The sequence below is a fragment of the Orcinus orca genome, chromosome 3 (assembly GCF_937001465.1).
Source record: "Orcinus orca chromosome 3, mOrcOrc1.1, whole genome shotgun sequence".
Taxonomy (NCBI): domain Eukaryota; kingdom Metazoa; phylum Chordata; class Mammalia; order Artiodactyla; family Delphinidae; genus Orcinus; species Orcinus orca.
The window spans coordinates 663,199-727,127 of NC_064561.1; the positions used below are offsets into that span (position 1 = coordinate 663,199).

Below are 63,929 nucleotides of genomic sequence, written 5' to 3' on the forward strand. Positions count from 1 at the left end.
GGGGGCTACTCTTCCTTGCGGTGCGCAGACTTCTCATTGAGGTGGCTTCTCGTGTTGGCAACACACACACACACACTCACGCACACATGCACATGCTCACGCCCGTACCCGGCTAACCTCGGCCACGATCCCCACTCGCCCCCTGGCGGCCACGCTGGCCCACACAGACGCAGCCCCTAACCTAACCATGGCTGGCTTCCTGGCAGAGGCTGACCCCGTTTTTGAAACGACACCTCCGGCTCCTGGGAGCCCCACTCCGCAGGTGGGGGGCTTAGCTGGGCCTCTGGAGAGGGGTGGTCCTGGGGCCCAGAGCCCAACATTTAAGAGACCCGCCAAGTGGGAGGAGACCCAGGGTGGGGCAGCTGGCCAGGAGAGGGTCCAGGAGGACCTTTGCCTCCTCGGTCCTCACGGAATGGGTGAAGGGGTCTTGCTATCAGAGCTGAGGGAAGCAAGGGGGTCACGAGGGGGCTGCGAGGGAGCGAGCAAGTCTGGGGCCCTGCTGAGTATGCGTGTCTGTGTGTGACAGTTGTGCGGGATTGGGAGAAGTGAGAGGTTAGAGGGATGGGGTACACAGGAGGAGACAGGGGCAGAGGAAAGTCCTGAGTCCTAGAGGGCTCCATGTATAACCTGGGGCCCCCTGCTATGACCTGGGGCCCCAACATATAACCAGGAGTCCCCTAGCTGTAATTTGGGGCTCCCACCTGTAACCTGGAGACTTCTATTTATAAGCTGAGGCCACCCACCTATAACCTGGGGCCCCCTGCTATTACCTGGTGCTCCTACTTATAACCTGGGGTCCCCACCTCAAACCTGGGGCCCCTCACTTGTAACATGAGCCCCCCTACCTATAACCTTGGGTCCCCCACTACAACCTGCGGCCCCCGTCTATAACCTGAGGCCTCCCATTGTAACCTGGGGCCCCTTACCTGTAATCTGGGGCTCCCATCTGTAACCTGGGCCCCACACCTAAACCTAGAGCCTCCACGCATAACCTGGGGACCCCACCTAGAAACTGGAGCCCCTCAATGGTAACCTGAGACCCCATCCTGGGGCCCCCCACCTCTATAACCTGGGCCCCACCTGTAACCCAGGGTCCTTAACAGAACCCGAAGCATGGTGAGGGTGAGAGCGTGCTGGCAAAGCATTTTCCCCAGGGCTCCCGTAGATATTTGTAACTACGGCTTAGGCCTATTATTAATCCCATGTGTCACAGTTTACTGTCCCAGAGGTCATGCTGCCTCTCTAGGTCCAAAGTGTCATCCCTGGCTGCTAAGTCTTTTCTTTTTGTGGTAATTCATAAAGTAAAAGTATATCTCACTTCCCATGGCTCTTATATTTGATGACACGGTATTGTTACTCCCCCACTCAGAGAAATGGTATAGGAGAAGCCAGGAACCCCCCCAGCACTCCACCCCCCCCCACCCCCCCGCCTCCCCCCCACCAGCTCCGCAGCTGAGGCTTAGAGCAGCCCTCACAGGGGTCTCAACCTCATCGTGCTTGGGAAGGTCCCCCAAAACTGGCTCTGTGCTAGCCTGGCTTGGGTTTGAACCTTACATAAGCACGACAGCTGGGCAGCTCCAAGGCCTGCATCACGCGGAGAGGATGATGCTAGAATTCTTACTGGGCTCCTGGGGGCTCCCAGGCTGGGCACTGAGATGTGAGTGCCCGCTCCACCAGGCACCTGGTCGGGGGCTTCGCCTCTGCAAACCTCAGTCACCTGTAAGGAGGGTGGAAGGAGGATTCTAGAACATTCTATCACCTGGAAAGGAAACCCCGTCCTCATCAGCAGTCAAACACCCCCAGCCCCTCCCCCAGCCCTTGACAACCATGAATCCACTCTCTGTCTCTGCAGATTTGCCTGTTTTGGACGTTTCCCATCAATAGAATCACACTGGGTGGCCTTCTGTGTCTGGCTTCTCTCACTGAGCACCGTGTTTTCAAGTTCATCCATGTGTGTCAATGACTCATTCCTTTTCATGGCTGAATATTATTCCAGTGTGTGGATATGTCATATTCTGTCTATCCGTCATCTGTTGATGGACATTTGAGTTGTTTCCACTTTTGGACTACTGTGAATCATGCTCCTGCAAGTATCTGTGTACAAGTTTTTGTGTGGACGTATGCTTCCATTTCTCTTGGGCAGACACCTAGGAGTGGAATTACTGGGCCACGTGGTCACTCAATGTCAAACTTTCAACTTTTTTTCCAAAGCGGCTGCACCAACTATATGAAAGTTCCAGTTTGTCCACATCCTTGCCAATACTTGTTATCATCCTTTCTTTTTTTTTTTTTTTTTGACCATAGTCATCCTAGTGGGTATGAAGTGGTTAACCTAATTGAATTTAATTAATTAATTTTTTTGCTGTGCCGCACAGCTTGTGGGATCCCTGACCAGGGATCGAACCTGGGCTCCCAGCAGTGGAAGTGTGGAGTCCTAATCACTGTACTGCCAGGGAATTCCCTGAAGTGGCTAATTTTAATAACATCTATTTTAACTTAACATATCCAAAATTTATCATTTCAACATGTAATCAATGTAAGTTATTGGGTGTTTTCACATTGCAATTATTAAGATATACATATATACGCATATATATATATATATACACATATATTATGTTAACATGTTTTCACGTTAAGGCTTCAAATTCCAGTGTGCGGTTACACCCACAGCACATCTCAATTCCAGCAGCCACATTACAGGAGCTTAACAGACACATGTGGCCAGTGGCTGCCGTACTGGACAGCACAGCTCAAACTGCAGAGGATGCAGCAGTGGCCAAGACATACCCAGGCTCTGCCTCAGAGAGTTCCCAGCGTAGTTCCAGACACCGAAGAAAAACGGGTAACGGAATGTATAAATGAGAGTTTCTGCTGGTGACAAGTGTTAAGAAGAAAATCAAACTGGAAAGGGGTTACATTCAAGGGAATGATCAGGAGGACTTCTCAGAAAAGGTGGCGTCTGAACTGAGATTCACCTTCATGGACTCTTTCTGCAATGGTCACCAAACATTTCCCAAGTCCCTTCCATGTGTCCTGAACATCAGGAGAGGGGTGGAGTGAAGGAGAGTGAGGCCTACAGATGCCAAAATTATCAAATACCCCAGATTCCAAGAAATTTGGGCGTAAGCCAGCAGTCAAAAACATAGAAAATACTAAAAGGAATTGGAGTTGGGCAGTGTTCCTTCTTCAGTTTTCTGGAAGAGATTGTTTGAAACCAATGTTATTTCTTCCCAAAATGTTTGATGGACATTCACGAATGAAACCATCTGGACCTTAATTGTCTTTGTTGAAAGGTTTTTCCCAGGAATTCTCTGGCAGTCCAGTGGTTAGGACTCTGTGCTTTCACTGCTATGGGCCTGGGTTCAATCCCTGATGGGGGAACTAAGATCCTACAAGCTGTGCAGCCAAAATAAAAAAGGTTTTTCTCTACAGATTTAATTTCTCTAATAGATATAAAATGATGTAAATTATCTATTTCTTCTTGAGTAAGCTTTCATTTTAGTGCCTTTTCAGGTGTCGGTCCATTTCATGTTGACTTTATGGGCATAGAGTTGTTCCTATATCTAATCCTTGTAATATCTGCAGGGTCTGTAGTGATATCCCCCCTTTAATTCCTGATACTGGTCATCCTTTTTTCTTGGTCAGTCTGGCTAGAGTTTTATCAATTGTTTTTATCTTTTCAAAGACCGATCTTTTGGCTTCATCAATTTTCGCTATTTTTTAATTTAATTTTATTTTATTTTTTTAATTTTTCCGAACGCGCAGGCTCAGCGGCCATGGCTCACGGGCCCAGCCGCTCCGCGGCACGTGGGATCCTCCCGGACCGGGGCACGAACCCGCGTCCCCTGCATCGGCAGGCGGACTCTCAACCACTGCGCCACCAGGGAAGCCCTTCGCTATTCTTTTTCTATTCTGTTTCAGTGGTTTCTGCTCTGATCTTTATGATTTAGAAATCTCAGGCTAATCCACATGGTCTGATTAGGACTTGTTGGTATGTTGGTGTGACTTGTGGCCCCCCACCCCCAAAGCCACAGCAATCCCTCTTCTGTGGGTCATTTGAGAATCTGATGAAACTCACGGATGTCCCCAAGAACAAGCACATGCGCACACTCAATTTTGCACATAGGTTTAGGTAGTTCACAGGTGTCAGGCTCAGAACCACCAACCTGGAGCTCAAATCCGATGGTGTCAGCTCCCAACGTTTCCACTCAAGCAGTTTGTTCCGGCAAAGTAAGAATCTAATGATAAAAAACAGAAAGGTAAAAAAAAAAAAACAGCACAGGCCTAGAAGTATTTTCAGTTTCATTAAGACGTAGTATTTTGCCAACTGTTTGTTTTTCATCCAAAGCACTTTGCTGGCACCATCCCAGCTGGGTTCTGAATTTTAGCCCGTGAGTTTCTCTGGTCAGACTCCGCCCAGCGCACTTCTCTCACGATCTAGGCCGAGAGATTCTTAAAGGCTTTTTGCCTCGAATTGGCCACTTTCGGCTACTTTTTGACCCTTGACCTAGCCTCAAACGGGGTTTCGGGGGAGAGGCCCTGGTAGGCACCCACCAGGGTCCCCGAGCCGCGTCCCGGCCGCAAGAGCTGCGCCCCGACCCCGCCGGTTCCGAGGACGCTGTTGGCACTAGCGACCTCCGCCCCCAGCCCCCAACCCCTCCCAGGTCAGCGTCGTGGCCTCGCCTCCGCACGCCTGTTTCCCGCCCCCTCCCATTGACGGTCGCCCCCGCGGACCAATCATCAAGGAGTATCCACCCCTGGGGCGGGGCCGGGCGCGAGCCAATCCCCGCTCGGGCGCCCGCCTGGGTCCAAACGGCCCAATGGGGGGCGGCGGCGGGGCTCGCTTAGGGGGCGGGGCAGGACGGCTCGGCCAACGGGCGTGCACGTCGGTGCCGCGAGGGGCGGGCCCGCGGCGGGCGTGCGGCGGCGCGGCGGCCCAGGGCGGGGGAGGAGGTAAACAAGATGGCGGCGGCGTGTCGGGCGCGGAAGGGGGAGGCGGCCCGGGGCCCCCGCGAGTGAGGCGGGGCGCGGCGGCAGCGGCGGCGGGCGCCGGCCGGCAGTGCGGCCGCCTTGCATGGGCTGGGTCCCCGCGCCGCCCCGCCTGCTCCACGCGCGCGGCGGCCGCGGCGGGGAACGCGCCGCCCGGGCTCCGGCGGCCTCCGGAACCCCGGCCCGGGGCCTGCGGCCTGCGCCGCCTCGGCCGCCCGGAGCCCCGCGCGGCCCGCGGCCCGCGGCCGACGGCGTTCGGGCGGAGAGCGAGCGCGGGCTGCCGTTTGGGGAGGGGCGCCCGCCGGGCCCGCGCGGCCGCTCGGGGTCCCGGGCCGGTGTGCGGGCGCCCGGGCAGTGGGCGGCTCGGACGGGGCTTGTTCCTTGCGGCCGGCGGGCCCCGGGCTGCCCCGGCGCTGGCGGGAGCCGGCTGGGCCGGACGGAGGTGCCCCGCGCGCTCAGGACACGCACCTGCCGGCGTTTCGGGCTCCCCGGACGGCGAGGTCGGCGGGAGACGCCCCCGAGAGGCGCGCCCGGCCCCCGGCTAAGCTCGCCTGCCCAGCTCTGGGGGCCCCGGGGCCGGCCTGTGTGGGGCCCCCGGCGCGCGCCATGGGCCGCTGGTAATGGACGGCGCGGAGAAGACTCGACTCTGCCGCGGCCGTGTTCGTTCGAGGGTCTAAAGTCCCTGGAGAATGACCTAGCACTTCCCGGCCCCACCGGCCTCTCGAGGGCCCCCGTGGACGCGCCGGCCCGCCTCGAAGCTGCGAGGCCGGGCGGCCCACAAACTTGGGACGCTGCGCACGCCCGGTTGCCCGGGCTCTGGACCAGGCGCGCCTCTTGAACTCACGTTCAGTACAATCGTTTCTTTTCCAAGAAGGATTTTCCTTTTTTTTTTTTTTTCTTTTTTTGAGATTTTGTTGACTTTTATTTTTGAAGAAGGGAATTTGGGGGGGGGGTGACAAACGGAAGAACCGTCCACCGCGAAGCTCAGAAAGGGGATAAGGGACCGCCGGCGGGAGTCGGAGGCCTGGGGTCTAGGATGGAGGTGGCGGACCCGCAGCAGCTGGGCATGTTTACAGAGGGCGAGCTGATGTCGGTGGGGATGGACACGTTCATCCACCGCATCGACTCCACCGAGGTCATCTACCAGCCCCGCCGCAAGCGGGCCAAGCTCATCGGCAAGTACCTGATGGGGGACCTGCTGGGGGAGGGGTCGTACGGCAAGGTGAAGGAGGTGCTGGACTCGGAGACGCTGTGCCGGAGAGCCGTCAAAATTCTCAAGAAGAAGAAGTTGCGGAGGATCCCCAACGGGGAGGCCAACGTAAAGAAGTAAGTGCGGGCTTCCTGGGTGGGGGCGCGGCCCGCTGGGCGGCCCCCTCCTTCCTCCTTTCCTCCCTTTCTTCTCCCTCCATTTCTCGCTTTCTTCCTTTCGTCCTCTCTTTCCTTAAGCACCCGAGCCGACCAGCCGGGGAAGGTCGTGGGCAACTCGCTAGGGTACTTTGGTGAAGTCAGACTAGCTTGTTGCGGTTGGGCGTCCTGTGCTCTCGGCCGATGCGGAACCCTCCTCGGAAGGAGGCGCCCCTCACCCCCTCTGCCCTCCCGGCTGTCCGGAGGGCTGAGATGCCCGGCGGAAGCGGCCGGCGTTGGTTTGGCTGAGAGCAGTTGGGCTCGGAAAGGGGCCTGCCCGCCGCCGGCAGGTTTCCGCGCAGCGCGCGGCTCTTAGTAGGGCTGGGGACACGCGGTTTGTTTATCCTGTTGGAGGGGGACCGTGCGGTTGCCAAAAATAATTGTTTGCACCGGCTTATCAGTCAGCAGGGGGGAACTTCGCCCTTTCTCACTTTCCTGGGATGTGACACAGGACACTTTGGCGAGTCACAGGCCCGGTGACTCCTGAGAAGGGGGTCAACTTGTGACCCCGCAAACTTTTTACACGTATTTTTTCAGGCACCCGTCTGCCCCTTGACATCCCAGAGATGGTGGGGTCTGTGTGCAGACCCCACCGCCGCCAGGACAGTGGGAGCCCTGCCTCCATCCCTCTTGCTGGTTTCAGGAGGGGCCACCCATCCTTATCGCTGCTGCCCTGCCCGAGCCGAGGGGTTTATCTCACGGGCCAGGCGGCAGCGGGACTGGCTGGTGACCTTGGCCGGTACTGGGAGTGCTGCTCCCAGATCCACTTTCATTCCCTCCTCCTGGCCCCCCTGCTCTCATGCAGTGTGACAGCGCGCTGCCCAGCTGTTTTTGCCTGCTCTGGGCTGCCTAGGGTGGTCAAGTCGGGGAGCAGGGTGCTGAGACCTGATTGGCTGTGGTCAGTGCCCCAGCTGTGGACCCCCGGCGAAGGTGGGGCCAGGCGCCCCAGGGCCAGTTGTTCAGTTCTCTGTGCCCGTCTCTTACCTGCAGGGTGGGGGTGGGGCAGGGGCCACCGGTGTCCTGGGGAGACAGGCCAGGGGACAGCGGGTGCCCTCCTGTGGGCCAAGCGAGGCCATGCCTCTCATCAGATCCCCACTCCCTGCTTCTAAGTCACATTTTCTCATTAAGGCAGAAGCGTGTGGGGGAGACGTGGCCCTCGGGATGCCAGTTGGACGTTGCTCCGGGTTGGGCCCCCCCACTCTCCAGGGCTGGTCCTCGTCCTCCTGGCTCCTCTTAGGCCTCATCCCTGGATCTGTCCAGGGAACGCGGTGCTGTGCTCTTGCAGAATGGATGCACCCTCCCTCCGCCTGAGGTCAGCCTGGGTCCGTGGAGGTGTTCTGGTGCCGGTGCTTTACGCTGGGCTGCTTTGGCACCCCAGGCCCCAGCCTCTTGGGAGTAGCACCCCGAGGTAGGAGGGGTTCCCAGAGTCCGTCCCCAAGGGGCCAGGCTGCTTTCCAGCCCCAACTGATCTGTCTGGCTAGAGTCGCCCAAGCCCACCCTGCTGGCCATCCCTGGGGTTTCAGGGAGTGCACGCGTCCAGGGGCGTGGACTGGGGGCAGCAGAGCTGAGTGGGTCCCAGCACATCCGCAGACGCGATGGAGGTGTCGAGCGCCCACTTCTGCCAAAGCATGATGTACACGTGATAAAGGCCCTCCCCACATGCAAATGCACATGCTCAAGGTCAAGTTAGGGGACGTTCGTTCACCACCCAAAGCGTACCCTCGCGCTCTGCTGCCCCACTGGAGGGTCGCAGCCTGCTGGCTCCCAGTCCTCGTTTCCTGAGCGGTCAGCCACGGTCCCAGGAGCTGTGGAGACACAGTGTCCATCCGAAGAACCGGAGGGGAAACTGAGGCCCAGGGGGCAGAGTGGTTGGCGGTCCACAGCCGGCCTGGCAGTCAACACGAGGTGTCACAGCTGCAGGGCCTGGGCCGGTTCCTCCAGCTTAGCCCTAGAAGCGCAGGTCTTCACCTCTCTGAGGCCCCTTGGAGCGCAGCGCTGGCCCCGTGCGTTCACCTGCCGTCTGCAGCGTGTGGCGTGAGGACCTGCTGGGTATGCGGCTGCAGGTTAAAACCCACCGCGCCTCCTTCCTTGGGCGCTGTGAGGGGGCGCGCCCTGCTCGGAGGCACCCTGTCCCCTTGTTCTGAGTCCTGACAGAGTGCCCCAGGTTGGAGGCCGGAGGAGGTGAGGCCCTGGGCTCAAGCAAGGGCTGGGTGTCCACTCCCCGGCCCAGAGATCCAGGCTTCTGGGTCAGCCTTGCCGCCAGGCGGCTGCAGGGAAAAAAGGCTCCTTTGTCTTGGAGAGACTTAATGAACTCAACTCCAGACTCTTCTCTTGGAGTGAAGCATCCAGAATTTTCCAGAGAAGCCTCAGGAGTCCTCCAGCTCCAGTTGGGATGGGAAGCTTTTCCTTAAAGAATGCACTTTGTGTTAAAGGAGGTCCTCCCCCCTTGTGGCTCTTCCCAGGAGGGCTGCTGTGGGTCTGTGCTTGTCCCCCTCTTGCTCACAAAGACTAATTTGCTCTTACTGTAAAACACGAAAGTTCTGAAAACCACCGAGAAGTAAGACAGAAATTACTCATCGTTTTAATACTAATGCCTTTGCCATGCTCCCTTCGAGCCTTTGTTTAGCATGTTTTCGTCACCTATCCAAGCACTTTTTAATGAAAAATTAAACTCCCCTAAAGATCATTTTCAACAGTAAGTTGTACCTGCTTGCTTTCCCGGTTGGCAGCAGAAGCCGCGCTGGCGCCTCCCTGGCTGGGGGCAGCCGTGGGGTTTCGCACCCATACAGACGGTGGGCACACGCCCCTCTGACGCAACCCCCCGGGGAAGTTGGGTGGCAGATGGGCCCCGCTCACGGGATTCTCACCTGTCCCAAGATACTGTTCTTTGTGGGCTTTCATCAGCTGTTTAGAAGCGTACAGCGGCCAGGGCAGTCTGCGTGCCCCACGGCCCGTCTGTGTGAGGCAGGTCAGGGTCTGTACCCAGTGTGTGCGGGGTGCGGGCACTTAGCCGTGCGGGGCCGGCGCTGGGCGGCTCGCGGCCCTGCCAGCCTCCTTCATCGGCGTCCCTGCCCGTGTGGCTGGGTCCCAGCAGGCCGACGCCAGTCTCTAGGCTGGGCCTCCCTTGGCCAGGCCAGTAGCGACTGGCAGGTACTTAAACCTGGGGGGTGAGTGGTTGGGATTTTAGCACGTACAGCAGAGCCTGGACTTTGCTGGCCTTTGTTCCCGTCCTGAGTGGCCTCTGCCAGGTCCTGGCATCTGCTGGGCACCTGCCCCCCACCCCCCATTGGGAAGGATTCTGCCGTGAGGCCAGGCTGGCAGCGATAGGGCACGGCTGGTCCACTGAGGCGCCCCGCACTGAACGTCCTCGCGGCCTCCCTGTCTGGTCCTTCCCTGGCCAAGGGGTGTGACTGTGAGGTGCAGTGGGAGCTCAGGGGCCATTGGGATACACCCCAGGCTGTGGCGCAGGGGGTGGGGGGGGACACTGGCTCCTCACTCAGGAGTGTGTTGGGAATCACATCAAAGCTGCCCTTTATCCCATGTTGACCTCATGCTGCACGGCGATTCGTTCTTTTACACGGCGATTCGTTCTTTTAACGGCTTTAATGAGACATAATTTACGTGACGTAAAATTCAACTATTAGCAGGTAACTCAGTGTCGTTTAGTATTTTCAGAGAGTGTAACCATAACCTCTAATTCCAGGACATCCCTCCCATCCCCTCAACAGGAACCCCGCCCCCATCAGCATTCACTCCCCCAGCCCCTGACAGCCAGGAACCCACTCCCTGTCTCTATGGATCTGCCTGTTCTGGACGTTTCCCACCAGTGGAATCACACACCGTGGGTCCTTCTGTGTCTGGCTTCTCTCACTGAGCATCGTGTTCTCAGGGTCCATCCACGTGGTAGTGAGTGTCAGTGCTTCACCCCTTTTCAGGTGATGTTCCCGGGTGTGGAGGGACGTGGTGTATCCACTCAACCGTCAGTGGACATTCGGGTTGTCCCCACTTGGTGCCCGTTAGGAATTGTGCTTCTGGGAAGCTGCGTGAGCGAGTGTTTGTGTTGAACTTCACTTTTAGTGAATTCCTCCTCATTTTAGTCTCTCTCCCGGATCCCCGATGGCCTCTTGCCATATGATTAGAAGCATCAGCAGAGAGGCCAAGGGGTGAGGGGGGTCTTGCTCAGTGTCCCTCGTCCAGAGCTGCCATCGTCCCCTCCCCTGCTCTCTGTGGACCCATGCCTGTCACCATCCCCGTCTGGAGGGAAAGAGGTGGGTGCATCCCCGGCGGCTGTGGGATGGGCGACCGTGGTGGCAGCTCCTTTCCATTCCTCTGTGAGCTCCAGGGGCTCTTCCGTTTCCCTCCTGGGTAGTCAGCGAGTCCATCCCCAGCAGTCCGCTCTGCTCAGGCGGCACTGCAGGCAGGTCCCTGTGACACCCGCCCTAAGCAGCTGCGGCCGGGCCGGAAGGCTCAGCTTCCTGTCACTTTACTTCCTGCATCCTGGCTGAGCGCCTGGCTTTTCCTCTTTCTTTAAATACTGTTTTTCTATTTTTCCTGTCAGTGGTGTGCTTTGTAGGAGACGGAGAACTCAGAGAAGGTGTAGCAGCTCCTCCCTGGCCGGGTCTCTGCAGTGAATGTCTCGGGGGTCCTCCACACCCATTTTACCCACTCGGAGCGCACATCTCCATGCCGCCTGTGGGTGTGGTTCTCCTCTTTCGGAGGAGCTGGACACTGTAGCCACTTCTCTGGTATCCATACTGGAACTTACACATTTTTCTCCAGGAGGTTTCCATCACGGTTAACTGACCACATGAGCGCTTGACGCACCCACAGCGCGGGGACCTCCCTTCAGGGCTGGCTTTGTCGGCATCGGAGTAGGGGGTGAGCTGTTTAATTGTGGAGGGAGGGGTGCTGCCGTCCGCCTCCTCCCGCACAGAAGTTTGCCCCAAAGGCAGTGGGCGGATGGGGAGGTGCGGCCCGGAAGATGGTTCCAGGCCCAGGTATCTCACGGCACAGAAGGCAGAGCCATGGGGCTTGTCCTCGCTTTGGAAGGCCTGGGGTGAGCTCCCCGGGGCCCCTGGACTAGCCGCGGGCCCCCCTCCCGGAGCTGCCACGCGTGTTATTGGCAGCCTGTGTCTGAGTTCAGGCGGGTTCCCACACTTGGGTCGGCAGACGCTGCTTGAAGCCTGGCTGTAAGCGCTCCAGGTGGTGGCCACGTGTTGGCTCCAGGTACGAAGGGCCTTCTGGTGTCCACACGTGTGGTTTAGTTAGCCGCTGCAGCGCCTCTGGATGGAGACGAGAGGGAGAGTGCCCGGAGCCAGCTTCCCGGGGAGGCTGGCACAGGATCAGAGTCTGCGCTGGGCCCTCCCTCAGCCCCCCCGGAGCCAGCTTCCCAGGGAGGCTGGCACAGGGTCAGAGTCTGCGCTGGGCACCCCCCTCAGCCCCCCCCAGCTTGTAGCTCGCGACAGCTTGCTCCCCACGTGACACCCTTCCCTTCTGGGCCGCAGACCCCATGGCGGCTCTGGCCAGGTAGCTCAGCGGGTACTTGGCTGGCTGGGTGGACGGCAGGTGCCAAACACTGGTCTCTGAGGGGAGCCGGCTCTGCACCTGCCCCTGGAACCCCTGCCCCTGGGACCCCTGCGAGGAGGAGTTCTATACTCAGTCCTGGCAGGGACCCCAAAGGCCTGGTCACCACTGTCATGACAAAGGCTGCTGTGCCGTGTGGCCTGGGGCGGCCACCAGCCCTCGACTGTCAGAAAGGGAGGGGACTTGCCCGCGGGGGAGGGTCCTTGAGTCAGCAGAGCTGAGCTCTGGCCCCGGAGAGCTGGCAGCAAGCAAGGCTGGGAGCCAGAGCTGTGGGGTGGTCTGGGCGAGAGCGGGAAGGACGCCTGGGGGCACAGCGCCGCTCCCTGACAAGTGGTGGTGGACCCGGAGCGTCAGAGGTGCACCCAAGCCCCCACGGACAGGGCACCCACCTGACCGGGGCCTGACCCACAGGGGCCTGGTAAGGTCCGTCCGTTGCAAGACTGAGTGAGTGAGTGAGATCTGGGGGACCAGCACTGGGGCCCGAGATGGGAAGGTTCAGGGAGCACTTGCCAGAGGTCAGGAGGGGCTCACAGGCCAGAAGGGGCGGTACAGGGTCTGCTCCCCACACCCCAGGACGTTCCTGGTCCTTTATAGCAGGACTCTTACCTGGGCCGTCTTGCCCCCAGGGATACCTGGCGATACCTGGGGACATCTGTGGTTGTCACGATGAGGGAGGGGGGCTCCTGGCATCAAAGGGGTGGAGGTCAGATGCTGCTCCACACCCCATAGAGCCCAGGACACGCCAACGTCACAGTGCTGAGGCGGAGCTACTGTGTGTCATTTATTTGGGGGAAAATTGAGTGTGATCCCTGTTCACACTGGACACCAGGATAAATCCCAAAGGTCAGGCGGTGTAAACCAGGGTGACCCCAACGTCTGTGAGTCTCCTCCCCTCCCTCCCACTCAGGTGTGGATTGAAATGTGTGCAGCATCCCAGACCTCAGAGGTCAGGTGGTTAGGGATAAGCGCGGAATGATGGGGGGAATGAGGGCAGAGTACTGCTGCGCCCCGCAACCCTCTGGTGAGGGTGGGAGTGGGGTGGGGGGCAGGCCAGGCAGGCAGTGAGCTCACAGGAAGCAGCTGTAAAGCTGTGTTTCCTCCAGCAAGTCGGTGGCCTCCTGTGCTATGGGTCTGGGGAGTGGGTGCTACACAGAAATGCTGTTTCCGGGGCACCCTCCCTTCAGAGGCTGCATGAGTGCCGGGCCAGGGAATCTGCATGGGAGGAGGACCTACGCTGGGGAGGGTGGGTGGTGTCGAAGGCACAGGATCCGTGCTGGTGTGCGAGGGTGGGGTGTGGTCAGGAACGGCTTCCTGGAATAGGCGACCTCTTCATGGAATGTGGACAGTGGGAGGCATGCGCCTCGGGTCTCATGACGTTGGGGACCCCTCACCTGCCCGGCTGGTCTTATGTTTCATGGTTGGGCTTCCCGGTGAGGACTTTAAAAAATCTTTATTGACGTATTATTCACATACCATGCAATTCGGTGACATTTAGTATCTTCGTAGCAACTCTCATCTTTGTCTAGTTCCAGAACATTCCGTTACCCCAAAAGGAAGTCCTGTCCTCATCAGTCACCCCATCCCATCCCCAGTCCCTGACAACCAGGAACCCACTCTCTGTCTGTAGACTGGCCTGTTCTGGACGTTGCCCATCAATGGAATCACACACTGTGTGTCCTTCTGTGTCTGGCTTCTCTCACTGAGCATCGTGTTCTCAGGGTCCGTCCACGCTGTAGCGAGTGTCAGGGCTTTCACCCCTTCTCAGGGTTGAGTGATGTTCCCATGTGTGGAGGGACACTGGAGTTGTATCCGCCCTTGGGCTCCCGTGGACAGTGCTGCCATGAGCACGTGTGACCGGGTCGCCGTGCTCTCGGTCCTCCCGGGCACGTGCCCTGATTGGAGGTGCTGGGTCAGTTGGTGACTGTTCAACCTTCTGCGGAGCTGCCCGGCCCCCCCCCCCGCCCCCAGCTCCTGCAGGGAGTCCTCGTGGAGCTGCCCTGACAGCGGCGGGGAGCCTGGGCTTCAGTTCCAGAGGGAGGAGTGGGTGGGGGGATGCGGGGACCTGGCTGGAGCCCCAACTCCCGCGTGCTCTCCTGCTGTCCCCGCGCGGCCTTCGCTGTGGTCTCTGTGCGTCTCAGTTAAAATGCGGGTACGGGGCCTGGTCGTGTTGCTGGGCTCGGGGACATGCCCAGGACTAGCTGCCCCTGTGCGGAGCTGCTCACTCCGGTGCTGCCCTCTGCACGGTTCCTGGGGGCTGGCGGCACTGCCGGGCCAAGGGGCTTGGCTGACGCCTCCGTCCTCTGTCTTCAGGGAAATCCAGCTGCTGAGGAGGTTACGGCACAAAAACGTCATCCAGCTGGTGGACGTGCTGTACAACGAGGAGAAGCAGAAGATATATCCTTTTGGGGCTCGGGGTGCCAGGTGTTCCCTGAGCGCTGCTGACCTTGGGGCTGGGGCCCCTCTCCAGTGAGTGCCCACGGGGGGTGCTGCAGGATGCAGGCTGGTTCTCTGCTTAGATCTCCTGTTCTCATGTGGAGCTGGGGCCCTGCTGTCAGCCTGGTCCCAGGAGCAAGACGCTTTCCTGGCTTCTGTTTGGGGGGCTGTGCGCCCTGGCCTGTGGCGGATGCATGGGGGAAGGGATGGGGAGTGTGTCACTGCGGCAGTGGTGTGCTGGGAGTGTCCTCGGCCTTCGCCCTTTACTCCTGGGCTGCAGCTCCAAGAAGCAGGGTATAGGGGCCCCAGGGCCTGCTGAGGGGCCTGTGTCGCAGAGGGGCCTGTCACTGACTCGCTGGATGCAGGGTGATGGGGGTCCTCTCCATCCTAGTCGCAGGGCTGCCCCTCCACGGTGTAGATGCGGCTGGGGGGCTTCAGCCTGGCCCTGGGCTCCCCACCCCTGCTCCGCAGCCCCACCCCTGTGCTGCCCTCGTCTCTCCCTGGCCTCCCGCCCCTGCTCAGGCCTTCTCTCCACAGGGCCAGCACGCCCCTCCTCGCTCCTTTGGGGGCCAGGGCTGGGGCTTGAGCTCCTCCTTGGGGTGTGGAATGACCGGGGGGCTTCCTGCAGCACCTGTGATCCCTCTGGGGTCTCCAGCTCACTGCACTAGTGCAGCCTTCACCCCCTGGCATCTGTCTGTTCCCTGGGGATGGCCCATCTGGGGCAGAGGCTTGGCTGAGCGTGCCTTCCTTAGCACTGCCGCACGTATATGGTGATGGAGTACTGCGTGTGCGGCATGCAGGAGATGCTGGACAGCGTGCCCGAGAAGCGCTTCCCCGTGTGCCAGGCCCACGGGTGAGCGTGCGGACCCCACTGCTGCCCCCTCCGCCCCCGCCCGGTCACTCACGGGTCCAAGCTCCTCTCTGTGCACCTCCCTGCCCCACTGTGGCCGCCACCGAGGCTTTGGGGCCTCCTGTGCTTGGGAAGCTGCTGACAGTGGCCTGTACTGCCCCGGCTGGCTAGTTCTCCTGGGCAGTCAACCCCTAACACCCAATTGCTGTAGGACCAGCTGGCCTGTGGTGTGAGGGGTCAGTGGGTTGGCCTGGGTCCCTGGCCCCAGGGGGGACGGGGGGGCAGCAGGGCTGTATCCAGGCCACAGAGGTTGGGATGATAGCAGGGCCCCTGGGCTGCCCAGGCTGGGGGGGCAGCTGGGGCAGGTGCCCGTGGTGGGAGCTACTGCAGCGGGGGCCCAGGAGTGGCTCAGCCCAGCCACTGGCCCTCTGGTTCCCTGATGGGCTGCCCGGCACCGACGGCCCCTGAGCCTCGGCCTCCCATCCTTGATCCCGCTGGGTCGCTGCAGGCAGCTGTTCCAGGCAGCTGAGGTTCCCGACAGGTGGGGCCGTGCCTCTTGGTGCGGTGGGTCACAGAGGCTGTGCCCTGCAGGTACTTCTGCCAGCTGGTGGACGGCCTGGAGTACCTGCACAGCCAGGGCATCGTGCACAAGGACATCAAGCCCGGCAACCTGCTGCTCACCACGGGTGGCACGCTCAAGATCTCCGACCTGGGCGTGGCCGAGGTAGGTGCCCCCCACCCCCAAGCCAGACCCGGGGTGGGGTCCCGGCCCCGCCGAGGGCCGCTCCCTGAGGGCTGTCTGGTGCTGCTACAGGCCCTGCACCCGTTTGCCGAGGACGACACGTGCCGGACGAGCCAGGGTTCCCCCGCGTTCCAGCCGCCCGAGATCGCCAATGGCCTGGACACCTTCTCTGGCTTCAAGGTGGACATCTGGTCAGCTGGGGTCACACTGTAAGTGCCCCTGGGCCTGGGTCCCTCCACCCCAGGGGTCCTCCATCACCCCCCCCGGCCCCAGGTACCCCGTCTGGGCTCCAGGCTTCCCTGACCTGCCCCTCCTGGCAGGTCCCCCAGCTGCTGCCGCCCCCTAGAGTCTGTGAAGGCCACAGAGCCGGGGTCAGGAGCCCCCATGGGTGGGGAGACAGGCACTGGGACCGGCCATCCTCCTGGCCCCCGCCCACCTTGGGCTTGTGCTGGTCTCCACCTGCGCTGCTTCCCACACCGGCCACAGTCGCTGTTGGGTGGGTGTTTCCATCCTGACTCCTGGGGCTGAGAATTCTCAGACACCATGAGTCGTCGGCGATGCTCGGCCCACCGCTGCGTACCCCCGACCCAGACGCCGCCACGTGGTCATCTGTTCCTCCATGAGCTCAGGCGGCACTGGGTGGGCCTGTGTTCTCTGGAAGCCTCTCCTGCCCGAGGCGAGTTCACGCTGCAGCCCCCTGTGCGCGCAGCCAGTGGCGTGGGTGTCCCGTTTCATATTACTGAGAGCTGACTCATATACCGTTGACACACCATGTCAGAGCGTGCCATCCGGTGGCTTTCCATATCTTCCTAGTGAGCCGCCACCACCATGTGTTCCAGAACATTCTCCTCACCAAGTCCAAGTCCCCACAGGTGGGGGTGGTTAAGGTTCGGGACCAGACTGGCTCCAGGCTGGGGCGCGAGGCAGGCCCTCCTGACTGGTCTGTCCTTTCTGGGGCCGCAGCTACAACATCACGACAGGCCTGTACCCGTTCGAGGGGGACAATATCTACAAACTGTTTGAGAACATCGGGAAGGGGGACTACACCATCCCGGGGGATTGCGGCCCCCCACTCTCAGACCTGCTCAAAGGTGAGGCCCTCGAGGCAGGAGGCTGGGCTGTAGGGGTGGGTGGGGTGGGTGGGCTGGCGGCGGGTACTGGGGCCCCCGTGGGTTTCCCGTGGGCCGACCCTTCTCTGTGCAGTTCCCCGACATGGGGCGGGGCGGGGTGGTGCAGAGCCTAGTCGGGTGTGGAGAGCAGTGGGCGCAGGGGCGCCTGCGAGGGGCCGCTGGCTCCTCTGGGCTCCACTGCCTGCCCTGGGCCTTCGTTCCACCCTGTTCTGATCCCCCATCCCTACAGTGAAGTAGCAGCGGGGACCCCAGTCCGCCTGCTGAGTGGGGGTCTCCTGCGGGGGGGAGGGGGGCCCTCTTCCTGCTGCAGTTCCCGGCCTGTACAGCAGGTGGCGCTGTCTGTGTATGGCAGGGGCCTGTCTGGGTGTGGATGGGTGAGAGCCACACCAGCATCCTGGGGCTTGCCTGAAGTTAGTTTTGATGACGCAGCACATGCAGGGTATCACCCTGTGTGACCGGCACCGTCCTAGGTTCCCTGCCCACAGTCCCGGGCTCTGTGTAACTGACCTGACCCTCGGCTTGTGCTGGACGCTGGGTCAGTGCCCGGCCTTCGTGTGAGGCACAGCCAAGAGGATCTTCACAGCCCTGCGTGGCGCCTGAGCTTTCTGATGACTGAGTCTTGCAGGTTCTTTGGCTTGTTAGTGAAGGTGAAATGAAGCTGGGCAGCCGCGTTCCCAGTGCTCTGCGGCCCCCCCCCCCGCCCCCCGCAGTCCAGGCCTGCATTGCCAGCTGCCCCAGGACCCTCAGAGGGGTGGGCGTACCGCCTGCCTGGGGTCTTCTTGGAATGTGGGAGGAGCCAGCAAGCGGGAGGCGGTGGCCCGGCTGGCTCAGTCCCAGCCCTCCCCACCTGAGCGCTCCTTAGCAGCTCGTGGGCCCCGTCCTTGGGGGTGCCCGGAGCGTGCCCCCTGGCCTCCCCCAGCTCCACTGAGGGCCGAGGGCTGTTGCAGGCGGTGAGCTGTTGTTTCGGACTCTCCTTCCCTCGCCAGGGGCTGGTGGGTTGGAGTTTCCTCTGTACGGAGCTTTCTTTCCTCCAGTGACACAGATGATGATCTGTTGCCACCCTCGCTCTCATAAACTCTCATAAACGTTCAAAACAGCCCCAGGAGGGGCCGACGAGATGGCAGAGGGCACCCGTGTCCCTGTCCCCAGGTCCAGGCAGGGTGTCCCATTCTCGCTTCCTCCGCCCAGGCCTGCCTCAGGGCCTTTGCACTGCACTCCGCATGCAGGCTCCTCCCGGCCACTGGGCTGTTGAGCCGCCTCCCCCGTGAGTGTCTGGAACACCGCGCTGGCCCTGCCCTCCTGCAGCGAGCCCGCGACCCTGACCTTTCCTCCTCTCTCACATCACTCAGACACTCAGCTCTCTGAGCCCCAGCTTCTGAAATGGCCTCTCGTTTCCTGAGAACGAAGGCACCTCCAAGAGGTGGTGTGCAGAGCCCTGCCGCCCCCATCCCCCTCTCTGCGTCACGCTCGGTCCTCCCGTGGGGAAGGGGGTGGGCACTTGAGCATGGTGGGGGCTGGGGACCTTGGGCCCTGGGCCCCCTGCAGCCCTGCGGGGGGGGTGCCGCCCTTTGCTGCTTCGGGCCAGCCCAGCACAGCCTGCAGGTCAGCCTTGCCCCTTCTGAGTGTCCGGGTGCCAGGCAAAAGGCCCTCACACCAGTGTCTACATACGGTGTGTTGCCCTCGAGGCCTCCGGTTCTCCTGCCGCTGCCTCGGGGGGCTTTGGTGTCCTAGCTAGAATGGCCAGTCACAGGCTTTGCTGGCCAAAGCCGGTGGGCACCAGCAGGGGCGAGCCATGTGCTTTGTCTCCTTAGGGCGTGTGAACAGGTTCAGGGTCACTGGGGTGGGCTGTCCGTCCTGCGTCCCAGCCTTTTTTGGTCTTGGTCCTCCCAACCTGGCTTTGTAGTGTCTGCCGGGCAGCCCCTCGTGTCAAGACAGGGAGACGGCCCCAGCTGTGTCCTTCTCCGTTCAGCTGGGGGCTTAGCATCTGCCCCCGTGCTGGGCACCCGGCTGTAGAGGCCAGGCCTGCGGGGGAGGGGGCTCCGCTCACTCACGCCACCCCCTCCCCTGTACGGGCACCCACGGGCGTCCCCACCTCTCCCAGGCAGGGGAGGGCCCTCTGCCCGTGCTGGCCCCTGCACCCACCGCTGGTCTCCCTGGCAGGGATGCTGGAATACGAGCCGGCCAAGCGGTTTTCCATACAGCAGATCCGGCAGCACAGGTGAGTCCCCGCAGGGCTCCCCACTTGGGGGCCCATGTGGTGAGAGCAAGTGGGAGCAGGGGAGGGGGAGGTCAGGGCTGCGGGGGTCTTGCTGGCTCAGTCTCTCCCGTTGGGCCCCTTCTCCCTCTCCCACCCCGCGTGGTTCTCAGCGGGAATTGGGGGTGGGCCCACGTGGTGAGCCAGGCAAGCCTCCGGCTGCCGTGACCCGCTGGCTTCCGCAGCTGGTTCCGGAAGAAGCACCCGCCGGCCGAGGAGCCGGTGCCCATCCCGCCGAGCGCGGACTGCAAGGACCGGTGGCGCGGCATGACAGTGGTGCCCTACCTGGAGGACCTGCACGGCTGTGCCGACACTGCGGATGACGAGCTCTTCGACATTGAGGACGACATCATCTACACTCAGGACTTCACGGTGCCCGGTGAGTCCCCAGGGGTCACGGGAGAAGTGGGGAGGCCCCGCCCCCGGCCCGAGGGTCCAGTGGCCCTCCCCGCAGTGGCCACCCTTCTGACAAGTGGCCTTCTTCCCCAGGTGGCGAGGAGGCGTCTGAGGCAGGGCTTAGAGAGAGAGACCCGCAGGAGAGCCAGTGCTCAGACCTTTCTGGAGAGGAAGCTGAGACCAGGGCCGCCGAGGAGCTCCGGGCAGAGCTCGGGCCCTAGTGTAGCGCTGCCCCACCCGCCTCCCCGCGGTGCTGTGCTATCCCGGGGCTGGTTCCGCAGGCTCCTGCATAAAGGTCTGCGCCGCTGAGCGTGTGCGGGTCATGCTTGTTTCTTTCCGGCTCGCCACCTAGGGCTTAGGCGTTTACTGTAGAAAGAGCCCCTGTGCAGGGTGGCCAGTGGGGCCTCCAGGGAGCAGCCCCAGGGTGGGTCCGCGTGTCCCACTCTCCTGGGGGCACACTCAGGCCTCTGGTGCATCTGGCTGCAGCTGTTCCCCATGGGGTCCTGGGGTCAGGTGGGATGCCCTGCCCTGGGAACCCTGGCCACGGTCCAGTCCTGAGGCCTCCTGGATCCTCCATCCTTTCCACAGGATAGAAGCAAGGTGTCCTGTCTCTCAGAGGCACTAGGGCCCCGGGACAGGTGCCTGGGCGTGAGCCTTGCTGGTCAGCCGGCTGTAGAGGCACTGACCACACACCGTCTCTTCAGGCCTGTTCCAGAGGCTTGGGGCTGCTTTGCCTGGGTGGGGGAGGGCTTGTTCAAGAGCGGCTCTCTGGGCCGGAGCCAGATCCCTGGCCTGGGAACGTCCTCCACATGAGACATGGGGACGGACGGTCCTGTGCTGAGGTTGGGCAGCCGCTTCTCGCTGACCTGCCCGTGGGCCGGCAGAGGGCCGTGTTGGGGCTTCTCCCGTTCTGGTCGTGTCGTGTGGTCACGGTCAGAGGCTGGCTCTCAGCTGCTCCCCTGGGTCCCTGGTCCTGCCGTCCACCCTGAGGGCTGGTGCTGGGCCTTGGGCCGGGTGTTGGTTGGTCGGGGCCAGTGGCCCCAGTGCCTTGAGGGCATGTGGGACAGATCCCGTGCCCTCCAGCTACCCTCCGACCGTGGTCACTGTGCCAGAGGCTGGGCCCCAGGTGATCTGCGCAGAGTTTCGGTGCTCAGCGCCCCTGCAGCCCCCCTCCCCCTTCAGAGCAGGCAGCTGACACTGCCCCACGCTCTGGGTTCTGACCTGAGACGCTTCCCGGTCACGGGCCGGTGCCTCCCGGCTAGGTTCAGAGGCTGAGTCAGGCACAGGACGCCATTGGTGGAGACGGGGCTCCGTGTGCGGAGGAGATGGGCTTGAGGCAGCTGCAGGCAGTTTCCTGCCGACATCCATGGGAGGGGGGTGCACCGTGGGCAGCACGGGCTTCCCGCACCCTTCCCTCCCCCCACGCCTCAGCGGGGACAGAGTGGGGCGGGCGGCCCCGGGCCAGTGGCCCTGGGACCCGGTGAGCACTGGCAGCCCACACGGTTGGGGCCGGGGCATGGCAGGCACCTGTGACGGCCTCTCCGTTTGTGCCGGCGTGGAGAGCCGGGGCGGGCTCTTGTGGGAGAGACGGCGAGTCCGGACACCCGGCCCGAGCCCAGCCCCTCCGAGTCCCACGGGGCCCAGCGAGGTCTGGCCATCGCACAGGTGAGAGAGCCAAGGCTCGGGCCCCAGGTCCCTGATGTCCACCGTGTTCCCACCCACCTGAGTGCAGGGCTCCACTCACACCTGAACAGGCAGGTGAGCGTAGGCTGGGGCCCGCCCCAGCCGGCTCGAAGGCCAGCCCCGCTGCTCCCCATTGGCAGGACCTGGTGGGACAGGTGGTGGAGGTGCCCTGGGCCCGGGCAGGCGGGGCGCTGGGGGCGTGTTGGTCGGGAACCCCCAGTCAGCACAAGTTTGCCTTCTCCTTCCTAGGACAGGTCCCGGAGGAGGAGGCTGGGTGGAGCGCACAGAGCCGGGGCCCGCCCAAAGCCGTGTGTGTGAATGGCACCGAGTCAGCCCAGTTGAGCGCCAGGTCGAGGGCGGAGCGCCGGGCCAGTGCCGCCTCCAACCCCGCCCGCAAGGCCTGCTCGGCCAGCAGCAAGATTCGCCGGCTGTCAGCCTGCAAGCAGCAGTGAGGGTGGCCGCCTGCAGGTGGGAAGTGGCGGGGACCGGAGGAGTGGGTTGGGGGTGTGCCGTGGGCACTGCCCTGCTTGGCTGGTGTCACTGTCCTGCTTGGCTGGTGTCACTGTCACGGCCTGTGCCTGTCGCCCCCGGGGTCTGGGTTGGAGGTCACTTTCATCAGGGCCTTGGCCACACACTGGGGTCGGGGGGTGGCGTGTGCAGGATCAGGGCCCCTAAGCCGGCAGCCTGTCTTGCAGACCTGCGGGGCTCACCCCCACCCCGCCAGGCTGCTTCTGCGACAGGGCGATGCTGGCGTCAGACCTGGCTGGGGGTTGGGGGGTGAGCAGGTCAGGAGGGGCTGGGCTCTGACTGAGGCCATCATCTCCCCTCCCTGCTTCCTCTTCCCAGCCCTGACCGCCCAGTCCACAAAGGGTGATTGGGCCCCAGAGGCACTGGAGACCCCATCGCCTGCTCAGGATGTGAGCAGTGGGGTAGGGGCCTGAGGCTACAGCCCCTGTCCAGCCATGTCCCCTCTCCCAGGGAGCTGCCCCTGAAACACCTCCCAAGGAATTTGTATGCCAGCAGCAGAACCAGCCAGGTGGGGTAGGAACTCTTTGGAGGGAAGCCCGGTTCCGTGGCAGAAAGGCCGTGCTTAATCCCACCAGGTGGCCAGAGATGCCCGGGGTGGCTCTTGAGGCAGCGCAGCCCTCCCTAGCCTCCTGAGGCGTCTGACAGCACTGAGGCATGACCAGGCCTCAGTTTCCCCACCCTCTGGGCGGCCCCAGGGGGGCCTGCTTCCTGGGATGCAGGGCCTTTCGTTGACCCAAAAGTGACCCACCTTCTGTTCTGGTCTCAGCCTGTCTCCAGGAGCCCCGGCCAGGTCCTGCTCAGTCTTCCCGCCGACTGCTGGCCTGCCGCCCACTGCCCAGGAAGGCGGCCGCTGCACCCTTCGTGCTGACTGCCCCTCCGGAAGCCGGAGGGTCCTGGAGGGCTGTGGTTGGGGGACAGCAGGGACTGGGGTCCGCCCTCCCCTGGTGGCCGGTGGACACGACCTCCTGCTGACTGCAATCCTGTGCTGAGCCCCTTCCCCCCGCCGGGGGAGGAGGGAGTGGGCCCGGCGCGGCCCCACGCCAGCCCTCGCCATGCACTTTACGTTGAGACTACTGGTTCTCGCCCGCCCCAACCCCTCTTTTTACTCTGCCGCTCGTTAGCGCCTCCCACACCTGGTGATGTGTTCCCACCAACCACAGCCTCAGCGGGACGGGCAGGACAAGTGGGCCTGTCGACCGAGATGCATGCCCAGTGCCCAGGGGAGCCCGGCGGCTGCCTTGTTTTCATTGTTCGGTTGGTTCTTTTTTCTTCTCCTTTTTTAAGAAAAAATAAAACAGGTGGATTTGAGCTGTGGTTGTGAGGGATGTTTGGGAACTGTGGGTGGCAGGACGTGCTGTCAGGTGGGGGGGTGTGAGTCTGAGCCTGAGCCTGGGGCCCTTTGTGGACCCCACAGTGGACGGGCTGGCCCGGGTCTGCAGGTCTTGCTGGTGGTGCCGGGTGGAAACGTGGGCCTCCCACGCGTGTCTGCCTCTGGCCATGCTGGATCTCTGTGCTCTCTGGTGACCCGGCTTCCCCAGAGCTCCACAGGCCCCTCTGCTCAGCCCAGGGGCCACAGCTCCACAGTGCAGTGGCCAGGGGTGCCTGATCCCCTTTCGCCCAAGGCCTCTGTACTCCTGGGTCCCCAGAGAAAACCCAGAGCAAGCAAGAGTATGCAGTAAATATAATCAATCAGAAAACAGAACACAAACTCCATCACTGGATGGTACACAGACAGCACGAAGCTTCGAGGGGCGGGGCAGGGCGACTCGGCCGCTGGCGAGGGCTGCCCCATCTTTTGGCAATAAATAAAGCTTGGGAAACTTGAAACTTTGACCGTTTGGGTTTTGTGTCTCAAACACTGGTGAGTCCTGGTTGCTCTTTGGACGGTGTGGTTACGGGAAGTGCGGCCCGCTCAACATGCGGAGGGCGGGTTCAGGGTGCAGACACCGGGAGGAAGGGGACCGGGGGGCGTGTACAGGGCTGGGGGCGGCGGCGGCGAGTACGGTTATTGCTCGGAGGGGGCGCGGACTGCCGCGAGCACTCGCCGCGGTGAGGTAAACGGCTTCGGGGGCTTGGAGGCCACGGCCTCGAGCTAACCTCACAGCCCGGGCCCGCGCGCCCTCTCTTCGCGGAGCCTCGGCGCCCCTTGGTCCCTGCGCGTGCGCCTTAGCGCGAACTCCGGCGCGTGCGAACCGGACGCGTGCGAACCGGACGCGTCGCTAGGCTCGATTGGTGGTGGGAGGGGCGCTCTGCGCATGCGTCTCGCGCAGTCGGCTCGCACTGCCCCTCCAGGATGCAAGCCCTACGCATGCGCTTCCCGTTGCGTCGTGCCGTGGACGCGGCGACCCCGGTCACTAGCCCGAGGCCGCTGTCTGGGGCCAAGGGAAGTTGAATGTGGTCCTCGGAACCCCTAAGTTGAGAATCCGCCACACTCCCTTTAGTCGACCCGATGAAGTGCCCGGAGGGGACTGTGTGCGTGCGCACTTTGGGCTGGCGCAGGGTGCCTGGGGCACTGCGTGCGTGCTCGAGGCCCGCGGTCCCAGCGCAGGCGCGCCGGGGCGTCGCACCTCAGGTGTGTCCAGCGCCGAGGCCCCGCCGGTGCCGACTAAGCTGACGAGGTGGGCGCGGGGCGCAGGCTTAGACCGGGCTGTGGTCGGGGGACGTGGGCGCGGCCACGGCCAGCGCAGGAGCCGCGGCGACAGGCTGGGCCAGGCGTGGCGGGAAGAGCCTGTCGTCGAGGCTGGCCGCCAGCTTATCCAGCAGCGCGCCCGGGGGCCCGGCGCACAAGCCGGAGCCAGGGCAGCCGCCGCCGGGCTCCTCCTCGATGACGGGGATGGGAGGCGCGGCCGGGTCGTCGCCCACACGGACGTCGGGTGGGCAGTCGACGCTGTCTCCGCGGCGCAGGGGTGCGCGTGCGGGGCGGGGGGCGCCGGGCTGGGCTGCGGGTGGGGCGGAGGGTGCGGCACGCGCGCCTGGGTCGCTGTGCTGCCGGCCGCGCTGCTGCCACTGCTTGCGCGTGTGGGGGTGCGGGTGTGCGCGCGCGCGGTGGCGCGCTGCGGCGGGAGGGGCGTCGTCGAAGTGCGGGTCGTGGCGCAGGAACTCGTGGAACAGCGCGTCTGTCTTCTCATCGATGCTGTAGTCGCGGCGCGGGGTGCGGCGAGGCCAGGCGCGCGGGCTGCCAGGCCGGGCGGGCGCCTCGGGCGTGGGACCCTCGAAGCTGCAGCCCACGGTGGCTTCGCGGCCCGAGCTCGTGAAGGAGGAGCGCTTCTCGGGCGCGCTGGGGGGCCCGTCGTCGCCCGCGCCGCGGCCCTCGATGCTGGCGTAGCCGCTGTCCATCTGCAGCAGCTTGCGCGGCCCGCCCGCCTCGCCGTCCGCCGTCCGTGGTGTGGGCGGCGGCGAGGGTGGCGGGAAGGCGGGTGCGGCGCCCCCGGAGCCCGAGCTGTCGCCGCTGCGTACCGAGTCGCGGTCGTTGCCGCTGCTGCTGTGGTCTGAGGCGGTGGCCGCGTGCAGCTCGAGCGAGGCGCGCAGGCTCCAGATGTCGCGATAGATGGTCTGGGCCTGCTCTGGCTCCGCGTCTCGCTCACCATCTGAGTCTTGCTGCTGCTCAGGCCCCGCGCTGACGCCGCACTCCGGGGGGAACTCGGGGCTCGCTCCTCCTGCGGCGCCCACCTCCTCGGCTGCCTCTAGCCTGCAAACCAGGCCACAGCCGTCAGGAGGCAGCCCAGGCCCCCCGCACCCCCTCCCCGGCCACCCTGCCTCTGGGTCCGGGAGGGTGGGCACGGGTGGGAACCCTCTAGGGTTGGCCAGGCCCTGTGGAAGATGATGTATTTGCATGCTGCCTGTTCACTCTGCACTGGATGCTTTTCGAGTAAACCCGGAGCCGTCCTGGCGCCTGCCGTTCAACCAGGGCCTCTTACAAAATGTGACCAGAGCATCTGCTGCCACTGCAGGAGGTTGGCCCCTCGCCCAGAAAGAGTGAAGGCTGTTCTCGGGAGATGGCCTTCTTTGACTAAGAGCTTCGTGTACCAAGGGGTGGCTGGGGATGGACTGGACCAAGCAGGGTCCAGCTCAGCCCCTACGCCTGGGTGACTCTGAGTGTGTCGCCTCAGCCCCCCGCCATAGACTGACAAGTAGCCAGGAGGAAGATACACACGAAGGAAGTGTTAACTACCCAGACCAGGAAATGCCCAAGAGTCGGGAGCCCTGCTCCCGGGATCCAGTTCCCCATCCCACTGACGTGGGCCCAGAGCTTCAGCAGAGTTGTCCTTGGGCTGGGGGAGGGGGTACCGCTGGCAGAAGTGGTCACAGCAGTTTCTGAGTAGCGGCCTCCAGCCCTCAGGAGCATGGACAGGCAAGAGGGACCTTGGGGCCACAGCGGAGCCCTTCAGGCTCCACCAGGAAGCAGCGATACCCACGCGGACACATACCCACAGCGGCCCTACTTGAGCAGGCATTCTGTCTTGGAGGCCCCGCCCGCCCCTCTACCCTTACCCAGTCTCCCCCTGCTTCCCTCCTCTGGTCCGTGCTGGAGAGGTGGCCCCAGCGAGGCAGCCTCCGGGAAGGACGGTGGAGCCAGAGGAACACGAACACGACCACCTGTCCGAAGGGCGGGGAGAGCGCTCCCTGGGCCACCTATGGGGGACGGGGTGGGGCAGGGGCCCACCCCTAGCACCTCTATCTACTGAAAAATACCTGCCGAGAGTGGGGGGCGGGCTGGCGGGGCTGGCGGGGCTGGCCAGGAAGGGGCGGGGGCTCGGGAAGGCCACAGTGTCACCAGCGCTGGCGATGTACTGGATGAAGTCCACGTGGGGGGCATCCCCCTCCTCGTGCTCCATGCTCTCGCTGGCTGCCCGCTGCCGCTGGAAGTGGTGTCGCTTGGGGGAGCCTGTGCAGAGGAAGGTACAGCAGCCTGCCTGGGCCCCTCCCACCGCGGGCCCCACCCCCTGACCCCTGAGCCAACAGAGCCAGCCTGGACCAGGTGAGCATGTACCCAGCCGTGCAGGTGGGGAAACCAAGGTGCCGAGGGCAGAAAGACCAGGACCGAAAGCCCAGCAGCCAGGGCAGGCGGGACTGGAGGTGCCAAGGTGGCAGCATTGGTCCGAGTGGCCCTGGCAGGCAGGTGTGGCCAGAGCACAGCCTTGTCCTGGACACCAGGTAACAGACACAGCCCGGCTAGAGTGCCAAAGAAGGCCGAAGGTGGGGGAGAGTGAGGGACAGGTGAGGGGGGAGAGGTGACGCCCTCTCCTGCCAGCTCCAGCCCTGCCGGCCCAGGCCAGGACCCTCCCACAAGGGAGGCCTCAGTGGGAAAGCCTCAGGGGTGGGGATGACAGTCACCCAGCAAACAGGTTCTGGGTGCTTCTGTGCCTGCATTTGCCTATAATCAACCTCCCGAATCACAGGCTCTGTCTGGGCTCCCAATGGCACAGTGGGACGAGCCCTCCCCTCCCCTCCCCTCCCCGGCCAGGAGCACTTCAGCCAGAACTGACCCCTCCCCCCACCCCACAGCAGCTGGAGCCGGGCCCCAACAAGGGGACTGGCACTGTCACTGGCCACGCACCTTCCCTGGCCTCCAACACTGCTCATCCCCTCGCCCCGCCTTTCCTGGCAGTGGGACCCACCACCTCCGCCACAGGGCAGCAGGCACCCCAGCGCCTGGCCCCGCTGAGCTCCCATGAGCAGGGATGGTTGTAGCTGTTGGTGCCACCTCCCCCCCAAGACACACATGCATGGTCCTTGGGTTGAGGTTTGGAAGCCCTGTATCCAGGGCCCCGTACGAGGGGTCTGCAGGATCAAGGCCCACCACCTGTAGTTGTAAATAAAGTTTTATTGGCCAAAGCTGTACTCTTTTACACGCCATCTAGGGCTGCTTTCACGCCACCGCAGCAGAAACACTGACCGCAGAACCAGAAACACACCATGCAGTGCCTCGTAGGTGACGCTCGCTGATGCCCGCTCTAGCCTGACAACCCCTTGTTTTACCGGGGCTCAGCGTGCAGCCCTGGCTCTTCCTCCTGACCAGCTCTGACCTTGGGCGAGATGCCCGCTGGTAAGCGGGCGATGCCGGCCAGCATGGGGTGGGCACTGGGGACCCCTCCAGGGTGCAGAGCCGCCTGCTCCACATTCTCCTAGGGCCGCCCCTGGGCCTCGCTCCCCACCAGGGACCACAGCTCACCTCTCGTGTCCAGACTGGACGCCCGCTGACTGGGCTCCAGCTTCCATTTCTTGACTTTGAAGTAGGGGCTGGCCCCGTCCAGGCTGGCGTGGCGCCTCAGGCGGGTGAAGAACTGCAGGACGGGGCCTGCCCCAGAGGCTGGGCCTGCCTCCCCAGGCCCTGCTGCGGCCCCTGGCCCACCAGGCTTTGCACTCCTGGCCCCTGCATCCAACTGTGAGGGAAGAGGGATGCTCTCAGATCCCCCGGCCTCTCCCTGCTGCACTAGTGCCAGCCCAGCCCAGGCCACCCGGCACTCACACAGAAGGCAGAGGAAGAACAGGGGGCTGGGGGTGGGCTGGGGCCTCCTCCCCCCGAGACCCTGCCTGAGAGGCTCCCCAGGGCTCGGCCAGGCGCTGGCCACCTCTGTTCCCCCAGCCCTGGACACAAGGGGTCCCGTCCCCTGGCTGAGATGGGTCCCTGACCACACCCTCTGCAGCTGTTGGACTGCCCTGTGTGCAGGTGAGCCAGCCGTGCATGTGCCCTGTGTGCCACCTGCCCCTCTTCCCCCCAAGCTCGGGGACCAGGCAGGGGGCCACAGGCTGCCCCGTCCTGGAGTGGGATGGGGGATGCATGCGCGGGGGCCTCACCGAGGTGCCTTCCCCAGAGTCACTGGAAGCCGAGGGGCTGATCTCGAAGTCGGCAGGGCCCACGGCCGAGTTGTAGGGGTCACCTGGCAGGGCGGAGCTGGGGCCCACAGAGCGGCCGGTGAGGGCCTTCCCCGGGGGCTGTGGGACAGAGCCGGGGTGGGGAGGAAGCAGTGACAGGTCAAAGAGCACGGGTGGGGGGGATGCGTGCTGGACCCGCCACCCGCTGGACCCGGCCAGGCCCCACTCCCCACCCAGAGGTGAAGGGCGCAGCCAGAAGGTGGGAAAAGTGGTGCCTGCTGGGGGAGGGTGGGCCGCCCCTGAGCTCCGGGCCAGCTGCCACCCCCAACTCACCTGGAAGATGGCAAGGCTGGCCTTGGGGGCGGCCGTGGGGTGGGGTGTGGCAGTCGCACTGGCCTCGCCTGAGTCACACTCGTGGATGGTGACGATCTTGAGGGGCGGCAGGTGCAGGTGGGTGAGGCGGGCGTTCTTCAGGTGGTGGAAGTCCCCCTCGGTCAGGGTGTACCTGCGCCCAGCGCGCCTGCCCGTCACCTTGGGCGAGCTGGGTCCCTCTACCCACACCCCAGCGTCCTCCCCGGCCCCACCGTCACCCTGCCCGCCGAGAGTGGGGGACAGCCAGGCACCGGCGGGGGCCAGCTCTGCCCCGCAAGCCCAGCGCAGCAAGGTGACCTCCCAGGTGAGCCCCGGCACTGGGCCCTCCTTACCGGCGGCCCTTGTCCTGCGCCTTCCGGCTCTGCTCAAACAGGGCCGCCTCGTTGAAGGACACCCGGCGGCCGGTGGAGCTGGTGGACAGGAAGCGCTCGGTCTCGGCGTCCTGGCCCTCGGGCTCCTCCCCCCTGAACTCGGGGTCTGCGAGGAGAGCCAAGAGAGGGTGGGCCCCGGGTGGGCCGCGCCAGGCGCCGGCGGGCGGCTGGGCTGCGGGGCCGGGTCGGGAAGGGAGCGCCGAGGGCCCGACTGACCACCGGGGGCGGGGTGGGGGTGTGGAGGGCACTCGCTCATCCGCTCACACACTCACTCACGCAGCACGCGCCTGTGAGCACCTACGCGTGGGCTTAAGGAAACAGAGATGAGTCGGACTCGAGCTGCGCCCAGTCTGGTGGGGGAGACAGACAGACACAGATGGTCAGGCGGCCCGGGGGCGGGGGGGGGGGGCGGACAGACGGGCGGCGACAGGCCTGGCAGGGCTCCTCACCTTGGGCAGGGCGGGCGCCATTGTCCAGGTAGCTGGTGGTGGTCTTCTCTGCTTCCTCTGTGGCTCTGGGGAGGGGCAGCAGGAGAGCAAAGTGGGCCAGAGGACCCAGGGCGCTGCCCACGGGGTCCCCCGCAGGGCTCATGGCCACCGGGGCATCCTGAGCTCACGGAGCCCACTCCCTCGGACCCACCCCATTCTCCCAGGCTCCTGCGCAGACACGTGGGCACCGTCACTCAGAAGCAGGCCCAGCGCCCCTGCGGCGTGGGCTCTTAGGCTGACCTGTCCTAGCTCCCCTGCGGGGCAGGTCGTGGGGCTGGGGGCCCGCGCACCTGTGGACGCGCCTGTGGACTTCCCAGCAGCGCCTGCAGAGCAGCAGCGTGCCCGACAGCACCACGAGGGTGCCCCCAACGAAGAGCGCCATCACCACCACCAGCAGCATGTAGTTGTCCAGGACAGGGTCGGGCTCCCCCTGCGGGGCCAGCGTCAAGGGTCAGGGCCTGTGGGCGTGGACTCTGGCGGCCCCGCCCCCCACACCCCCCTCACTCACGGTGGGGCGGCCCGTGGCGTTGTCCCACGTCGTGGTCAGGGCGACCGTGGTGGAGGTGGTGGCGGCCGTGGCCATGGTGGCCGTGGGCTGCATTCTGAGGCTAGGAGGAGGGGCCTGGAGGGGCAGGGCCTGCTCAGCTCCAGCTCCTCTGTCCCTCCTCCCGCTTTCCCGGGAGCTCGAGCAGGGGACCACACAGGGCGGTGACTCACGAAGAGGTGGGGAGGAGCCCCGAGGCAGCCCCCACCCGGGTCAGATCAGACATCCATGTCCCCATCTTTGAAAAGGGGGAGGCGCGTGCGTATCAACAGCTTCCCCAGCCGGTGGGGCCGGCCCGGCAAGGTGGCATGGGGCCGGAGCCCTGCCCAGGAAAGGAGAAGTGCCTCTGCGAGGAATAGGCAAATTGAGGCTGTCAACTCACTCCCGCCAGACCCCAGGGGCCCTGCCTGCACCATCAGGGAGCGGGAGGGGCCGCCTCGGCCCCAGGAGACTGGTTCCAGAATAGCGGGGACTCGGGCCATCCCTGGGGCTGGCCAGCCCGGGGAGGGGGTGGAGGGGCTGAGCGCCGGGACTCCAGGTTACGACTCCTGGATGTACAGGTTCCCCCTCCGCCCAGTACCGGTGGGAGTGAAAAGGCCAAAGGAGGCGCATCTGTTCCCAACCCTCAAGAATCTGGTTCCCATGGCGACTGAGCTAGCAGGCCAAGCTGGGGGGGGGGGCGGGTTGCCAGGGAGCACTGGGGAGGGGAGGGGGCGCGGGGGAGGGAGGCCTCCTGCAGGGGCGGCTGGAGCCAGCCCCGGGCGGCAAGATGGCTGCTGCCGCCGCCGCCCGCCGGTGCCCGGTCGGCTGCGCGCCCCCGCCGCACCCGTCCCCGCCCGAGCCGGCCGGGCTCCACGTCTGCCTGGAGCCGGGAGCACTGAGGCAGAGAGGGTCTCAGTTCTCGGGAGAGGGACTGCCTGGACCTTGCACCTGACCGCCCTCCCCAACACGCGGCTCTTCCCGGCGGGAAGGACCGGTGGCCGCATTCTGGAATCTCAGGAAACCGAGTCCGGGGCCGGGACGACCAGCAGCCCTGAGTGGGCACGGCGCGCGGCCCGTCCCCACACGAAAGGGAAAGCCTGTGTACAGGTTCCAGCGCCCCCAACCCTTTGGGACTTTCACCCTACTCGACAGCGGGGGAAACTGAGGCCCATAGCAGGGGAGGGTCCGGGAAAAGCCAGGTGTCCTCGGCACTTCGGGTCAGAGGCTGGCCGCGGCTCCCCTGCATTCTCGGGGGAGGGGGCGCCTCTATGTAGGTCGGGAAATGAGTTCAGGTTATGGGGGAGGGGGCAGAGGCACAGGGACGATGACAGGAGACCAGGAAAGACAGTAGGAGGCCGAAGGGGAAGGGAGGTGGACTCCTAGGGAGCAGGTGGGGACGGGAGACCAGGGCGGAGGTTGCCCACGGGCCACCCTAAAGTCCTGCCGGGCCTCGGCTCCCGATCGGGCTCGCCACCGCGCCCACCCCCGCGTCCCCAACCGGCCCGGGGGACCGGGATGGCGAGTGATGAGATGCAGACAGCCGACCTCGGGCACATCTCAACCCCGGGCTAAGCCCGGGGGCGGAAACGCCACGGCCCTCGCCGCATTTCTCAGGGGGAAACTGAGGCTGAGGGAGGGCGTGGGCGAGGGTCCCTCTCCGGGCCGCCGAAGACGGGTGCAGAGCCTGGCAGGTTGGCCCCCACGCCGGCCCTGGCCCCTCCGCTCCCTGCCTCCGGCCTCGCCGCCTCGCGGGAGAGGGCCGGTGGTCTCTAGCCAGGGCGGGCCGTGCGGCCTCGTCCTGTCCCCCGCCCGCCCCGGTGCAGCCCCAGGCCCGCGCGCCTACCTCAGCGCCGGGGCGCGCGGCCCATGGGCGGCGGGCGGGCTGCTGCACGGCGCTCCCGGCGGGCTCCGGCGCCCGGTAGCCGCGGAGCAGGCGGAGAATTTATGAATGGAGAGCTCGGCGCGCGGGGGAGACAGGCGCGAGAGGAGGGGTCACACACGTGACCGCGCTGGCGGCCAGCCCGCTCCGACCCGCTCGGTGCCGCCCGGTGCTGCCGGGTCCCCGGCCGGCCGCCCCCACCTCGCTCGCCGCCGCTTCTCGCTTGCTCCGCGCCGGCCACCGCCTCCCCGTCCCTTCCGGCGGGGGCGGGGGGCGGAGCCTGTGCTCCTGGGCGCCCCCTCCCCACGCGAAGCCGCCCTCTCCCGAGGCAGCTGAATCTCCGCCCCCGGCCCCTGAGGCACGATTCCTCGACCTTCACTGGATCCCCGGGGACGGGGGACCAAAGGGGTGTTGGTCCCAGGGCGCACGACTCCCCGCGGCCTGGAGTCCGGGGGTGCCCAGACTCCCTAACCATCGCTTCCCCGGTTTGGGAGTCTCCGGGGTGCACAGCCTAGGGGCTCCAGGGCACATGTCCCACTTTTCTTCCCCTACATGGGCAGCACTGTCAGGGTTGTCTTGTTGTTAGGATGAGCAGCAAAGATAATGGAACACAACGCATTCTGAGTGCCACCAGGGCTTGCCTGGGGTGGGGTGACAACAGGACTACCCCTGCAGAAACCCCATGCCTGGTCAACCCCAAACTGCTCTTTCTCAGACAGTTGTGCCTCATCTTTCTAGATGCTCAGGCCACCAATCTGCCACCAGCCAGGTCGGGGTCCCATCCCAGCCTGCCAGGCCTTGTGTTCAGCACAGCACAATGGCACCCCTTTCTCCTCCAGTGAAAGAGGAAGGCCCAGTCCAACCCCAGGGCCTTTGCACGTGCAGGTGCCAGGCCCAGAGAGCTTGTCCCCTCCGGAGCTTCCTTCACCTCTTTCCCAACGACGAAGTCTTCATCTCCTCTTGACTCCCTTTGCTAACAAAGCAACTCCCACCCCACATTCCGGAGCTCTGCTGCGCTTTGCTTCTCTCCGAGGCCCTGCACGTCGTTGCCTGTTACTTGTTCCTCTGCCTTGTGTCCCTCCTCACCCCTGCCCCCACTGCGGTGACCTCCAAAAGCAGTTCATTTACAGCTGGGTCCGAGAGCAGAGCATAGCACAGGGGCAGCACCCTGGAGAGAAGGTGTCCAGTGGATGAAAGGGTGACACAGCCCAAGGAGGGCAAGGGGCAGTCAAGTGGACAATTACCCGGGAAGGCTGGCTCCAGGCGTGTGGGAACTGCATGGGCAAAGTCCCTGAGGTCCCCAAGTGTGTGGGCTGAATGTGAATGTGTTGGAGGACCAGGGGGAGGCAGCTTGTGTCCCCAGCAGGGGAATGATGTGGTCCCTCTGGCTGTTTGTGGAGAAGGTGCCCTGGTGAAGCTAGGGGAGGAGCCTGTGGCCATCCAAGTCAGTAAAGGTAGCTACAGGGGCCGAGCTGGGTGGCTTGTCGATGGATACACCAGAGAATTCCAGGATAAACCCGGGTTGGGGACCTGAGTAACAGGTGATGCGCCGACCCCTTGGCTACCCTGGAGTGGGGATTAGAGACAAGTCCAATAGATGGGTCTGAGAAGCATATGAAAATAGGCCTCTTTTCCAGTAGGATCCAGGGTTCCGGGACGAGCAAGCCGTGCACAGGACGCACCCCTAAGAAATGGGAGCAGAGCTTCCCTCTGCACACACCTGACTAGGGCCAGGATGCCCAGCGCATAAGGACTGATTCCACGAGTACCTCTCACAGCGCTGACCTAGAGAGGGTGCGGGGGCCTGGGCGCCAGGCCCCGGGCCTCCCTGGTGTGGGAGCCTCTTTCGGCCACAGCACCTGCCCAGCCACGAGCCCAGGTGTGACCCACCCCCACCCCCCGCGCCCTGCACCCGTCCGCTCCTCACCCAAGGCCCTTCCGGATGTGGACCTCAGCCCGGTCTAGCCGGACTCCACGTTTTCCCGGAGCCCAAGGTGGGGGCTGGGGCCCAACCCGGGGTGCCGACCTGCCCGCGCGCGGGGGCGGAGCGGTGACGTCAGCGCCGCGAGCGAGGCTGCGCGGGCCGAGGTGACGTCCGCGGAGCCCAGGGCCGCCCGCGCACGCGCCCTTGCGTCAGCAGCGCGCGGAGGCGGTGGCCGGGAGGGGCTGCGGGGGGCGCATCTCCGGGCGCGGCGCGCCCTCTGCCGGCGCCCTTAGGGGTGCAGCCAAGAGATTCCTACACCACTGGACGCTTACGGGAGCTGGACACTCCGCCTGGGATACCGTTCCCGGGACGCCTGCACCTCCTACAATCACTGCCTGCCCCATCCGGCCCCCATACTCTTTTTCATTTTTAAGTATTTGTCACCTCCTAACATACTGTACAATTTATTACGTTGTCTGTTAAACGCCCCCACCACCCCAAACTAGAGCAGGAATCTTAATATTTCCCTGATGTCTCCCCAGCGCCTGACATCCAATGAGCGCCCCCAAAATCTTGAATTAAGTGTCTCTTTCTCCGCGCGGGCTTCTGGTGCTCCCCGTGCAGAGCCGTGTAACCGACCCCCGCACCTGACCACCGGGCTGGGAGCTCTTGCCGGAAGGAAACTACAACCCCCAGCATGCCGCGCGTCCAGGCGGTTCGCCGTCTACAACATCGCGCACAGCGCGCCGGTAGTCGTAGTTCGCGCTTGCGCCCTCGTCGGGATTCTTCTCCCAGAAGTCCTCGAGCGTCGTCTTCCTCGACCTCCAGGCCGCTGGCGTCCAGCCGGAGTCCGCCCGACCCTGCTCTGCTGTCCGCCGTCCGCCCTCCATCATGCTGCCCGCTGCGCTCCTCCGCCGCCCAGGCCTGGGCCGCCTCGTGCGCCAGGCCCGCGCCTACGCCGAGGCCGCCGCCGCCCCGGCCCCCGCCGCGGGCCCGGGACAGATGTCTTTCACCTTCGCCTCACCCACGCAGGTTCGGACGTCCGCCGGGCTCGAGACCCCATTCTGGACCCCGCGCCCCTCCCCCGTGTGGCCCAGGATCCGAGCCCCCAACCCTCAGGTCGGCGACCCCCATTCCCGACCCGCGCCCCTCCCCCGTGTGGTCCGGGATCTGACCGCCCAACTTTCAGGTCGCTCCTCAGCCTCCCATTTCGATGTGCGCCTTTCCTCACGTGGTTCAGAACCTGAGTCCTTGGGCACCTTTCTTGTACGCTCCTCCCCAGGTGGCTCGCTGGTTCTGCCTTGACCGCGCCTCCTTACCCGAGGGCTAGGGTGCCTGGATTCCATTGTCAAGTAGACGAAGGCGCTGCAGTCCTGCACGAGGACCCCACCGAAGCATCGGCTGCCTCCGTGTCCCCCGTCAGCTTTCAGTCTTGCTTTGGCTGTTTAACTGCGGCGGAGACTGACTGCTGTTCCCCGAGGGACTAGCCTTAAGTGACCCTTTCTTTATGTATCTTGTCTAGGTGTTTTTCAACGGCGTCAACGTTCGACAGGTGGACGTGCCCACGCAGACCGGAGCGTTTGGCATCTTGGCAGCTCACGTACCCACACTGCAGGTCCTGCGACCAGGGCTGGTTGTGGTCCACGCTGAGGACGGCACCGTCTCCAAATACTTTGGTGAGTTGATTGGGAGGGCAGAGGGAAGGGGCTGGGTGGGAGATGCTTGTCTCAACGGGTTAGTTCTCGTTTCAGTTGGCAGTGTCAGGAAGGACACCAAGGATATAGAACTCCCCGGCACTGGGCTGGGTGTGGTTAGGGATGTAAGTGGTCAGCAGTGGGCCGGGCGGGGGCCCATCTGAGGAGAAAGGATCCTCAATTCGGAGGAGGTTTTCCACAGCGTGGCCCCAGCGGTACAACCCAGACTGGAAATCAGCTTCGGCTCACTCCTAACCCTGGCTCAACTCCTGGGCTGCTAGGCAAAAGGAGGGGGCTCTGTCCCCATGTCCAGTCTACAGTAGATTCACTTGGTGGGCTCTGTTCACTTGTGTGCTGGGGCCTTTGGATCGTGGAGCCACGCTGTGTGGTCACCCTCCTGGCCCTGCAGGGGCTCTGGGGCTGACTGTGTCCCCACACCCGTACATGGACCTCTCACTCCCCCTCCTCCTGCAGTGAGCAGTGGCTCGGTCACAGTGAACGCTGACTCTTCGGTGCAGTTATTGGCTGAGGAAGCTGTCACACTGGACATGTTGGATCTGGGGGTGAGTGTTCCAGGGGAAGCTGGTGCTCCGAGCTGCCACGAAATCCCCAACTGCAGGGAGGGAACAGGTACCGGGCTGGGCTCCTTGCTTCGCCCTCACCCGCCACCCACCCCCTGCAGGTGGCCAAGGCGAACCTGGAGAAGGCGCAGTCGGAGCTGTTGGGGGCCACGGACGAGGCCATGAGGGCCGAGATCCAAATCCGCATCGAGGCCAACGAGGCCTTGGTGAAGGCCCTGGAGTAGGTGGTGCATGCCCCATGTTGGCTCCGGCAGGGAGACTGGGCCAGAGCTGGGCAGGGGATGGCCTGGCGTGAGGACCCAGTTCCTGTGGGTGCAGGTTGTCTGGGAGGCTGGGGGAGTGATCCTGGGGGAGCCATCCTCTCTAGGAAGCCACCAGGGGGCAGCGCAGTGCCGGCGCCTGCCCAGAGCGCCTTTCAGGGCTCTGCCTCTCTGTGGTGAATAAACCAGGGAAACAAGCCAGCTCTGGTAGGCCTGGGGGCTGGCGTCAAGGTCGGGCACTTGCCCTACCCGTGGGGATTACTCTCACCCCGGAAGGCTCTTCCACTTCCTAAGATCTCCCCAACCTGACGTGCTGGCCACCACTCCTCTGCCGCATCTGCCGCAGAGACCTCTGCTCCCAGCCACCGGCAACGGACAGCCTGCTCCCTGCCCGAACCCTCATTAAACACCTGGAATCCAGTTTGCATACGCTGACTTTATCCTGCTTGGTGGTGGGCTTGGGACCCAGCGCGGCCTCTCCCCCAGTGTCCTGTGTCTGCGCAGCGAGGTGGGGCAGCCAGCCTCAGCCTTCCCAGCTCAGCAGGCTGTAGTCTGAACCGCTTGGGGTGTTGGCGGTGCGGGCTCAGCTCGCAAAACTAGACTGGGTTGTGGGAAGGCTGTTGGCTGTCACGCCGGGAGGGTGGGCACAGGCGAAGGTCACCAGCCAGGGCTGGGGATGGCAGGCAGCAGCGTGGCTGCCACTTCTGGGCTGGGCCTGGGCTGCTGGACAGACATGAGGCTCTGCCAGGTTCCAGACTGTGACGCCTGTCCCGTGGGCTCCCCGGCCCCGCCCCAGCTGCACTGGGAGGGGGTGGGTCCTGCCTGCTCCAACGGAGGCCCTGCCCTGTGCCTGCCTGGCCTGTGGGTGGCCCCAGCTGGCCAGGTGCCCGATCCCTGATGGTGTTGGCACCTCCGTGGCACCCGGGCCCCTGGACTGGCCCCAGATGGGTGGGGTGGCCAGGCGGGGGCGGTCCTGGCACCTTGAAGCTTCAGGGCTGTCCCATTTCTTTCAGCCAGTAACTCACTTTTGCAACCATGGGGGTGACCCAGGCACTGGCCACCTCCTTGTCCCCCTCCCCGGCCCTGGGTCAGAGCAGAGCTGGTGGGGCATTTCATGGGGGTGAGTGTGTGGGAAAGCTTGGGCCTCTCTGTGTGTCACCGGCAGCCAGAAGGTGACGGAGCGGCCACTCCCGGGCTTGTCATTGGCACGGGTGGGCTGTGTGGTCTTGTGTCACGATCTTATGCGAAGGACTGTCCTGTAGCTGCCTCAGAGGCTCGATGTCTGGGGAGTCTCCAGGCAAGCTTGCGGCTCTGGGCGGTGTCCGTCTGGGACTCGCTCCTTCTGTGCAGGTGAGGTCCAAGCAGCCGGCCCCCACTTCCTCAGGAAACCCCAGCTCAGCTAAAGCTGGGACAGCCGTGGGGTCACAGGTGCAGCCCCACTCCTCCCCTCCTTGTCTCCCGGCTTAGAGCCCAGGTCTTCGAGTTCCTGGACTGGCTTCTCATCTGTTCTATAAATAAGAGCAAGGACACAGTTGGGGGCTGGTGGGGGCTTGTGGGAGCAGACCCTGGACCAGTGGTCCCCACACCAGGGAACCTGCCTGCACCATCACCCCCTGAAGCCACAGCCCGGGGCTATGGGACACAGCCACACAGCTAGGACCCCCAGCATGGTGCAGGCCCCCTGGGGGATGTGCACGCCTCAGAGCCCGGCTTGGGGACACCTGCGCCCTGACAGCTTCAGGAACAGCCTGTGCTGGCCAGGCTGCGTCCTGGGGTGGGAGGCACCCAGGGTGGGATGGGTCACAGGGCCAGGAACCAGGGGTCACGACCCCTTCTGAGAGTGCAGGCCTTGGGCCTTGTGGGGGCAGGCGGTGCCCAAGGGTTCATCTCCTTCCCAGGAAGGGGTCCCCTCGTGCTTTGAGTGCACTCACGGCCTGGGACTGCCCCCCATAGTACAGGGATGCTATGAGTGGGAGAGAACAGGCCTTAGGCTGATCTGGCACGTTTATCAACTGGGACTTGCAAAGCCAGGCAGGGGCCACTGGTCTCCTGTGTGTGTGACCCTCAGGGGCCCCATGCCAGGAGACAGCCCACTTCCCTGCAGGCAGACGAACCAGCCCCAGTGAGATCACAGACCCGTTGGAGGTCTCAGCCGCACCCCACCCAGCGCCACCTGCCCACCTGAGGGTCCCACCTGGCCTGTCCCTCCGTGAGCCCTCCAGCGTTCAGATGCTCCGGCTTCAGAGCGCACGGTCCCCTGTGCTGCCTTCCTGCTCTCTCTGCAGGCAGAGCAGGCCGGGCCCGCAGACCCTCAGCCCGGCCCCATCACCAGGTCTCGGGGCACTCGTGAGAGCCTCCGGTGCTTTGCGCTCACTTGCTTCTCATCTGAGCACTGTTCTGTTTATCTGGCAAACTCCTATCCGTGCCTCAACCCCAGCCTCCTGATCCCTCCCTCAAGCCCAGCCCTGACCCTATGGGGCTGGGAGTGTCTGGGTGTGCCTGTGAGAGGGTGGGGGGCCAGAGGCTGCAGGAGCCCTTGGGTGGGAGCAGGAGGCAGACCTGGAAAGGAGCACAGCCCTGGGAGGGGCCCCCAGGGCAAGGCTGGGGGCGGAGGTGGTCGGGTCAGATAAAGGGAGACACCAGATAAGTGGACAAGTGGCCTGGGGTCCCCCTCCTCTGGACAGAGAGGGAGGGACGACTGAGAGGGTCCTACCCTCAGCCAGGGTCATCCTTAGAAAACCCCTTACACAGGGCGACCTGTAGGGACACACCTGAGGACATGCCAGGCTTCTGCCTGTTAATGGCTGTGTGGCCTCAGTTTACTCACCTGTAAAATGGGTAGGGTGATTACGCCCACCACAAAGGCAGGATACCAGCAGGTGAGCATGCCTGATGGGATGATGGCAATATTGCCAGGCCTAGGTGAGGGCCCCACATCCCCAGGCTCCAGAGTGAGGTCTGCTGTGTTCTCTCACTTCATTCTACTGCCACCCTGCAGAAACTGAGGCTCACAAAGGTCAGTGCCCTACGGGGTCACAAAGCCCAGCGGGCGGTGACTGGATGCACAAGGCAGGCCTGGCGCTGGTGAATCGCTCCATAAATGCCCTCTGAGGTCACCGTTAAGGGATGTAGTTGGCTGGGCCGCCAGGGCAGCTGGCTGGGGCCCCCCCACTGCAGGCAGGTGACCCCAGCCTGTTTTCCTGGACCGAGGCCGCTGACTCAGGCCCCCCTTACCGCCGAGCGGGCGCCCCCAGGCGGAAGCACTCGGCCAGAAAGGGGGCGGGGCAGAGAATCCAGCTGTGCACCCCGAAACCCCGTAGCACGGGCCGGAGTGCGGGTGCGCCCGAGTCGTCAACGCGGCCGACCGTGACCCCAGGTTCGTAGCATTCAAGGAGCGCCACCCCCTCCCCGTTTAAAATGCGAGATTTAGGGGGCGGGTGGCCCAGGCCCGACGGCGCCCCAGGGCCCTGGCCGGCAGGCAGGGGCGGGGGCCGGCCTGCGTCACCGCCTGCCCGGCCCCCCGCCCCCTGGCCGCCCAAACTCCACCCCGAGGGAAGGCGGCGCGGATAAAGGCTCGGGGGCCGCCCGCTCGGCCCCAGACCGGCTCCGCCACCGCGCACTCAGCCTGGACGTGGGTACACTCAGGACAGTTGGGACTTCGGACTTGCCTCTCCCGGTGAGTGGGGGGCGGGACCTCGCGGGCCGAGGAAGGGGGTTCTCACTCTAGGCTCTTGAGGGTGCCCCACTTTTCTTTGTTCTTTGAGCAGGCAGTGTTCAAAGGTGTCTCCAGCCCTGGGAAGCCCCCCGGGACGTGGAGTGGGAGGCACTCGGCGCAGCCAGCACAGCCCGGGAGGGACCTCTGCCCCCGCCCCGCCCCCCGGGCACTCCCCCTCCCCGAGAGTGACCTTGAGCTAGTTGCCTTTCCGGCCTCAGTTTCCCCGAATGTGAGGCCCCAGTCTCCTGACTTGGAGGCTTCATACTCCTAGCGAGGCTCCCACAACGCCCGCAGTCCCGTCGGACTGCCCCCGTCCCTGGAGGCCTCGGCGACCCCTCCCCGGGTCTCCGGGCAGCGCTCCCAGGTGGGGCCGGCAGAGGGCGCGCCGGCGCTGCTGACTCACCGCAGCCCCGAGCGGCGCGCGCGGGCGCAGCCGGGGACGCCGCGTCACGTCACGGCTCGGGCGGGCGCGAGTCGGGAAGCGGGCCCGGCCCGGCGGGACGGGAGTGGGACGCGAGGTGGCACCGGCGCGGGAGGGCCTCTCCGGCACCGGCCACGTCACCACGGCACCGGCCACGGGGGTGCAGGCCCCGCCCGCAGTTCCAACCCTTGCCGGGGCTTCACGCCTCACGGGTGGGGGGCACCCCGGACCGACCCTCCCGCGAGCGCCCCAGCCTGGGCTCGGCCACGAGGCGCGGGGACAGCGTCCAGCTTCCGCTAGCGGCGGCTTCCCGGATCGGCGCTTAGGGAAGGCCCCGGCTTCCTGCTCCTTCGGCGCGCAGCCACTGCCCTCCCCCACGGCGCGCCGCCCCAAGCCTGGGTCCCGCGCCCCCCGGGCCGGGCCGCCCGCCCTTTGTTGCGGGCCCGGGCCTTATGAATGGCCGCGGCTGGGCGGGGGTGCGGAGGCGGGCCAGAGCGGCGCCGGCCCCGCCCCTGCCGCGCTCCGCTTGGCCAACGGGACAGGGGCGGAGCGAGGGGTGGGCCCGCGCGGCCACGTGGGGCGGTGCCGCGGGGGCTCCCATTGGCCGGCCTGTGTGGCCGACTGGGCGTTCAGCACGCGCTGATTGGTCGGCGCGGGCCGGCGGAGTAAGTAGTGAATGGGAGGGGGCGGAGGCCCCGCCCTTCGGGACGTTGATACATTATAACTTTTTTTTCTTGTTACTTTCACCCCCAGATCCTCCGGCGGCGACGGCGGCGGCGGCTGTTGCTAAGGGAGGGGACGCGCGGGGAAGCTCGGCCCGAGCGGCAGACGGCCCTGAGCGCGGCCGGCTGAGTGGCGCCCCCTCCTCCGGGACCCTTTCCCGCGCCCGCCGCCCTTGAAAGGAGCTGAGAGTGTAGTCCCCACCCAGGAAGGTGCCCCGACGAGCCGACGCGACTCCGGAGCGCCACTCGGATTTTTGATTCTTGATTCGCCTTCCGCTCCTGGGACCTTCTCGAAGGGAAAGCGCGCTGCCCCCCGCCCTCAGGGGCCCCGAGGACCCCTGTTTGGGGAGCCCCCCCGCCCTGCCCGGAGGCGCGGCAAGAATTGGCGGCGCCCCGCGGACTCCAGCCCCCCAGCGCGGGCCGGGGATGGAGCCGCAGCCCGGCGGCGCCCGGAGCTGCCGGCGCGGTGCCCCCGGCGGTGCCTGCGAGCTGGGCCCGGCGGCCGAGACGGCGCCCATGAGCCTGGCCATCCACAGCACGACGGGCACCCGCTACGAGCTGTCGGTGCCTCCCGACGAGACGGTGGAGGGGCTGCGCAAGAGGCTGTCCCAACGTCTCAAAGTGCCCAAGGAGCGCCTGGCGCTGCTCCACAAAGACACGTAGGTACCGCGCGCCCCCAGCCCCCGCGCCCCCCGGGCCCGCCGCCCCCTCTGGCCCCGGCCCCGGGGCGGGAACAAAGAGCGCGCCGCTCGGGGAAGGAAGGGGGCGGCCAGACGGGGGGCGGGGGCGCGCCGCGCGCTCTCGGGCGCCCTCTGCTCGGCCCTGCCAGTCTTGGCCCCCTCCCCCGCCCGGGGTCGCTGCACAAAGGCGGCTGCGAGGAGGGCGCCTCGGGTCGGGCTTAGGCGGCGTCCCCCACCGGAAGGCAGGAGTCCCGGGCGGCGCGGGGGTCACAGCTACGGGGGTGGGGGGCGCGGCGGCTGCCTCCTCTGCCTGCGACCCGCCGGCTTCCGCATCTGCTCGGCGGCCCCCTCTGCGTCTGGCTGCCTCTCCCCCCACTTGCGTCTCTCTGCCCCCCTTTGTTCTCGCCACCAAGCCCTTCCCGCAGTCTCCCCCTCCCCCCCCCGCCATTTAAATCGCCTCCAAGCCGGGAGCCCTCCCTCCGCGGGCCTCTGGGGACACGCAGTGTCCATCCCCAGCGGAGGGGCCCCGGTGGGGGAGGGGCGGGAGGGGGGAGGGTCTCCTTTGTCTGAGCGGCGGCCGCGGCGGCGGCCTGCGCCAAGGAGGGAGGGAGGGAGGAGGGGAGGCCCGCCCGGCGAAGCCCGGAAAGGCTAAGCGCTTGGCCCGCAGGGACAGCCCAGGCCCCGGTGGTTGAATTACAGGGGGGCGGCCCCAGGGTTGGGGGAGGGTGCCAAGGGACTCGCTGGGCCTAGATGGTGAAAACGTGCCTCGCTGAGGCGCAGAGGGAGTGCCCCCAGTCCAGAGTTGGGGTTCCTTGGAAGAAGGGATCTGCACCGTCAGCAGGAGCTCCCAGGGTCTGACCTCAACCACGCACACACTCAGGTCTCTGGATCTGGAGACCAGGAAGGGGTGGGGGTGATGGACGCCTGTCTCTACCTCACGAGCCCAGCCCTCCCCCGCGGACTCCGCTTCCCAGCCCCTGCCTTGTCTCGGTGTAGCCTCACCCTCTTCCTTCCTCCCCACTCAGCCGGCTCAGTTCGGGGAAGCTGCAGGAGCTCGGCGTGGGGGATGGCAGCAAGCTGACGCTCGTGCCCACCGTGGAGGCGGGCCTCATGGTAAATGGCTGGGGCGGTGCGCCTCGAGGCCCCGCACTGACAGGCAGCCCCCTCCCCTGCGAGCGCAGTCCCCTCCCCTGCCAGCACAGTCCCCATCACACACTGGACCCCTTCCCCTCCGGGCCACCCACCCCACCCATCAAGCGGGGCCCTCCCAACCCCGGTGCTCGGCTGCGCCCTCAGGGTCTCTTCTTCCTCTCTCTGTAGTCTCAGGCCTCCAGGCCAGAACAGTCTGTGATGCAGGCCCTCGAGAGCTTGACTGAGACCCAGGTAAGACCCGCGCCGGCCCCCTCCTGGCCCTTGGGGGCAGCAGGCCCAGTGCCCGGCCACTCTGGAGGGCCTGGGGGTTGTTTGTGCCCCCAGCAGGCCTGTGAGGAGGGGAGGGGACACGCCGCTCCGCCTTCGTGCCAGCTTGGCCTGGTCACCCAGCTTCCTATTCCTCCTCCCCGCCCCCCCAGCACTCACCATCTGACCTTGAGAGCCTTCTCTCCCACGGTGGCCGCCATGGGGGAGGGGGCCTAGCTTTCACAAGCCTGCCTGCGGGGTGACCTTGGCCCATGCTCCCACACCACCGGGCCTGCGTCCCCAGCCTCACCAGCCGTGCCGAGGCACTCTCCCCCCTGCCCCACTGTGGTTTCCCCAGAGCGACCTTTTTAACATTTCTGATGGGGGGGGAAGGGATGGGACTGGGTGATACTCTTTCCGCCTTTCGTGAACCCATTGCGAGGGGTGGGGAGTCACCCCTCCCCCTCCTCCCTCTACCCTTTGTTCTCTGCCCCAAAAGGGGGAGGGGGCGGGGGCGCGCAGCCCCTGGGGCCAGCACAGACCAGACAGGATGTTAGGGAAATATTTAGTAAGTGCCGGGAGGGCGACGAGGAGGAAGGCTGGGGCTGGCCCACACTGGGTTCCCGGTTTTGTTGCAGGTTTTTTCTTTCCTCCTCCTTTCCTCATTTTTCTGGCAGCAGGGCCCTCCTCCCAGGAGGGTGACACAGGCCTCAGCTATCTGCCCGCTGCCAGGGTGGGGGTGGCAGGTCCCCGGCCTCAGGAACCTGCTCAGCGGCTTCCCTTCCTCCTGCCCTGAGGCCCTTGCCCCCTCCCGGCGTTTAGCATCCTGCCCTCACCAGCCAGCTGGCGCGGAGGAGGGGGGGGGACCCAGGAGCTGGGTGGTCTGCCGTCAGGAGGAGCAGTGGGGTGGGGGGAGAGCCAGGGTCCCTGGAGTCGGGTGGGGCTAGCGTGTGCTTTCCTGGGGCAGATGTGAACTGAGCTCCCTGCTCCTGGGGGGGCTGTGGTTGGCAGGGGGCCCCTGGGCGTGTTTGGTTCACATCCGCTGCAGGGTGTCTACGTCAGGAGGGAGATGGGAGGCTCTGGGCGGAGTGACTGGGCTCCCAGAGCTGCTTCTCCGCCTGGCACCGAGTCATGCCTGCCCGTTCACCCTCCCCTGGGAGGAAGTTGCAGGGTGGAGTGTGGGGGGGGACACCCCAGCTGCTCTTGGGAAGCCACCCCAGGCCCTTCCTGCAAAGGGCATCTCTGGGGCTGGGGAGGGCGTGTGCACAGGGACTGCGGGGTGGGGGCTGCGCTCGGCCCGCCTCCTTTGCCTTCTCCCCATGGCCCCCAAGCAGGGAAGGTTACGCCAGCCACTGCCAGCAGGGAGGGGGTGGTTCTGAGTCATCGCGGCCTGTGTCACTTCTCAGAAACCTCCGCCCCATCCCTGCCCGGGGAGAGCACGGCACTGGCCGGGCCCCAGAGGAGGGGTCCAGTGCAGATGGGGGTGGTATGCACCCCTCGCCCGCTGCGAAGGGGCTGCCAGACTGAAGGTTCATGTTTGAATGGGCTGTGTTGAAGCCCTGGGAGACTCGGGCCCCAGGGAACTGGTCAGGGTCCCCCCAGCGCCCGCAGAGGCAACGCCTCCCCCTCAGCCTCGGCCCCGCCCAGGACAGATAAATATTTATCTTGAGAAAGCAAAGGTTAGGACAAGAATTTGTCCAGGAATTTCGCCCACTCGCTGTTCCAGTGGCTTAGCTGGGAGGGGGCCTGAGCTAGGCCCCTGCAGTGTTCACAGGCGAGAGAGGGTGGGGTAGAGGTGTGAGGTGAGGGTTCTTTGAGAACAGTGATTGCTGGCTGGGCCCCGCCCCCTCTGGCCTCGGTTTCCCCTTGAAAGAACCAAGCTGGCCAGGGCGGGCCAGGCCCCCGTCTCACCCGCCTCTGTCCCCCCACAGCCCCCAGCGGCGCCCAGCCCGGGCCGGGCTGGCGGAGGCAGCTTCCGGAAATACCGATTCATTTTATTTAAGCATCCGTGGCACCGACAGGGACCCCAGAGCCCAGAGAGGGGCGGCGAGAGGCCCCAGGTCACGCAGCGCGGGGGGCCGGGCCGGGCCGGGCTGGGGGCACCACAGGCTGGAGCCCTGGGCTGACGGGCCGCTCTCTGCAGGTCAGTGACTTCTTGTCGGGCCGCTCGCCGCTGACTCTGGCGCTGCGCGTGGGTGACCATATGATGTTCGTCCAGCTGCAGCTCGCAGCCCAGCACGCCCCACTGCAGCACCGCCACGTGTTGGCTGCCGCCGCTGCTGCCGCCCGTGGAGACCCCAGCGTGACCACCACCCCTGTGTCCTCTCCCTGCCGGCCAGTGTCCAGTGCCACCCGCGTCCCCCCAGTGCCCACTGGTCCTGCGCCCACGTCCTCCCCTGTCACGGCCGGCTCCTTCCGCTCCCACTCGGCCTCTGCCACCTGCCCCGAGGTGAGTCTGGGGGAGGACGTGGTGGGAGAACGTCAGAGCCCTGGATACGTCTTTTGTATCAAGGGCCGTCCCCAGACCCTGGGCTGGTGTTGGTCTGGTGGGTGATCCCCTGACCCTGAACCCCAAAGCTCATGTGCCTCCCTCCCCCATCAGCAGATGGACTGCTCCCCCACCGCCAGCACCGGTGCCAGCCCCACGTCCCCCGCCGGGGGCAGCCCCACGTCCCGCTCCCGCAAACCTGGCGCAGTCATCGAGAGCTTCGTGAACCACGCCCCGGGGGTCTTCTCAGGGACCTTCTCTGGTAGGTGTCATGGCGTGCCCTGCGAGCAGTCACGTGAACCCACGCCAGGCATGGGACACACTCCCCGGGATCCCCACGCGTGTGCCCGGCCATACAGCAAGCCACGTGTCCTCATGGGTGGGTGCGAGCGCCCGTGTCACCCAGGGTTCCGCCTGCACATGTGAGACCCGGGCACTGCCGAGGCCTCACGTCCACCACTGGGGTCCTCATCCACACCCTTTCCCGTAGGTACGCTGCACCCCAACTGCCAGGACAGCAGCGGGCGGCCGAGGCGGGACATCGGCACCATCCTGCAGATCCTCAACGACCTCCTGAGTGCCACGCGGCACTACCAGGGCATGCCCCCATCGCTGACCCAGCTGCGGTGCCACGCCCAGTGTGCCCCGGACCTCGCCCCCAAAACTACCTCCTGCGAGAAGCTGGTGGCCGCGACCCCGGCCTCCCTGAGCCAGGCCCGCCTGTGCAAGCCCCCGGGTGAGTGTCCACCCCCACCCCACCCCGTCCTGGGTCTCTCAAGGCCCCTCTGTGCGCCTCTCAGAGCAGCTGAGCCGCTGGTGGCGGGGAGGGGGCCGCCAGCTGCCACTCGCCCTGCTTTGCAGGCGCGTGTAGAGAAGGGAGTGTGTGTGCTGGGGGCACACAGCATCTTTGTGCCCTCCCCGGGGGGGGAGTCCATCCTCACTTCCTCCTCGCCCCCCTCGGGCACCTTCTCCAGATGGTGCGTGGGGCCTCTGTGAATGGGCCAGTCAGGCTGAGGAGGGGGTTAGCTTCCCCCTCCCGCTCAAGGGCGGCCTCCGCCACCCCACCACCACAGCCATCTCATTATTCCGGATGCCTCCGGAGTCCTGTAGAACCGTGATGTGGGCCCCCAGGCCCGGTCTCAAAGGGGAAACCAGGGCATAGCCTGAGTCCTACCCTGGGTCACAGAAATAGCCTAAAGGGTTCAAGCTCCAGCTCATTTTTATGCCAGCCGTGTCCCCGGTGCCCGGCTCAGGCCAGCCCCTGCCCTCATGGAGCTCACAGCCTGCTGTTCAGCAGACGTGGAATTAATGACCTAAAGGTCCAACAGACCCTCTTGACCCACTCACTCGCTGGCGGGAGCGTCCACAAGAGCTGGATCGGGCCTGATGCCCATCTGCTGGGGGTCCTCGCGTTTGGTTGGGGGTCTGGCCTCCAAGGGTCTCTCAGGGTCATGGTCACTGCCGCCTCTGCAGGGGACCGGCTGCGGCAGACAGAAAACCGAGCCACCCGCTGTAAGGTGGAGCGCCTGCAGCTGCTGCTCCAGCAGAAACGGCTCCGCAGAAAGGCCCGGCGCGATGCCCGGGGCCCCTACCACTGGCCGCCCAGCCGCAAGGCTGGCCGCAGCGACAGCACCGGCGGCGGGGGAGGCGGCGGCCCCAGTGAGGCAGCTGGCTTGGGCCTTGACTTCGAGGACGCCGTCTGGAAGCCAGAAGTGAACCCCGACATCAAGTCAGAGTTCGTGGTGGCCTAGGAACCCTGTCCCTCGCCCAGGGTGGCCTGTGAGCATGGCCCCACGCGGGAGGGCCAGCGGCCGGCTGGTGCAGTGGGGCGCTTCCCCCTCCCGGTTACGCGGCCTTTTTTTTTTTTTTTTTTTGAAATTTCACTTCCTACCGTGGTTTTCCGAACTCTCCATGGACTTGGGTTCCTGCCTCCTCGGTTTGGCTCACACTGCCCGCCCCTCCCTCCATCTCCCATCCTCATCCCCGACCTGGCCGGGTCCCTCCCGCCCACCTTCCCAAGCTCCAAATATGTAGCAGTCTTTCCAGATGGTTGAGAGCGGAGACAAGGAAGCCGCCCCCCACTTCCGTTCTGCCGCCCTCCCCACCCTTTTCAGGTTGAAGTCAAAAATGTAGATGCCTCATTATGCACTTTACAGACAGGGGAGGGGGCCGCGGAGAGGAGAGGCCCCCACCACAAACCCTGGCCCTAAAACAACTCGGCAGGTGCGACCTTGACCACCAGGGACTGTTTCTCTTCCACATCCGTACTCTTTTCTCTTCCTGGTCTCTCCTTTTCCATTTTTCTTTTTCCTGGGAAAGAAAAGAAAAGCCGTTTCAGGGGAGAGGCTGGCCAGAGCCTGCCTTTCGGTGTGGGCTGGGGTGCGTGGGGGGGGACCCTTTCCTGCCAGGAAAGGAGAGGGAGGGAGGGGTGGTGCCCGCCGCCAGCCTGCACCCCGTCCACGCACTGTGCGACTTCCTTCAGCGCTACCCCACCGCCCCACCCCGTTTTTCTGAGCTTGGGGTATTTATAGACTATTAATTTTCTGACTGAGCCAATAGTGGTTGGGAATCTCTTGAAAAATACGGAGAGCAATGGCTGGGGGGGCGGGCTTGACGCCCCCAGCCCTCCTTCCCCACCCAACCTGAGGGATCTGGGCCTGTGGACTGTGTCTGGGGGCCCTCCGGCAGCTGGGAGGGGAGGGGAGGGGGTGCTGAGCTGTGAAACCCCAGGAGGGGCAACGCTGTGTAGCATTAACCCCCTTGGGGGGGGGTTCGCTGCTGGTCTAATTTGGACCCTCCCCACTCATGCCCATGCCCCAGGGGCATCCCCCAGGGCAGAGGGACAGACCTCTCCCCCCTTACTGGGGCCATTTCAGTGGGGTGGAGGGTTTTTTTCATTCACTTTTATTTTTTACTGATAAAGGAGATGTTTGGGCCCTGCCCCCCCACCTGTCAGTCTCGTCCTGGCCCCGCCCCTCTGTGCTGCGCAACACCCCTCGCCCTCTGCCTGCCCCTCCCTCCTAGATGAACCCCAAGTCCTCACCCTGCCCTCGATTATGTGTTTAAAGTTAATGGTTTCAGATGTGAACATCTTGTGTTAACTGTAGCTCTGTACATTTTTTGTGGTGGGGGGTGGGCAGGGAGGGGTCAGAGGGTAGGGGTCAAGGATCTTTGTTTTTGTTTTCGTTTTTCCAAAAAAAAAGAAAAAAGAAAAAAAGGGGCGGGTTTGTTTTTGAAGCGCTGTCTTGGATATCTATTTAATGTGTGTTCTGATGGGGTTTTTTTTTTAACGATTTTTAAATAACGTCTGTGCCTCCGCTGGTCTGAGAGTGGAGGCCCCAGGCAGGAACCGCCCACCCCTCTCTGCCCTCTCCAGGGCCCCCCCCAAGAAAGCATTACCCACCCTCGGGGGGTCGGGCTGTGGGGTGTCCCAGCACCTTGCGGGAGTTTCCTGTATGAAAACATGAAATTGGAAAAGAAAACAGCCTCCACAAACACCGTGATTTCAAGGAATAAACAAAATGAAACGAGTGAACCTCCGGCCTGCTCATCTCGGGGGGCGGGGTGGTCTTGGATGTCACAGAGTGGGCTGAGTACGGTAGGGGGTGATCTGTCTCAGGAGGGTCGGGTTGGATGCTGGGGTAGCCCGCCACCCCAGGGAGTGGGAGGTGGAACGTGCTCCCAGGGCGCCCAGCGGGGGGAGGGGCGCGTCCCGGAACAGTTCCCACGCCCCCTCCCCGCTTTGGGGTGAGGGTGGGCAGGAAGCCGCCTGGCGGGGGAGGGAGGGCCGGCCACTTCCCGGTACCCAAGGCCGGAAGTCCTGCAGGGTGTGGGCACGGGGCTGCCAGCCTGCGTGCCCTGGGTGGGGCCTCTCCGTTCTAGGCTCTAAAGTGGGCTGCAGGGGCCTTCCCTGGTAGCGCAGTGGTTGAGAGTCCGCCTGCCGATGCAGGGGACACGGGTTCGTGCCCCGGTCCGGGAAGATCCCACATGCCGCGGAGCGGCTGGGCCCGTGAGCCATGGCCGCTGAGCCTGCGCGTCCGGAGCCTGTGCTCCGCAACGGGAGAGGCCACAACAGTGAGAGGCCCGCGTACCGCAAAGATAAATAAATAATAAAGTGGGCTGCAGGCGAGCCCAGGGACTCAGTCTCCAGGGAGACCTGGCTGCAGGCTCTGCGCCACGGTTTCCCCAGCCCCAGAAACGGGGAAGCAGCTCCACCTGCCCGCCCACGCGTGGGGGGCCCAGCCTGAGGACCCCTGACCCGAGCCCCCCCCGGGGTATGGCGCCAGGCCTCCAGAGCACCCCCTCTCCCTCCCACAGTCAAGCCAGGGCCTGGGGCTGGCGCTCGAGGCCTCCCGGTTTGGCTCCACCCCAGCCCTGCGTGGACTCCCTTCGGCCTGCCCGGCCTTGCATTCCAGCGCTCCCCATCCCTGACCATCGGGATTAAGCCTCCGGGCCGTGCCCTACCCAGGAACACCCCTAGCCAGCGCCCCTGCTTTGCCTGGGAACTTCCCCTGTCTGCAACTCCCACCCCTGCCCACCTGGAGCTCCCTGAGGGCCGGGCCAGGTGGCGAGTCCCACCTTCATCCACTTTGGGGCTGGGCAAAGACACACAATCACAACAACACTGAAGGTCATTTCACATGTATTTCCTCACTTAACGCAGCCACCTAAGAGAACTAATTACCCTCCCATTTGGTAGATGAGAAAACCGAGGCCCGAAGAGAAATACCGTTTGCTCCAGAGCACTGGGGTGATTGTTACGTTAGCGACCACCATCCCCGGGCTGATTTCTTATAGCCCAAGACCCTGCCCTCCCAAGCCTCAGTTCTAGGAGTCCCGCCCATGGGGAACGGAAACAGGTGCAGTCCCAGGAGTGTCCTGGGAGCAGCTTGCTAAGGCCTTTCTGTCCCTCCTGCCACCCTGTCACCCCCAAATCATCGCACGCCCACGCCAGGAAGGTAGGATACTCAGGTCAGGCTGATCCCTTCAGACCTTCAGGTCAAACGTACCCGCGGGCCCGGAGGACCGCAGGGTGGAAGTGTGGGTGGGACAGCTCAGGTCGAGCCCCCTGCCCACGCAGCCGGGTCCCCGGAGGTCAGGGCTGTGACCCAGGTGGCCGCTACAGGGCTGGGTGGGAGATGCGGAAGGAGGGAGTAGATGGCGGCACCCGCTGAATCACGGGGGCTGTGTCTGCATGCTGCAGAGCAGGGGGCACTTGGTCTACTGCCGGGGAACTCACTCCACAGGGCGCTGCCTGGCGCCCAGCCCTGGGGTCCGAGGGTCACAGCCCTGCCCAGGAGTCCTAGAAGAACTCCACCCTGGTTGGGTGCTGCGGCCATTAGCCCCTTCCCACTGCGCGAGCCTGAAACGCACACACCTGAGGCGGGGGCTGAGTGGAGAGGTGCCCAGCCAAGGGGGTGCAGCGACCGGAAAGGCAGCACGCCAGGCCACGTGGGCGTGGGCAGCACGGAAAGGTAAACCGAGGCCCAGAGTAGGCAGGGGCCGCGGAATCACAGGGGGCGGGGACAGCCCTGCACCGCCCCCTCCCCCATTGAGGAAAAAGTTGAATGGGAGGGGGCGGCCCCCGGAAGCCCGCAGGGATGGAAACGCGGCTTCCATGGCAACGCGCCGCGAACCGGGCCTGACGTCACCGTGGGGCGGGCGCCCCGCCCGCCCCCGTCCTCGCGTCGGGCGGCCCAGGCCCCGCCCACTCCTGGGACGCCTCATTGGTGGCCACGTCGTTCGCTCTTCCGCACGCACCAATAGCTGCGCGGGGTTGCCGCCCGGAGGTGGGACTGCGGCGTGGCCCGGCTGAGTGCGCAGGCGCGGCGCGGCGCGGAGGCGTGCGGCCGTCCTCAGTTTGGAGGCGGGATGCGCGCCAAGGGGTCTGACGCCTGCGGCAGCTCCGGGACGGAAGAGGGGGCGTACCCGGGGGCGCCGCACGTGCACCCCCCCATTCTAAGCCGGGCCATTGCCTGTTGCCCCCTCCTCACGACCGCGTGTGCGCGAGCCCCGGGCTGGGGGGAGCGCAGGGCGAGGAGCGGGAGGAGGGCACTTGGATTGAGGCCCTGCCAAAGGAATAGGACTTTGCCAAGGATAGGAAGAGGGAACTGGTGCCCCAGGTGGGGGGCATGGCGTGTGCAAATGTCTGAAGACGTGAAAGCGGGTGCATTTGGGGAACAATTGGGAAGTCCATTTGGGGTCCTAAACCAAAAGGCGAAGGCAAGGACTCGAAAGGGGTGATTCCTCAAGTCTGGCTTGGCGGGGGGATGAGATGGGAACCCCAGGGAGGAGGGGCGGGTGGAGAGGGCAAAGGCCAGAACACCCCAGGAGCTTTCTGAACGCTGTGCTTAGGCTTCGGAGAGGCCTGGGAAGGGACCGATGGGGCATTGTCTGAACGTGGCCTCTGGTTCACAGTGAGGTGGTTGGCAAGGGGGCTGCAGGGAGCTCGGAGATTTGGGGGAGGGGAGCAGTTGGAGACGCCCCTGTGCACCTGGAAGCCTACAGGCCAGGAGCCGGGACAGTTGGGGGCCCGGGGGGGCTTATGGCGGCAGGAAGTCCTCATCGCTGCCTGGCTGAGGCGCAGTTTTGCTGTGGCCAGGAGTCCCCTCTGAAAAGGCAGCAGGCCGCGGTCGGCGTAAACAGGGTCGCCTTTGCCGGGTGGCGAGGATGTGAGCAAACCTTTGGTCCGAGGTTAGCCCCTGGGGCTAGCCGGACGGGCAGAGAGCCCTGAGACTGATGGGGGTTGGAGCTGGCGGTGTGGACAGGTGTGGCTACCAAAGTGTGGAGTCCGGACGGAGGCCTGGATCCAGGTGCTGGCTTCTGGGATGATGAGGCGGCTGTGGGCGGGCAATAGAAGGTCACTGGGGTCACGTCTTTCTGCTGGAGGCCAGAGTACCCTGGGGGCGGCCAAATGGGTAATTGGGGCAAGCTGCACGGTTTTGAAATGCCAAAGGACGCGGTGAGGGGTGGCTTGGGAAGAAGGCAGGGAGGAGCCAGGCCCCTAGAAAGATGAGAGGGAGTGGTGCCCCGCTGGGGCCAACTCCGGCACCCCCAGCACCCGGAGGCTGCCCTAGCACTGCCACCCCTACCGCGCCTGGCGGGAACGCCCTCCTTTCCAGGCACCTTGGGAACGGGAGTCGCCGAGCTACGGCCGAGGGTGCTGGGGCCCCACCCACGGCCGCCCAGACCTGGGAGGGCAGAGGACAGGCAGCCGCCGGTGTCACTCGGGATGGGAGAGCGTCCAGCCCGCAGGTGCGGGCGGGGCCGCTGTCACCTGGGGCCCTTCCACGACTGGAGACTGCCCTTCGGAGGGGCCTCTGTCCTTGGCCTGCTGCCTCTGTTCCCCCCACCCACGTGTGCCCCTCTCCCTGCTCCCTCTGAGTTCTCTTTTCCTGTGTCTTTCTGTTTTCCCCTTTCCGCCTTCCTCGATCTCTGGGCCTGTCTGTATTTCGGTCCGGGTCTCCATCTCTCCCTGGAGGTCTCTTCTCTATTTTCCTCCCGTCTCGGTCTCACCAGCTCCTCCTCCTGGCCCCTCCCCCGCTTCCGCCCCCTCTCGGGGGCACCCTCCCTCACCCCCCGCACACATTCCAGCCTCCACCCCCGCCTCGCCGCCCCTCCCTGGGGCCAGCTGCTGCGGCGTTCGGTGCCCGGGATGCTAGGAGTGGGCTTGAGCCGGGGTCAGAGGGCGGGAGCGGGCGGGGGATGGGGAGGGCACCCCCTAACTCTTCTGGAATGTGGGCGGGGCCGGCCCCACGGGGTCGGGGGGAGGAGGTCGCCCGCCGGCAGGCGGAGCCGGTGGCCCGAGACAGCTGGCTACATCTGCCCTGCACACGGCCCACGCCCCAGACGCTATCCATAGGCCTCGCGGAAAACCAACACAAGCCCAGACGCCCACGCAGGGCCTCTTACCGCCACCAGACCCAGACCAACCCGTCTCCCCGTCCCACACACGCGCTGCACACCCTCCGCAGTCAACGGGTACATGCCGATCCCACCTGAGTGACAGGCTCCGGCTCTGCAGCACAAGGACCCCAATGCACACCGCCCCCACACCCCCAAACCCGCCCCAAGCTACACTTTGGGGGCCACAACCTCAATCAACAGTGTGACCCTCAAAACCCACTCTCACCCTGGGCCAAGACCTCGCTGACAAAACCCGCAAAATTGAAGGTCACACCAGGCAGCTCAAACTCAGACCCTCAGAGACGCAGCTCAGCCGAGGCGGCACCCAAACCCGCGGACGCTCCAGCCACAAACACTACCCACGCACCGTGCGCGCCTGCAGGCCCAGCCGAGCAGAGCCGGCCACTGGGCTGGGGCAGGTGCAGGGGCCTGTGTGCGCCCACAGAAGAAGTGGGGCTTCCTCCGGCATGGCCGGCGATTCCCTGAGTGTCCTGAGACACGGAGAAAGGAGAGAACAGCAGAGAACTGGGAGCCGCTCCGTGGTGTGTTTTTGTCACCGGCTGCCCTTCCATCACCCCCGCTGATCCCAGGAGATGCTGCTGCTGTGCCCACTTCTCAGATGATGCACCCTAGGCTCAGACAGGAGCCCAGACACCGCCTACCTGCACAGCTGGGCACCGGGCCATCGCTGACACTCCAGGGTGGGATGGTGATCGAAGGCTGGACGAAGTCCATGGGCACCTGTGTCTTCCTGCTTGGGTGTGGGGGCCAGGATGTGGGACTGCTGTGTGCGGCCGCCTGGACACACACAGGTGTCTTCCCTGAGCCTCTGGCAGCTGCCCCAGGGGGGTGTGCTCTCCATGACTGCCACTCCCGTGTTGCCATGGAGATGCCACAGCCCCAGTCAGGGGTGCTTCGGCCCCTCTGTGTGCCTGCAGGGAGCCTGTACGTGGGGCCAAGGTCAAGGGAGCGGACAGGGCATCAGTGGGGGTCAGCTCCTCCCACCCCTGGGGCAGGGCTGTGAACCTCAGCCCTCCCCCCGTCTCGGAAACCCAGGGGGTTGCATCCCCAGCCCCCACCGAGGCAAGCTTTGGGGTTTCCACGAGCACACAGGGGTCTCTGCGCATGCACAGGCCCTGGCGTTTCATACACACCTGACGTATGTCCTCTGCATGAATGCATGTTATTGGTGTGGGCCTCCGGGTGTCCCCCGGGTCCCATTCCACAGCCCGTGTGCCTGCCGTTGATGGGGACTGCGGTCACCAGCAAGGCCGATGCGCTGCCTGGCCTTTGCACTTCTGGGATGGGGGCTGGGGCAGGAGCAGAAGAGTGGCAGCTTCCACATTCCTGGGCCATGAGTCACAGGGAGCTCCACCCAGGTGCCCCCTCCCACGTCCCCCTCTGCCAGGAAGACCCCTCCTAGGAACAGGAGGTAAACTGAGGCCAGGGCGCAGGCAGCTGAATCTCCTGCCAATTCACAGTTGGCAGCCACCTAGGGATCTCAGATGTCCCCACCTACTCATGCAGGTGGGAAACGGGGTGGGTGGGGACGGGGGAGTCAGTTAAAGTTAAACTCTTCCTCCTGGCTTTTGGGCTCCTGTAGCTCTCCTCTGCCCTAGAGACCCCGGCGGCTGCTGACAGTGCGTGGCATGTTCCCACCCCAGGGGCATGAGTCACGCCACCAGCCATGGGCACATATGATCTGTGAGTCCCGGTTCCCCCGCGTCATGCACACGCAGCAGCGCTGTCCCCGGCTGATCCCACATCCTGGTTATGCACATGCTTTGGGGTCCACGCACAACCCCTTGTGTTCTTGCACATAAGGCATGACCATGCAAACATGTTTCCATGTGTGCACACGCACACACACACATGTGAGTTCTATGCACACACTTCCACAGCCATGTGCACAGGCACACGGCCCCATTTTCATGTTCACACAGGCATGGTCCCCAGAAACCTTGTTTCTCCATCTCTGTACCCACGAGTCCCCTGCCCACGGCACACATGTGCACCACACCTGGCAACGTACACACACATCCAGTCCCCGCTTCCCCCTCCCTGGCTCTGAGCCCCGGGGATCTGGGCCAGGCGGGCGGGCTGGAGTCTCTGCCAGGGCGGTCCTCTTCCGCGCCCGCACCGGGCGGCCTCCAGGTGCACCGTCCCTGCCCCCGCCTGGCCGGCCGGGAGGGGCCGGTAATTACGCGGCCCCAGGGTTCCCCCCCACCACGCGCCTTTCACCCCGTCCACGCCCGACCCGAGCCCAGACGCTCATTACCGCCTCTCGCCCGGTCATTAGCCGGGGTCGGGGGAGGACCCGGCGTCCGGCGGGCCCGACCCGGCGGGGAGGACAGAGGGGGCGGTGCGGGAGCAAGAAGGCCCCGCCCCCGTCTCCGTGGCAACGCCGGCGCAGCCCCGGGGGTGGTCTTCGGCGGGCGCCCGGGGAGGGGCGTCTTGTGAGTGTGCAGACGGGGACCTCCGGCCTAAGCCCCGTCCCGCCGGGCAGGCGGTGAGCACCGCGTGTCCCGGCCGTGAATAGCAGCCTCGCCCCCGCCCGCGGCTATTTTAAGTCCCCTCCTCGCCGACCACCCCCCAGCGCTTGGGCGGAGACTCGAGGGCGGGCCTGAGGGCGGGACGGGAGCCCCTTCCCACGCTGGTGCTCGCGGCCGTCGGCTGGACGGCGGGGCGGGACCGGGAGCCCCCGGCCAGGCTGACAGCGAGGCCGTAGCTCCCCCTTGTGTCCGCGGGGAGAGCGTGGAGTCGCGGCCGAGGGAGCTGGCATCACCTTCCAGGGAGGAAGGTGGTGCCAGCCCCCTGAGACCAGTCCCCCATCTCGCCCCTCACGGGTTCACAAGGTCGTAGGTACACACCGAGTCACAGGGACACGCCGACGTCGGTAGCCGCAGAAACACAGGTGGGCAGACAGGTAACACACCTGAGACGCAAGCACACAGTTCCCACACAATATCCGGTGCAGGCGCACCTGGGGACAGGTATCCATAGGTAAAGGTATGGTATCCATAGGTAAAGGTATGGTATCCATAGATATCCATAGGTAAAGGTCCACACCGTGATGGGAACCCAGGACAGTCGTGGGTACGCATGGAGCCCCGTACCCAGCAACAGGCTCGTAGTAAGTACACGCTTGATAACTGCTGGTGGAATGAATGAATGAACCAGGGAACTTCACAAAACCAGGAGAAGGCAGACTAGGAACCACAGAACAGTGAGGGCGGGGACGGGGGGTGGTGCAAAGAGTGATGAGGGGCCCCGGTGACTGCAAGGACCCGTTCGCCTGGTCTGGGGACAGGAGCTGCCGACCTGACTTTGCTGGGGGAGCAGACGAGAAGGGAGGGGATTACTCCTGGGCTGGGCTGCCTGGCCCCAGGTCCCCTCCATGGGCCCTGGCGGGAGGGCGAGAGCTGAGTGCTGATTCTCTCTGCTCCTTTTAGTAACCGCCCTGCGTGAGTGGCTGACGCAGCAGCGGGCTGTGGCTCACAGGGAATTGTATGGGGGGGGGGCTGTGGCGTGGGGGGATGAGGTGCGGACATGGCTGCCATGAGTCATGAGCTGCTGCCTGGGGGAAGGGGTCCTGAGCCCGAGGAGGGTGTCCCAGTGGCCTTGTCACAGGAGACAGTGTCCATGCTCTCGTTCCTACTGCGTCAGCTAGACCCACCGAGTCTGGGGCCTGGAGTGGGGCTGGAACTTTCCTGGGGTAGGCAGCAAAGCAGGGGTCTCTGTTCTCAAATCGCCCTAACTTTTTTGGCTGTGCCGTGCGGCATTCGGGGTCCTAGTTCCCCAACCAGGGATCGAACCCACGCCCCCTGTATTGGAAGCGCGGAGTCTTAACCACTGTACAGCCAGGGAAGTCCCTCAAATTCCCCCTAACTTTTATGCAGAAGGTATGCCCTTTGAAGACTTTCTGGGGCAGGGGTATAGCTTGGGCCTCTGGTCTGGGCAGGCAGGGGTCTGCACTAGCTTCTTCCACCCATGGAAGGGTCCAGGGCCACAGAAGGTAACATGAGCCAAGGCCTGGGCAGGGGGAAAGGGGTGACCACAAGAGGGGCTCCCAGGAGCAGCCTTGGGGGTGAAGATCTCTGCAAAGCTGGTTCTTCCGATAGCAGAGGTCTCAGGACTCCCAGACAGAAAAAAGATGCAGGGGGAGGAGCCAAGTGGGTTCTGGGTGTGCTGGTGGGCGGCTGGAGCACAGCGGTGAAAGGGAGATGGGGGGCTGAGCTGAATTTTGGGGTGCAGTGGAGACTCAAGAGTTGGGCACAGTGGTGGATTTGAGAGCCCAAGTCGAGGTCAGCCTGAGGTCCAGAGCTGGGATGAAAAAAGTGTCTGGCCAGGTGACTGTGGCGTGTGGGTGCTGCACCAGACTGGGTGAAGTCCGGATTGGGGTGGGAGTTAGGTGTGGTTGCGGGTTGGGATTCGTAGGCAAACTGGGTTGGGTGAAGTTGGGGTGACCCAAAGTTGGGAAGCAGGAATAATTGGGATCGTGGAGAATATTGGGGTCCACATAAATGGAGTTGCCTCAGTGTTAGGGTTTGGGCGGGCCTTGTGGCGGATCACACGAAGTGGAACGTTGGGGTTCTGAGAGTTCTGGGGTGTCGGTTATGTTGGCAAGTACATAATGACTGATATCGGGGTTCACATGAAGTTGAGGTGTCCGAGAACTTGATCTCGGGTGGGTGTGGGGACCTGGGTGAGGTCGGTAAGTCGCCGACTGCGGGAGCACCGCAAAGGTCTGGGTTCCAGCGACTCCCAGAAGGTTCCCAGGAGGCTTGGGCCACTGGCAGAAGCCGCCCGAACCCCTTTGTTCTCCGCCACAGGCCGGGGGGGGGGAGGGGGGCGGGCGCGCGGAAGTGGGTCAGCTCCGCCCCGCCGAGCACTGGCCCCGCCTCCCGCGCGCGGGCGGGGAACTGCGGACCATGCGCGTCCCCGCCGTTCACTGTGCCCCGCGCCCGCTCGCGGGAGGGGGCGCGGCCGGTACAGGCCCGGCCCCCAGCTCATGAATATGAGGCACAGCCACGGCCTCCAGAGCTTCGGATTGGCCAGCGAGGGGCGGAGGGGCGGGCTCGGGGGCGGGGCCTAGCGAAGAAGTACATAAGGCGGGCGCAGGGCGCCCCCCCAGTCACTTCGCGCGTTAGGAGACTCGGGTCGTTGTGCTGTGCCGTCTTCCCGCCTGCGCCAGGGACCTGCCCGACTCAGTGGTGAGGGCCCTGGCGGCACCGGCTCCACGGGCCCGGGGCGGCGGGCGGCCTGCGGCCGGCCAGAGGAGGCGGGGCGGCGGCGGCACGCCCCTGGGCGGGGGCGGTGCCGGGGCGGGCCCGGGGTGTAGTCCGCCCCGCCGGCGGCGAGGGGCAGCGGAGACCGGGCCGAACCGCGGTCGGAGGGCATCCCCCGTGGGCCAGGGTATTCGCGAGCGGGACACCGCCGCAAAATGGCGGCCGCGAGCACGAAGCTGCGCCCTGCGAAATGGCGGGAGCGCCGAGTGCCCGGATGGAGTGGCGTGGGGCGCATGCGCGCGTGGGTGGGGCCAGGCTGGGGCTCCTCCCCGATTTCCCGTTGGAGTAGTGCGAGGGCGACACAACCCCGGTGCCACCCCCAACGCCCCAAGTTTGTGTCCCAGTTACGTGCTGCAGGGCGCCTTGTGGCCTGTATTTCGGAGCCATTCAGCGTAGGCTACCAGCCTGTAAAGGGTCGGTATAAGCACCGCCCCGCTTTGATATCCCGGCGCAGAGTCCCCGCCCCGCCTGCACAGCGCCCTGCAGTGGACCAAGCACGTTGCCACTCCGCCCGCCCCGCGACGGTCGGGTTAGGAGTTAGCCCCCCGGCTGTTTGCAACGGGCAGAAACCAAGGTGCACTCAGCCAGTGACGATGGTGGCCGATGCCTGCCTTCAGGGTGTACCCCTAAACGTCCCGTGAGGGCGTCTCCTGCCTGGAGTTTTGGGGCTCCACAGCCAGGCAGCACTGAGTACTGCAGAACCGCAGTGTGGCCCCAGCTTTCAGGGACCCCCCCCCCCCCCCCCCCAGTCTGGGGAGCGGAGTTGGCCCAAACACAGAAAAGCGGCCAGGGACCCAAAGTGATAAAGGAATTAAGGGTTTGTTTGAATTAAGTCCTGGGTGTGGGCTTGGGATGGTTAAAGGGCAGAAAAATAGTTTCCCAGCGTTTCCCCCCGAAACATACGTTATTTGTATAAAGTAAAGTGGGGGGGGGGCGTTGAGTCTCAAAGCTCCTGCAGGACCTCTGAGGCTTTTGATGATGTTTGTCACAGGCCGCCATGGCATCAGATGAAGGCAAGCTTTTCGTCGGAGGGCTGAGTTTTGACACCAACGAGCAGTCACTGGAGCAGGTCTTCTCAAAATATGGACAGATCTCAGAAGGTGAGGCTGGTGCCAGACTGGTGGCTGAGTGGGGTTGCTCACGGGGAGGGCTGGGTGCTGACCGCGGACCTCTCCCCTGCACAGTGGTGGTCGTGAAGGACAGGGAGACCCAGCGATCGAGGGGCTTTGGGTTTGTCACCTTTGAGAACATCGACGATGCCAAGGACGCCATGATGGCCATGAACGGGAAGGTGAGGGCCGGCTGCTCTGGGGTTCAGTGGGTCCCGGCTGTAGACCGAGGGCGGGAGGTGCAGAGGCTAACTGTGTCCACTTCTGGTCTCCAGTCTGTGGATGGGCGGCAGATCCGGGTCGACCAGGCTGGCAAATCGTCTGATAACCGATCCCGCGGGTACCGAGGTGGCTCTGTCGGGGGCCGGGGCTTCTTCCGCGGGGGCCGAGGTCGGGGCCGTGGGTTCTCCAGAGGTGAGTGCCACTTGCAGGGACAAGGTGGGGGCACTGCTGCAGAAGCTGACACTCACTTCTCCTTCCCGTCCCGTCTGTAGGAGGAGGGGACCGCGGCTACGGGGGGAGCCGGTTTGAGTCCAGGAGTGGGGGCTATGGAGGCTCCAGAGACTACTACAGCAGGTACGGGCGGTGGTCCTGCGCAGGGGGGCCTGGGAGGCTCTGTGGGGACGCTGGCACGGGGACTGGTGAGAGTCCCCCGAGGTGGCCCCCAGCGCTCACCTGTGTCCTTCCTGCAGCCGGAGTCAGAGTGGCAGCTGCGGTGACCGGAGCTCGGGCGGGTCCTACAGAGACAGCTACGACAGTTACGGTAAGCGGCGCTCCAAGGGCCTGTGGTGGGAGCTCAGTGAGCCTCGGTGCCCTCTGGGCAGTGCTCAGACCCGGTCACTATGTTTGCCCCGTAAGGGACGAGACTGTCCTCTTGGGTCTCGGTGCCAGCAGCCACTTCTGCCACAGAACGTAAAGGCAAAACCAGGCTGACCAAGGAGGAAAGGGAGAGCGAGGGCCCACCGAGCAGAGCAGGCCGCATCCGTGCATGTGGGCCGTGCCCGCCACCCTCGGCCATGGGGGGGGTTGGTCGCTCCCGAGCCCCCAGGGCTGAGCCCCCAGGTTTGGGCCGGGAGTGGAATGCTGCCTCTCGTCGCGTGCTTCAGCGCCTTTACACTGTGCCTGCTTCTTGTTCTCAGCTACACACAACGAGTAAAAATCCTTCCTGCTCGAGATCGTCCTTCCAATGGCCGTATATTTAAAGATTTTGGGAGCTCCGCTGAATCGTTAATGTGTAGTGATCACACCTCCTTGTACCCACTTTTGTAGTCTTATTGGTTCTGATCTTGTCAAACACAGCCTGACTGCTTCTGGCCCCCAGATGGCCTCGTTACTACACTTTGCATTTTAAGGAAGCGCTGTCCGTTTTTAAGAGTCTTAAAAACGTTTTGAAGAGCACTTCCAGTTTTACTTTCACCTTTTTACCGTGAGCCAAGAGTTCTTTTTTTAGAAAATCACCAGGGGTTGTGAGAGTTTTGTTTTTTTGTTTTCGGTTGTGTTGCTTTTTTTCTTTTTCTTTTCAGTGGGGTTGGCCCCATGAATTTGGGTGCCCCGAGTCACTTCTCTTTGAGATTGAACAGACTCTTAATCTGCTCTTTGTCGGAAGCTGAGCAAGTTGTAGCTTTTTTCCAACTCGGTGTCACGTTTCTGAGTGTAGCGTGGTAGAACCGTGCGGGTGGCAGCAGAGCACCCGGGCTGCCCTGGCCCGGCCCGGGCGCCCACCTGTCGTGTGGGACCCACAGTAGACTTGCAGACATCCCCGAGAGGTTCTTGAAAATGTGTATTTATATTGTCCTTTTTTGCCGGAAGACGTACGCATATCCCGTCAATGTTGTATCTGAAGTGGTGAAGGAATTCTTGTACGCAGTTTTCTTTGGCTTCACGAAGCCGATTAAAAGACCATCTGAATGAACCTCGCTCTGACCATCTCCCTTTGATTGCACCACACGCGCCCTGCAGGGGCTCGAGGCAGGCAGACCTGAGCGGAGAGGGCAGCTAGAGGACTAGGTCCGCAGTCTCGCCCGAGGCTGCCACAGCTAGAGGAGAAAGGCAGGGTCAGTGACGCTGGCTGGGCCCCTGTGACAGCCAACGACCACCGGCCCCAGTTAGGCGAGCAGGTGGGTGACGGGAGCGGGCTCTCGGACCGCAGGGCAGCCCCGGAGCGCTTCTGGCCGTGGCAGCCAGAAGGCTCGATGGGGCGGGCAGCCTAGCAGGGACGGTGGACACGCGGGCGCCCGACGCTGACCCTGAACTCCTTAGTCTAGAAGCAGGCCAGAGAGCAGACACAGGCAGGGTCCCCGGGTGACCCCAGACTGACCGGCTCATTAGCTAGCTCTGCTGTTGCTTTACAAGTTCTGAGCGTTCTCTGCTAGCCTATGGAAGCTGCAGCCCCTCGGAGGACAGAAGTGTTGTGCGCCCAACAGAAAGCTCTGAGACGCAAGCTGCTCCCTGGGCTAGCTCATATGTGGAGATAGTCCTGTAATTCGAGGTAACTCCTTTTGCTCGTCCGCATCCCTCCTCTTGTTGAGAGCTCATTTGAAAGTAAAGTCGTGTACCCGGGGAATGTTCCTTTGACTTTTTTGCTTTTTCTTTTTCCTTTTTTAAAAAAAAAAAAAAAATCAAGCTAGAACTAAAGGCAGACCCCGGCCGTTTGCCCTTCCCCGCCTGCAGCCAGGCGAGCGGCCCGGGCAGTTGAGCAGGATTGGAGACCACCAAACGCCCCGCCTTTTGGAATTTTTTGTTCATCAATTGACTGTCTTTTGCAGACCTCTTTGAGTCACACTCCTAACTAGCTCTCTCTGATGTCTGTTGCTGCCATGAGTTTTTGCTCAGAGCCCGCGCCGATCTCTAAGCAGCTGCATCCCAAGTGGGTAGCTGGCTCTGCTTAAGAGCACAGAGTGGCCTGGCCCGTCTGAAAGGCGCAGGCCCGCCCTGGGCACGCTGGCCCGTGGCGGGGCCTCTTGGGTTGGCCCCGGTGACTAGCTGAGACCCTCCTAGGAGCTGTGGATGGTTTCGCGGGAGTTGGGGAGGGGCGGCTGTGAGCTCAGCCAGGGTGTCAGGGTTAACACTCCTTTGCTTTGGCAGGTTGAATGGAAGCCAGTGCGACCCGGAAGGGTGACCCGAGAGCAACAACGACCTGGGGTCACTGCCCCAGGAGGAACTTCACCCGGGAGCAAGAGCCAGCGGCACAGCTGCCTGCCCTTGCAGCCCGTCACCTGTAAGTGCTTCTCGGCGGGGGAGACATGTGGCCCTGTGGCCCTGGCCCTTGTGGTGGGTTCTCCCCCGTCCTGGCTGTGT

General features: G+C 64.4%; 5 protein-coding genes and 2 long non-coding RNA genes across 23 annotated transcripts in view; 4 read left to right on the forward strand and 3 right to left on the reverse strand.

The window, feature by feature from the left end:
- Window positions 1-1,439: 1,439 nt before the first annotated feature.
- On the reverse strand, window positions 1,440-4,687 carry LOC117198820 (uncharacterized). Its single transcript, XR_004480063.2, has 3 exons — window positions 4,558-4,687; window positions 4,170-4,241; window positions 1,440-1,717 (listed from the first exon to the last, which is right to left on the reverse strand). It is a non-coding gene; the product is annotated as an uncharacterized LOC117198820 (long non-coding RNA).
- Window positions 4,688-5,047: 360 nt separating this feature from the next.
- STK11 (serine/threonine kinase 11) lies at window positions 5,048-23,303 on the forward strand. 8 transcript variants are annotated; one of them, XR_004480069.2, is made up of 10 exons: window positions 5,048-6,318; window positions 14,290-14,373; window positions 15,176-15,265; window positions 15,854-15,986; window positions 16,077-16,213; window positions 16,968-17,095; window positions 19,295-19,352; window positions 19,574-19,767; window positions 19,878-20,079; window positions 21,717-21,887. XR_004480069.2 is itself a non-coding variant. In XM_033416727.2 (10 exons), exons 1-10 carry the CDS (start codon window positions 6,029-6,031, stop codon window positions 22,982-22,984), a joined length of 1,551 nt encoding a protein of 516 aa, XP_033272618.1. In that variant the 5' UTR covers window positions 5,048-6,028; the 3' UTR covers window positions 22,985-23,303. The 8 variants fall into 8 exon arrangements, 5 of the variants coding, with proteins under 5 accessions (XP_033272618.1, XP_033272620.1, XP_012394554.1 ...); XM_033416727.2 differs by lacking the exon at window positions 19,878-20,079 and adding an exon at window positions 22,762-23,303 and having other exon boundaries at window positions 21,722-21,935; XM_033416729.2 differs by lacking the exon at window positions 19,878-20,079 and adding an exon at window positions 22,314-22,752 and having other exon boundaries at window positions 21,722-21,935.
- A 359-nt stretch (window positions 23,304-23,662) lies between these two features.
- CBARP (CACN subunit beta associated regulatory protein) lies at window positions 23,663-34,612 on the reverse strand. 5 transcript variants are annotated; one of them, XM_049708613.1, is made up of 10 exons: window positions 34,375-34,612; window positions 30,551-30,664; window positions 30,333-30,472; window positions 30,004-30,068; window positions 29,516-29,660; window positions 29,145-29,316; window positions 28,794-28,931; window positions 28,168-28,378; window positions 26,688-26,880; window positions 23,663-25,683 (listed from the first exon to the last, which is right to left on the reverse strand). In XM_049708613.1, exons 2-10 carry the CDS (start codon window positions 30,641-30,643, stop codon window positions 24,633-24,635), a joined length of 2,208 nt encoding a protein of 735 aa, XP_049564570.1. In that variant the 5' UTR covers window positions 30,644-30,664; window positions 34,375-34,612; the 3' UTR covers window positions 23,663-24,632. The 5 variants fall into 5 exon arrangements, with proteins under 5 accessions (XP_049564570.1, XP_049564569.1, XP_049564571.1 ...); XM_049708612.1 differs by having other exon boundaries at window positions 32,412-34,612; XM_049708614.1 differs by having other exon boundaries at window positions 28,794-28,890; window positions 29,145-29,240; window positions 30,551-34,612.
- A 650-nt stretch (window positions 34,613-35,262) lies between these two features.
- On the forward strand, window positions 35,263-37,326 carry ATP5F1D (ATP synthase F1 subunit delta). Its single transcript, XM_004285870.4, has 4 exons — window positions 35,263-35,403; window positions 35,894-36,047; window positions 36,540-36,628; window positions 36,748-37,326. Exons 1-4 carry the CDS (start codon window positions 35,263-35,265, stop codon window positions 36,868-36,870), a joined length of 507 nt encoding a protein of 168 aa, XP_004285918.1. The 3' UTR covers window positions 36,871-37,326.
- On the reverse strand, window positions 37,084-40,257 carry LOC125964114 (uncharacterized). Its single transcript, XR_007476802.1, has 2 exons — window positions 39,734-40,257; window positions 37,084-38,414 (listed from the first exon to the last, which is right to left on the reverse strand). It is a non-coding gene; the product is annotated as an uncharacterized LOC125964114 (long non-coding RNA).
- Window positions 40,258-40,456: 199 nt separating this feature from the next.
- MIDN (midnolin) lies at window positions 40,457-49,861 on the forward strand. 5 transcript variants are annotated; one of them, XM_033416731.2, is made up of 9 exons: window positions 40,457-40,582; window positions 41,796-42,423; window positions 43,470-43,557; window positions 43,765-43,827; window positions 45,774-45,902; window positions 45,986-46,291; window positions 46,448-46,592; window positions 46,821-47,066; window positions 47,804-49,861. In XM_033416731.2, the coding sequence occupies exons 2-9, from the start codon at window positions 42,191-42,193 to the stop codon at window positions 48,079-48,081; spliced, it is 1,488 nt and encodes a 495-aa protein (XP_033272622.1). In that variant the 5' UTR covers window positions 40,457-40,582; window positions 41,796-42,190; the 3' UTR covers window positions 48,082-49,861. The 5 variants fall into 5 exon arrangements, with proteins under 5 accessions (XP_033272622.1, XP_004285917.2, XP_033272623.1 ...); XM_004285869.4 differs by having other exon boundaries at window positions 40,459-40,582; window positions 46,445-46,592; XM_033416732.2 differs by having other exon boundaries at window positions 40,459-40,582; window positions 45,846-45,902; window positions 46,445-46,592.
- A 9,440-nt stretch (window positions 49,862-59,301) lies between these two features.
- CIRBP (cold inducible RNA binding protein) overlaps window positions 59,302-63,929 on the forward strand; it is a 4,863-nt gene continuing 235 nt past the window's right edge. Inside the window, exons 1-7 of one of the 2 annotated variants that reach the window (XM_033416830.2) lie at window positions 59,302-59,448; window positions 60,515-60,623; window positions 60,708-60,814; window positions 60,908-61,046; window positions 61,127-61,208; window positions 61,325-61,395; window positions 63,717-63,929. The exon at window positions 63,717-63,929 is cut by the window's right edge and continues 235 nt beyond it. In XM_033416830.2, the coding sequence (XP_033272721.1) occupies window positions 60,521-60,623; window positions 60,708-60,814; window positions 60,908-61,046; window positions 61,127-61,208; window positions 61,325-61,395; window positions 63,717-63,721 (507 nt within the window). In that variant the 5' untranslated portion in view covers window positions 59,302-59,448; window positions 60,515-60,520 and the 3' untranslated portion in view covers window positions 63,722-63,929. Of the gene's footprint in view, window positions 59,449-60,514; window positions 60,624-60,707; window positions 60,815-60,907; window positions 61,047-61,126; window positions 61,209-61,324; window positions 61,396-61,771; window positions 62,545-63,716 lie in introns of those variants that run through there. The other variant, XM_004285867.4, reaches the window with a different exon arrangement.

What these genes read in the sequence shown, in the direction of transcription:
- STK11 (XM_033416727.2), top strand. Translation starts at nt 6,029, where the DNA reads ATGGAGGTGGCGGACCCGCAGCAGCTGGGCATGTTTACAGAGGGCGAG. An exon ending in CCGACCTGGGCGTGGCCGAG is followed by an intron (nt 15,987 to 16,076) that starts GTAGGTGCCCCC and finishes GTGCTGCTACAG; the next exon opens with GCCCTGCACCCGTTTGCCGA. An exon ending in TGGTCAGCTGGGGTCACACT is followed by an intron (nt 16,214 to 16,967) that starts GTAAGTGCCCCT and finishes CTGGGGCCGCAG; the next exon opens with CTACAACATCACGACAGGCC.
- CBARP (XM_049708613.1), bottom strand. Translation starts at nt 30,643, where the DNA reads ATGCAGCCCACGGCCACCATGGCCACGGCCGCCACCACCTCCACCACG. An exon ending in TGGCGCCCGCCCTGCCCAAG is followed by an intron (nt 29,661 to 30,003) that starts GTGAGGAGCCCT and finishes CTCTCCTCGCAG; the next exon opens with ACCCCGAGTTCAGGGGGGAG. An exon ending in CCGCCCCCCACTCTCGGCAG is followed by an intron (nt 25,684 to 26,687) that starts GTATTTTTCAGT and finishes CCTGGTTTGCAG; the next exon opens with GCTAGAGGCAGCCGAGGAGG.
- ATP5F1D (XM_004285870.4), top strand. Translation starts at nt 35,263, where the DNA reads ATGCTGCCCGCTGCGCTCCTCCGCCGCCCAGGCCTGGGCCGCCTCGTG. An exon ending in CCTTCGCCTCACCCACGCAG is followed by an intron (nt 35,404 to 35,893) that starts GTTCGGACGTCC and finishes TATCTTGTCTAG; the next exon opens with GTGTTTTTCAACGGCGTCAA. An exon ending in TGGACATGTTGGATCTGGGG is followed by an intron (nt 36,629 to 36,747) that starts GTGAGTGTTCCA and finishes CACCCCCTGCAG; the next exon opens with GTGGCCAAGGCGAACCTGGA.
- MIDN (XM_004285869.4), top strand. Translation starts at nt 42,191, where the DNA reads ATGGAGCCGCAGCCCGGCGGCGCCCGGAGCTGCCGGCGCGGTGCCCCC. An exon ending in CCTCTGCCACCTGCCCCGAG is followed by an intron (nt 46,292 to 46,444) that starts GTGAGTCTGGGG and finishes CTCCCCCATCAG; the next exon opens with CAGATGGACTGCTCCCCCAC. An exon ending in CTTCTCAGGGACCTTCTCTG is followed by an intron (nt 46,593 to 46,820) that starts GTAGGTGTCATG and finishes CCTTTCCCGTAG; the next exon opens with GTACGCTGCACCCCAACTGC.